The sequence below is a fragment of the Ovis canadensis genome, chromosome 14, assembly GCF_042477335.2.
Source record: "Ovis canadensis isolate MfBH-ARS-UI-01 breed Bighorn chromosome 14, ARS-UI_OviCan_v2, whole genome shotgun sequence".
Lineage (NCBI taxonomy): Eukaryota > Metazoa > Chordata > Mammalia > Artiodactyla > Bovidae > Ovis > Ovis canadensis.
The window spans coordinates 71,533,081-71,602,688 of record NC_091258.1 but is presented as its reverse complement, the minus strand read 5'-3'; the positions used below and the strand labels follow the sequence as shown (position 1 = coordinate 71,602,688).

The 69,608-nt window shown below is 49.0% G+C and overlaps 4 protein-coding genes across 11 annotated transcripts in view; 3 read left to right on the top strand and 1 right to left on the bottom strand.

Annotated features, from left to right (window-relative positions):
• Window positions 1-2,053, bottom strand: part of SPACA6 (sperm acrosome associated 6) — a 9,435-nt gene extending 7,382 nt beyond the window's left edge. The window contains exons 1-2 of the mRNA XM_069551613.1: window positions 1,758-2,053; window positions 1,454-1,531 (exon numbers count right to left, since the gene is read on the bottom strand). Of these exons, the coding sequence (XP_069407714.1) occupies window positions 1,454-1,531; window positions 1,758-1,971 (292 nt within the window). The 5' untranslated portion in view covers window positions 1,972-2,053. The remainder of the gene's footprint in view (window positions 1-1,453; window positions 1,532-1,757) is intronic.
• A 20,991-nt stretch (window positions 2,054-23,044) lies between these two features.
• LOC138419177 (sialic acid-binding Ig-like lectin 14) lies at window positions 23,045-27,587 on the top strand. Of its 3 annotated transcripts, XM_069551592.1 has the most exons (7): window positions 23,045-23,146; window positions 23,225-23,605; window positions 23,835-24,107; window positions 24,272-24,319; window positions 25,735-25,980; window positions 26,084-26,219; window positions 26,490-27,587. In XM_069551592.1, exons 1-7 carry the CDS (start codon window positions 23,110-23,112, stop codon window positions 26,503-26,505), a joined length of 1,137 nt encoding a protein of 378 aa, XP_069407693.1. In that variant the 5' UTR covers window positions 23,045-23,109; the 3' UTR covers window positions 26,506-27,587. The 3 variants fall into 3 exon arrangements, with proteins under 3 accessions (XP_069407693.1, XP_069407692.1, XP_069407694.1); XM_069551591.1 differs by having other exon boundaries at window positions 23,051-23,605; XM_069551593.1 differs by lacking the exon at window positions 26,084-26,219 and having other exon boundaries at window positions 23,051-23,605; window positions 26,490-26,614.
• A 958-nt stretch (window positions 27,588-28,545) lies between these two features.
• LOC138419176 (sialic acid-binding Ig-like lectin 14) lies at window positions 28,546-69,170 on the top strand. 6 transcript variants are annotated; one of them, XM_069551587.1, is made up of 8 exons: window positions 28,546-28,672; window positions 28,773-28,906; window positions 29,011-29,388; window positions 29,606-29,884; window positions 30,049-30,096; window positions 31,583-31,828; window positions 31,932-32,067; window positions 32,322-32,557. In XM_069551587.1, the coding sequence occupies exons 2-8, from the start codon at window positions 28,867-28,869 to the stop codon at window positions 32,335-32,337; spliced, it is 1,143 nt and encodes a 380-aa protein (XP_069407688.1). In that variant the 5' UTR covers window positions 28,546-28,672; window positions 28,773-28,866; the 3' UTR covers window positions 32,338-32,557. The 6 variants fall into 6 exon arrangements, with proteins under 6 accessions (XP_069407688.1, XP_069407687.1, XP_069407685.1 ...); XM_069551586.1 differs by having other exon boundaries at window positions 28,586-28,672; window positions 32,176-32,557; XM_069551584.1 differs by lacking the exon at window positions 28,546-28,672 and having other exon boundaries at window positions 28,675-28,906; window positions 32,176-32,557.
• On the top strand, window positions 65,040-67,684 carry LOC138419179 (sialic acid-binding Ig-like lectin 14). Its single transcript, XM_069551595.1, has 6 exons — window positions 65,040-65,174; window positions 65,273-65,659; window positions 65,872-66,141; window positions 66,372-66,419; window positions 67,187-67,441; window positions 67,545-67,684. The coding sequence occupies exons 1-6, from the start codon at window positions 65,135-65,137 to the stop codon at window positions 67,682-67,684; spliced, it is 1,140 nt and encodes a 379-aa protein (XP_069407696.1). The 5' UTR covers window positions 65,040-65,134.
• Window positions 69,171-69,608: the final 438 nt, after the last annotated feature.

The window sequence follows — 69,608 nt, the reverse complement described above, 5'->3', positions numbered from 1 at the left end:
TACACCCTGAGCTGACCCTGCCCTTCCCCTGCTCACAGCCTTGTTTCTTTGGGACAGTCTCAAATCTCCCTGACTCCCAGTTGTACCCTGGACGTCCCCCAGGCCCCTCGCAGTCACTGCAGCCTCACCCAGCTGGCCATCTACCCCTTCTCCTGCTCTTCCTCCCAGGGATGACCACTGCCCACTCAGACACGGAGCCAGACCCGGCACACAGTCCCTAACCCTCCTCTTCCCCTCTCCCTGAACAGCTCATCAGACCCAGGCCTGGTCCTCTCTTCTCCATCTTCACAGATTCCCCACCGCAGGTCTGGCCTCCTTCACCACAGCCTCCACCCCGGGCCTCCCAGCCTCCACTCCCTCCCCTGCTCCAGTTGGTCCCACACACTGCCCTCAGGGTCTTCTGCACCCAGAGCAGGACTTGTTTCTGCTCTTTTCGAAAACTTCTGATGTAGGGGAGAAGGGCATTTCCCAGAATTCTCCCCCCACCCCCACCCCCAGCTCTGAGTTCCCCAGCTCTCCCTTTGTGGGTGGGGGAATCTGCAGCTGAAGTCTTCTCCATGCTGCACCTCCCCCCTGCACTGGGAGCCCCCCGGATGGATGGGAAGCTCCTCATGTTTGGGGATCATGTTTGTCAAAAAGCTCACAGGCAAGAGTAGGAAGCAAAAGAAGTAATAGAACTGAAATGTAGAAATAAGTGCGGAGCCCCCAGACCATGGACACGGCCATGGACGCTTCCCCACCCATGGTTCCAGTCTCCAGCATGCAGGGGCAGGGGCAGGGGTTGGAGGGAGTCCTGTGTCACGTGATCACTGTGGCCTGGTGTGATCACTGTTCAACCTGCCCCTCGGCCACGAGGGTCACCCCAGCGCTGTGGTCCCTTCACACTGTCACACGCGTGTGTTGATCGTGTCTCACTCCCTCGAGGTTGTCACATGTGCCTGTCTCCCCAGTGATGCTCTCCCTCCCTGCTCCCACCTGTCTTCCGGTCCCCCTAATAGCCTCCATCCGTCAAAGATGTGGAATCACTTTGCTAACTGTAGGGAGTTTTATCCTAGAGGAAGCTCTCCTCCCTGAAGTCTGTCTCCACTGCTGGAGCCCCCTCCGTCTCACTGAGTTCCCACACCTTGCCGAAGGCAAAGTGCTTGTCCCCTTTCTCAGATGGGTAAGTTGAGGCCCGAAGTTGGGGACGGGGGCAGTGATGCATCCAGAATCTCACAGCCAGGGAGAGGGAAAGCCACAGAGGGAGGGCAGGCCCACTGGCCTCAGACTCAAGTTCCTTCTGCCCTGAACCCACCAGGCCCTGCCCGTCTCTGCTCCCTGACAAGGTCACCCAGCTCCCTTGGCATCCTACCATCAAGATCACTGTGACGTTCTGGGCTTTCTCCCCCGTGCCCTCCGCCCCACAAAGGCTCAGACATCCATATCCCAGTGCCATGGACCCTGCCCCACTCACCCTGGGCAGCGGCCATCTCCTGGAGGGAGTGGGTCATCTGGGTGAAGGCATCGTGCAGCTGGCCCCTCTCCTCGTAGTCTGGTGGTGGGAAGCAGGGGCTGGGGGGGAAACTGCTTCCCCCGGCACCATGTCCCCGAGGTGACCATCCTCTGTCTCCGAGCTCTGCTCCCCACGTCTCCATTCTCCCGCCTGTGCGTCTCGTCCCTCTCAGTCTCTCCAGGCCTCTCAGGTCCCTCCCTCCACCTACCCTCGGCCCCCCTCCCATCCCAGGAGGATGCTGGGGAGCAAGGGGCAGTCTCCTCACTGATCTCAGTGTCCAGCAGCCCCTTAAAGGCATCTGCGAAGGCCTCCTCACACTTCCCGAGGTCGGGGCTGTCCAGGCCGGCGAAGATCTGGCAAATCTGGAGACGCTCCTCGTAAGACGTGAAGCAGAGGAGACAGGCCCAGGCTGAAGCCCCAGAGACCACAAGGGCCGCCAGGGAGGGCAGGATGGCGCTCCAAGGGGCCAGCCAGGCCATGGCGGAGGGTCGCAGCCTGGGGGAAAGCTGGTGACTTTTGTGAGGTCACTGTGGTGCGGGGGAGGGGCTCAAGATGCAGGGGTCAGAGGTCAGGTCTCAGTCACCAATCCAATGTCAGGCTCCCCCTGTGGGGGTTTTCAGGGAGGAAGGGGACAGGGGTGTCGGGCCGGCAAGCCCCAGGCTGGTGGTTGGGCCGGACGCCAGGCTCCCAAGAACCTCACCTGTGACCCTGGACGTCCTCACAGGTTAAAGGGTCTCAGGGACGCAGAGGCCGGCAGTGCGCTGTGTGTGGGGGGGCCTGCCAGGCCCTGGGGTGGGGGTGGGGGTGCCAGGGAAATGAACATGGCACAGAGACACCGTAAGGGCCCGAAAGACAGGAACTAGGCCACAGGGAGACACCAGGAGGCCAGAGATCCAGAAAGCACCATAAGAGACTAATGGAGACAGTTTCAGAGGCCGCTGCACAGAGACCCAGTGGAGATGGAGAGACAGAGAAAGCCAAGCAGAGATTTCTGGATGGGAGAGAAACTCTCTGAAGGAAAGGGGAGAAAGGAAAGGGATGAGGACAGGAGGGACAGCCCCGCTTCTCTCCCAGGGTCCCTGCGGCAGCCCCCCCTCCCCAGCCTGGCCGGGTGGGGCAGGGGACCAGGGTCCAGGGGTCCCCGCCGGCCGTCCCGTGCAGGGCGCAGCCTGGGGAAAGCTAGGAGGCCGTATAGTGATCTCCTTGGGTGTCCTCCTCAACTATACAACCTCCTACCTCAGCCCGGGGGGCGCGGCAGGTGGACAGACAGACGGATGGACGGACAGACGGGGCCAGGGAGGGCGGGGAGGGCCGGGGGAGGCCCCAGCCGCGATGGTGAGCCCCCGACACGGACCCACAGACACGAGCTTGTGTGCGGCGAAGGCCCCGCAAGGTCGGTTCTACGGGTGGGTGCCAGGACCCAGGAATCCGGGCCCCCGGCCCCCTCCTCCCCAAGGAACCCAGGAGTCAGTCTCTCGGCCCCTTCCTCCCCGAAGGTCCCCGGAATCCAGGTCCCCTAGCCCCCACTGCTCCCTGAGATTCAAAAGTCCAAGTCCTCAAGCCCCTCTTCTCCCCAGGGGACCCAGGAGGCCAGGCCCCCGTCCCCTCCCTCAGTCCCGGGAATCCAGCCAGGCCTGTCTCCTTCGGAGAAGACGCAGCCCGGCTTCCCGGATCCCGGGTCCGAGGGAACTTCACCAGTTTCAGAGTTTGGACACTTGGGCCAGCTCCCTCCCTGACCCTACCTGTCAGATAATCGGAAATCCAGAAGCAGGGCGGAGGCCGCCCAGGGGCTATAAACCCGTGAAAGCCTGTCTGGGTATCTGCTCCTCTCTCACCCCTGCTTTCGGCCTCTCATCAAGTACCACACTGACATCCGCGGATGCCGCCCCAGGCCTGTGTCATCTCTCCGGCTGAGCGCGAGGTGCCATCGGCACCCCCATTTCGCAGGTGGTAAGGCTGAGCCCCAGCCAGCCGTAGGCTGGGGTGGGGAGGGTGGCGGGGGCAGGAGTGGGAGGGGCCAGGCCTTCCAGGCTAGAGGGCCCAGCACCCGCCCTCCCCAGCCCGGGGCTGAGTCTGTGCACCTGAGAACCTCCGCCTCGGTCCAGGGCTCCAGCGGTCTCGCTCCCGCCGTCTCCCGCTCCAGCTCCATCTTCCCGGTCCTCTCTCCCGGTCCGGCCTGCTCGCCCTCGGCCTCACCTGGTCCCCATCTCCTGCAGGCTCCGTGTGCTCCTCCCCGGCTCTGCGCTGCCCATCCGCGCCTCCCCCCGCGCGCGGCCGTCCCCGGCTCGCAGGGGCCTTTCTCAGGCCGTGTCTCTCCGCCCTCCCCCGCCTTGCTCTCTCTCCTCTCCTCCTTTCTGCTTCTTTCCCTTTCCCTCCGGCCTTGCCCCCTCCCCTGCTCCGCCCCCCTCCCTCGGTCTTTGTCCCTTTCCTCCCTTCTCTCCCTCGATTTCCCCGTCTCACTCTCCTCCCCACCCCCCCCTCCAACCCTCTTCCCCCTGCCTGCCTCCCTCCCTCGTCTCTCCATCTCCCGGCCTCCTTCTCCCCCTCCGTCTCCCTCCTTGCCTCTCTCTCTCTCTTTCTCCTTCTCTCCCTCCCGGGTCTCTCGCCTCCCTCCACCCCCCCTTCTCCTTCCTTCTCTCCCTCCCCCTCGCCGCAGCTCGGAGCCAGGTCTGGAGCTGGGGGTGGGGTGGGGGTGGTTCGCGCAGGGGCCCAGGGCCGGGGTAGCGACCTGCTGGGGAGGCGGGGAGGCGCGGAGGGGCGGGGGAGGCCGGGGGGAAGGGCGGAGGGGGGAGCCCAGGGACGGGTCCGCGGACCCCGCTCGCATCCCGCTTCCCTCCTTCCCGGCCTCCCCGACCCTCCGGCAGGGGCGCGAGCCGGGCCAAGGTGGGGAGGAAGGGGAAGGGAGGAGGCGGCCCCCGCCCCCCCGACCCCCCCAACCTGGCCCGGAGCCCAGGCCCGGGCTCCCAGCATGCCCCGGGGCTGCCGGGGGCCTGGGGAGGGGGTGCGAGCCGAGGGAAGCCGAGCGTCCTCAGGGTTCGCGGGGCCGCAGCATCGCCCTGCGGCTCCGGCACGTCTCTCCTAGGGAAACTGAGGCCCGCAGAGAGCGGAGGGCGGGGGGCGGGGGTCAGGACCCGATCGAGGTCACTGCACCGGGCCTCGGCGGAAACGCGGACTCCCCGGGCCCGCAGGCCCGACCCGGGGAAAGGGTTGGCGCAGGACTTCGCCCAGGTCTGGGCCCCCCTCCCCCTCCCCGCAGACCCTGGGGAGCCCCCAAGGGTCAGAGAGCAGACCCAAACAGTCTGGCACCATGGCAACCAGTGGCCCCGCCCCCTTAACCCCCAGAGGGCTGGACTCCAGCTGGGGCCAAAGAGGAGGAGGTGGGGACACCTGGGTTAGGGGGAGAAAGGGTCTGGGGGCCCGAACTCTGGGATTTCATGGAGAATCAGGGGACTGGAATGTGGACCCGCCCCCCCCCCTTCCTCCCTTCCAAGGGCTGAGGGAAGAAGAGGCTGGAGGCTCCAGGGTCCAGGGCTAAAAAATGGGGGCTGGGGTTCGGACGCTGGAATTCTGCGGGAGGGGCCGGGTCGCGGACGCCCAGGTCTGAGGGAGGAGGGGGCCGGGGACTGGAATCCCGGTCCCCGAGGGAGCCTGGACGCTGGGCCTCTCCTGCGCCAGACATCCCCTGCCCCCGCCGCTGACCCTGGCCTGTCTGGCAGCCCAGACAACCTCCCCCTCCTCGGCAGCCCCCTCCCACTGGCTCGGCTCACCCTTGACCCCTCAGAGCCCCGCAGCCCCTTCCCTGCCCCTCCCCCGCCCCTCCAGCCAGACGTTAACCCTTCCGCGGCCAGAGGCACCTCCAGAGCCAGCCTCTCCCTTGAGCTCCCCTGAGGGCGCGGGAGGGCACCCCTCCCGAGTCTCCTCCGGCTCCGAGCCTCTCTAGCTATCCCAGCCCCATCTCTCCCCTCCCAGTGGAATCTAGGAGGTGCTCCTGGCCCGCTCCTCCTCCTGAACCCCGGAATCCAGGCCCCCCAGTTCCCACCTACAAGGATTCGGGACTCTGGGTCCCCAGCCCCCGCCTCCTCCTCCAGGAACCCAGAAATCCAAGGACCCTGGAGTCCGGGCCCCGGGTCCCACGCCCCTGCCTCTCCGTAGACTCACGGCTCCACCGCTCCCGCGTCGGGGGAAGGGTCTCGGCGGGCAGCCCCCCGGGGCCGGGCCGAGCCGGGCCCCGCTGCCGCCGCCGCCACCGCCGCCAGCTCTCCATCCTCTCCCCGCCTCCGCCGCCCGACGGCCTCTCCCCTTCCTCCCGGCGTCCCAGCCATCCTCCTTCCCTCCTCCCCGACTCCCTCCGGCCTGGGCCTCCTCCCGGTTCTGCGGGCCCGGCTCCCCCGCCCGGGACCCCGGCGGACCAGCCCCCTCCCCAGGGGGGCCCCCGCCCCGGCCCCTCCCCACCGCCCGGCCCAGTCCGGCCTGGCTTCCACCACCGCCACCGCCCCCCCCCCCCCGCCCCGCCCCTGCCCCGGAGCTGGCCCCGGTCCAGGGGAAAAAATTCCATCCAGCCCCGGGGAGGAGGGAGCGGGGCGGGGGAGGGAGCGGGGCGGAGAGGCCGGGCCGGGGAGCGTGACGCAGGGAGGAGGGAAGGGACAAAAGGGGCCGGGAGGCGGTAGGGTGAGCCGGCGGCGCTCCCGCTCCTCCCTCCCTCCTCCCTCGGCCGGGGCCGGTTCTCTACTCTCTGCTTTCTTTCGTCCCCTCCACCTCTCCTCCCTTTCCTTCACTCTGCCTGCCTCCTCCTGGCCCTGTGCTCCCCCCACCCCACCCCCCGCCCCCGTGTCTCCGTCTCCGCGTCTCTCTTTCTCCTTACATCACGCCCCCCGCGCCCCTCCATCAGGGTCTTCTCCTCTCCTCGCTCTGTCTCCCCCTTTCTGCTCTCCCAGCCTCCTTCCCCTCCCTCCGCTTCGGTTTCTCCACCCACCCACCCACTGGGGGACGGAAAGGTGAATCAGATCCAGATCTGCCCTTGCAGACCGAGCTCACAAGTCTGATGGAGGAGACAGACAGACCCAGACGCAGACAGTTCCAATCCTGGGCGATCGGGGTATGACGAAGGGAGGGTCCAGCGGCTTGTGGGAGCCCCGGGGTATGGGGCAGGAATCCTTTCAGCTGGCAATAGCCGAAAGGGCCTCCAGACAAGGCGGTGGTTGTGACCTCCAAGAACTAGGAGAAGTTAGATCTGAATTGTGAGAGAGAGAGGCGTCCTTAAGGGCATTGCAGGCGGAGGGCACAGCTGAAGCAGAGGCCCAGAGGAAACCAGGGGGGCGATTCTGGGAGAAGGGCAGGCGGTCAAGTCTGATGGGAACTCAGGAGCCTGCAAGAGGAGGCTGAGGTGGTGGGCGGGGCCAGGTGCCCAGAGCTTGGCTGGCCGGGGGCGGGGAACTTTCCCATGTGGGTGTCTGGGAGCAAAGGGAGGGGCAGGGTCAGATTTGGGGTGTCAAAGTGATCCCTCTGGGGCCTGTGGGGGATGAGTTGGGGGGAAGAGACTGCTGGAGGATGGGGAGATGGTTGCCTGATCCGAGGCGGGGACCCTGGGGACCCAGAGGAGGGGGTGGGACAGAGAATGTGAGGAGGGTGATGAGGATGGAAGAGGTCAGGAAGATAAAACAACCAGGAGTGTGGCCCTGAGACTGCGGGGGCCAGGAGTTCTTCTGGATGGGGAACCAGAGGGAGAAGGGGGTGCAGAAGAGGGCAGGCACTGTGTGCCGATTGGGACCTAGTGGACATTACGGCCCAGAGGACATATTGAGGACACACTGAGGGAGTGGTGAGTGTAAGGTCCTGGGGTTCCAACAGTGAAAAATGCCGTCTCCTCCTGCCCTGTCCCTGGCCACCCACTCCTCTCTGGGGACAGCTTACCAGTTTCTTATGAATCTTTCCAGAAGAATTATATCCTTTTGTACTTGTTTATTGGGCTTCCCTTATGGCTCAGCTTAAAGAATTTGCCTGCAATGCGGGAGACCTGGGTTCGATCCCTGGGTTAAGAAGATCCCCTGGAGAAGGGAAAGGGTACCCACTCCAGTATTCTGGCCTAGAGAATTCCATGGACTGTATAGGCCATGGGGTTGCAAAGAGTCCTACAGGACTGAGCGACCTTCACTTTCACGCATGTATTATACTAACCCCCTCTTTTTTGTCCCCAGGTGGGATCATATTATTCTATGCTTTTTTTTTTTAACACTGTATCCTGTGTTATTCATCCATGTGTGTGTGTGCTAAGTCGCTTCAGTCGTGTCCAACTCTTTGTGACCCCATGGATTGTAGCCCAACAGGCTCCTCTGTCCATGGGATTCTCCAGGCAAGAATACTGGAGTGGTTGGCCATGCCCTCCTCCAGGGGATCTTCCTGACCCAGGGATCAAACCAGCGTCTCTTATGTCTCTTTCATTGGCAGGCGGGTTCTTTACCACCAGTGTCACTTGGGAAACCTTATTCATCCATTTTTGTTATCAACTAGGAGGGGTTTTTCACATAAAGAAACTAATGATTATGAATATGCAAATTACTGTTTTTTAAAAAACTATAATTTCTTCCAATGCTCTGAAGCCTCTTGACCCAGATATTTGATAAATACTTCTAGGTTCTTTAAATTTTGTCACTGATTACTAATGGTAGGAATAATAACAAATGGCAATCCTTTCTCGAATGTCTACTTAAGGACAGTTTTCTGGGCTGAGTATTTGTTATACATTATCTCAGTCAACATTTTTGGGGTTTTTTGGCCTCACCCTGCTACTTGTGGGATCTTAGTTCCCTCACCAGGGATCAAGTCAATGCCCCCTGCATGGGAAACATGGAGTCTTAACCATTGGACCACCAGGGACTTCCCAGCAGCAGTCTTATTTTTAAGAATTGTTTTATCTCCATGTAAGGATGAGAGAACTGAGATTCTGAATAGTGAGTTTCCCATGCTTACAAGTGAATGGCAGAGCCCAGGCCATTCACCCAGGCCTCTCTGGATCCATGTGCTATGCCCTTTCTTTGGAGACCGGCTGCCTCTGTGAAAATGTCCAGCTTGCCTGGGGTTGCTGTCCAGCATAGGTTAGACTTGTCATGCACACAGATTCACACTTGATAAAAGGATCTTTTGTCAGTCCCTGCACCTTGACTTGGCATCCAGAATGACTGTCAGTCTGTTCTCATCTTCAGATGCCCTGCGTTCATATCAGGACAAAAACCACACCACCATGCTGTCTTCTTGTGCTTGCCCTGATTCCCTTGTTTGGCGATTCTCGACGTCTGGGTCTGTCTCTGAGAGTTCACTGAAGGCACTTTGGAGGTCTGAGTCATCTCGATGTCCTCAGTATCACTCAGCATAGGGTGTGGCTCAGAGGAAGGGCTCAGGAAAACGTTTGCCAAATGAATGAATGGAGAGATGGATGAATAACAAGTGGTTTATGAGTTAGGCTGAGACTTGCCTAAGTTCTGGGATAAAAGAACTTAATTCCCGTTAGTTCCTGAAGCATAAGACCTCTGTTACCATTTGTTAGTGACTCATAGGAAGCACTGTTTCCATCGTTCTTTGATATACAGAGTTCATAACTCCCTTGACACCTAATACTGAAATATTGCCATTTCCACACATCTCTAAAACTCAAGATTCACTGTTCACTCCCATGAGCCCCTGAGACTCAGAACCCACCATTCGCTCCCATCAGCCCCTGAGACTCAGGGTCCACCACGGCCATCTGCCGTTGACACACAGTACCACAGTTCTTGTCAGTCCTTGATACCCAATATCCGTAATTCCTATCCCACTACAATACAAGGCGACCACCATGCCCATCAACTCCTGAGACAGAAGCTCTGCCTTTCCTATTATCCCTTTAGAACAGCATGCCAATGGAAAATAAAAACTCCCCGCCCTCCACAAGGCCATCTGCAGTTCCCTGGAACAGAAACTGTGAGCCAGGAAGACACTTCAGCCTGCCCTGAAGTAGGTCTGAATCAAGGACTCACTTATTAATGCTGTAGAAATGGGGACATGAAGGTTATGAACTTCCAAGTAACAAAGAATCCATCCATGGGAGGGATCAACCCCAGACTGGACATAATCTTATAGCGTCACCAGAGAGTGCTTTCAAACTCAAGACAGTGCCCCACAGCACCACTTAATCCCCACAGGTGTGATAATCCTCAGACGGCAGATCACCCAAAATATTAATACCAGACGATCCAAATGCAACAGGTGCTCGCATCATGCTGTTAAGTAATCCCAAATGGCAACTTACCCCAGTGGATTTAGGAACTGGGGAGGGGGCCACCTTTTCTGTGCATGTAGGCTGTTGGTGGGAAGAAGATGACAATTTTTCAATTTATTTTTTACTTTTGGCTGTACTGGGTCTTTGTTGCCGCATGAGGACCTTCTCTAGTTACGGTGTGCAAGTTTCTCATTGCGGTGGCTTCTCTTGTTGCCAAGCATGGGTGTGTAAGTTCAGCAGTTGTGGCTCGCAGGTCCAGTTGCCTCATGGCACATGCAGTCTTCCTAGACCAAGGATCACACCCATGTCTCCTGCATTGGGAGGTGGATTCTCAAACACTGGACCACCGGGGAAGCCCCAGAAGATGACAAATCTTAGTCCCACTATTAACTCTTTCCTGGGTGGAGGGTTGGTGTGGTTTTTAAGGGAGGGTTTCTCCATGGCCTGTTTCTCTCCCTTATGGCCATGCCTTCTAGTCGTCTGAATGGTGAAGGGCCTTCAACTATCCCACTCTTCATATCTCAGCAAATGGGAGAGAGGATGGTTCTGAGGTTCACGGAGAGTGGATACCGTTTTTTCAAGCTCATCAGCCACCCGCTTCTCCTTCTTCTGGTGATAGAGTCTGTCTTTCCCATGAGAAACCCATTCCAGGTGACTCTAACAAGGATGTTCTAATAAAATGCCCTTCCTCCTTCCCCCCGGACAAGTGACCCAATATGGGCCAATCAGAATGATCATTCATTCATCTGTGATCCCCTAACAGAGATGACTAGAATCTAAGATTTTTTCATCTTTTAAAATATTTGAAAAACTTTTACTGAAATGTTGATTCGCACTTTGTTAGTTTCAGGTGCAGTGCAATTCAATTATATCTTTTCCCTTATAGATTATTACAAAATATTGAATACAGTTCCCTGTGCTATGTAGTAGGTCTTTGTTATTTGTGGTTTTATACTAGTGTGTATGTGTTAATTCCAACACCCTAATTTATCCCTCCCCTTCCCCTTTGGTAATCATAAGTTTGTTTTCTGTCTGTGGGTCTATTTCTCATTTGTAAATAAGTTCATTTGTATGACTTTTTTTAGATTCCACATGTAAGCGATATCATATGATATTTGTCTTTCTCTGTCTGACTGACTTCACTTAGTATGAATCTCTAGGTCCATCCATGTTTCATCTTTTTTTTTATAATGACTGAGTAGTATTCCACTGCGCTTCCCTGGTGACTCGGTGGTAAAGAATCTGCCTGCAATGCAGGAGACCTCGGTTTGATCCCTGGCTTGGGAAGATCCCCTGGAGGAGCAAATGGCAACCCACTCCAGTATTCTTTCCTGGAGAATTCCATGGACAGACAAGCCTGGCAGGCTACAGTCCATAGAGTCGCACAGAGCCTGACATGACTGAAGCGACCAAGCAGCAGCAGCAGCAGCAGTATTCCATTGTGTATATAAACCACATCTTCTTTATCTATTTATCTGTTGATGAACACTTAGATTGTTTCCACATGTTGGTTATCTTTAATAGTGAGGCAGAGTTTCACTACTAACATGATGATAATTGCTCCTGAAGTGCCAGGAAAAGCGGCTAGACAGGAAATTGAAACAAGCAGGGTAAATGTGAGAAATGAAAAGACAAAAGTGTCATCATCAGCAGATAATAAGATCCCCTACTGAGAAAGCCCAAGAGAATTTACAGAAAAATAGAACTCATTATCAAGTTCTTTGAGTTGGCAAACTATAAGTTATACATACTAGTTAAGATCTGATGAAGAAGCAACAAGTAAAATTAGATCCCTGTCTCACGCCACACACAATCATTCCAGGTGGAACGAAAATAATTTTCCACTATTTTTTAATGGAAGAAAGTGATCGAATTTGACAAATGAGTTAATCTGCTGCTAATGGGAGTGATTTTGTTCTCCCTCCAGGGGCCACTTGGCACAGGCTGGAGACATTTTTGTTTGTCCCAGCTGAGTCAGGGAGGGGGATGCTACTGGCATCTAGTGAGTGGAGGATGGAGATGCTGCGAAATATCGTGTAGGACATCTTCCCTCTGCCCCAGAACAAGGACTGCCCAGTTCCAAATACCGATAGTGTTAAAGTGGAAAAACTGTGGTGTAACATGACACCTTAATGAGTTATTGTATTGCTTCTAATAGATTTCCAGTTACTTTTTGGATGTCCCTGGTATATAATCATACTAACTGCAGATGGTAAGGATACATCCTCCCATTATTTATTCCTCTTATTTGGTTCTTTTTAGTAATTGCATTTAGCCAGCACTCTCAGAGGAGGAAGAGATGGATAGATGGCATCACCGACTCAATGGACATAGTTTGAGTAAGCTACAGGAGTTGATGGTGGACACGGAAGCCTGGCGTGTTGCAGTCCATGGGGTTGCAAAGAGTTGGACACAACTGAGCAACTGAACTGAGCATTCTCAGAACAATGTTTCCACCAAGGAACTGAATGATACTTCTCTGTTTGGGAATTCCATCATTGCTCATTGCATAAGATTCTACTTCCTACCACCAAGGACTTAAAGGCTAGATACTTGCTTTTCCTGAAACTGAGTGACTAGTGTGTATATGTCTGCACTGAGACTCTATAAAGACCTCAGGAGGTTTCCCAAGTGGCTCAGTGGTAATGAATCCACCTGTCAATGCGGGAGACACAAGTTTAATCCCTGGGTTGGAAAGATCCCCTGGAGTAGGAAATGGCAACCCACTCCAGTATTCCTGCCTGGAAAATCCCATTGACAGAGGAACCTGGTGGGCTACAGTCCATGGGGCTGCAATAGAGTCAGACATGACTTACTGACTAAACAACAACAAAGACATCAGGAAGGGTCCTGTGTGCCCTTTGATGGCCTTGGCACTGAACCAGGCTGTCCCTTGGAAAACTTGGCTGTGATTCTCCTCCCACTGTTTCCTTGGGTTTTGACCCATTTTCTAAACTTGGAAGTTTAGCTTTCTCATCCTCTCTGTCAGCTGCCCAGTGTCCTATGAATGAACCCCCTTTCTGCTTAAGTTAACCCAAATTGGTTTCCTTCACAACCAAGAACCCCACAGTGAGAATGTTGAACAGTAATTGTGATTGCTTGCTTAGTCACTGAGTCGTGTCTGACTCTTTATGACCCCATGGACTGAACTCCGCCAGGCTCCTCTGTCCATGGGATTCTCCACACAAAAATATTGGGGCGGGGGGTTGCCATGCCCTCCTCCAGGGGATCTTCCCAACTCTGGGATCAGACCCAGGTCTCCTGCATTGCAGGCAGATTCTTTACCATCTGAGCCACCAGGGGAGCCCAAGAATACTGGAGTGGGTAACCTAACCCTTCTCCAGAGGATCTTCCTGACCCAGAAATGGAACTGGGGTTTCCTGCATTGCAGGTGGATTCTTTACCAGCTGAGCTACCAGGGAAGCCCATTACTTTTGATAGTGAGCTAATTGTCTAGTTTCTGACTTAGTTGGAAATAGTCTCTCGTCTGTACACATTCAGTAATCTATTCATAAAACACATATTGAAATTCATGAGTTCGCTCCTTTATCTCTAGTTCCAACCCAGTACCAGTTGGGTCACTCTGGTCTTCTGCCTTCCCATATGTGTGAGTCCCTTCTCTGAGAAAGGGAAGCCAGTTCTCCACTATCCATAATGTGTTTACTTATTGGATTCTTTCCTCTTTTTTTTTTTTTTTTTGCAGCCATACAATATGGCACACAGAACCTTACTCCCTGACCAGAGATTGAACCTAAGCCCCCCAGCATGGAAGCTCAGAGTTCTAACCACTGGACCACCAGTAAATTCCCTAGGTTAGTTTCTCTTGAGTGTAACTGGTTCCCTGTCTCAACCACCATTCATTCCCAGTTTGGTGGTGGACACACAGGGCCTTCACCACTGGACCACGAGGGATGTCCCCAACTTTTCATTCTTTTTTAAAATTTATTTTGAATTGGAGGATAATTGCTTTAGAATGTTCTGTTGGTTTCTGCCATACAACAACATGAATCAACCATAAGTATACGTATGTTCCCTCCCTCTTGAAGCTCCCTCCCACCCCCACTCCAACTTTTCTGATTTTATGTATTTATTTTAATTGAAGATAACTGCTTTTCAGAATTTTGTTGTTTTCTTCCAAATATCAACATGAATCAGCCATAAGTATACATATGCCCCCTCCCTCTTGAACCTCCCTCCCAACCCCACCCCAACTTGTAATTTTTATCTTTAGTTTACATTGAATCGGCATCGTCTGTTTGTGGACATTTTGAAATAATTTGACATGATTCTGTCAGCTTACTGTGTAGTTACTAATCTATTTAATCCCTGGAGAAGGAAATGGGCACCCACTCCAGTATTCTTGCCTGGATGATCCCACGGACAGAGGAGGCTGGCAGGCTATAATCCATGGCGTCGCAAAGAGTTGGACACAACTGAGTGACTGAGCACAATCTATTTAACATCTTCATCTCTTCTTGAGAATATTTTTGAAATTTACATGGCCCTAAAAGATCATCCATTTATCCCCAACTTTCTAGTTTTTGGCAATAAACTGAGCAAAGAATTCTGTGAGTAGTTAGGTTCCTCCAGAGCTATCCCCTTCTCTCTTACCACTTCCACGCTTGCTTCTTTCTTCTGCACACTGTGTGATTGTACAGACCTTGGAGTCCACGCTGCTGGTTTTCATTTTCTCTGTGCCAAGTACTGTATTTATGCTCGTAACTACATTTCATTTTTAATTGTCGTTATTTTTTTCCCTGAGCATTTCTAGTTCTGTTTTGATTTTGTTGTCTTACCATTTTGTTTTTTATTGTTGTTTAGTCACTAAGTCAGTTCCGACTCTTTGCAACCCCATGGACGGTAGCCCACCAGGCTCCTCTGTCCGTGGGATTTCCAGGCAAGAATGCCTTGCCCAGGCAAGAATGCTGGAGTGGGCTGCATCATTGCTTATATCTAAAAAGATAATTTTCTTTAATTTCCAATAAGTGCAAAGCTGCAAAAGTCTGCCACCTTTTGTTTGAGAAGGTTAATCAACTAAAATACTCTACAATTTGCTTCATGCTACATTCCTTTTGTATTTTATTATTTGTAAAATGTGGAGGGAGGGTGGGGGAGGAATGAATGGGGAGTTTGGGATTAGCAGATGCAAACTACTGTGCATATGGGATAGATAAATGACAGCCTTGACCTGTATAGCACTGGGAACTATATGCAATATCCTGTGATAAACCATAATAGAAAAGAATAGGAAACATATACATATATATATATGTATCTGAATCACTTTGCTGTACAATAGAAATTAACACAGCATTGTAAATCAACTACACTTCAATAGAATAAATTTCTATAAAATTTTATGTTTCAAAAATGTGTTGAGGGACTTCCCTGGTGGTTCAGTGGCTAAGACTCCGTGGTCCCAATGCCAGGGGCCCAGGTTCAATCCCTGGTCAGAGAACTAGATCCCACATGCACAACTAAAGATCCCAAGTGCAGCGGCTAAGACCTGGAGCAGCCAAATAAATAATTTTTTTGTTTTAAAGAATGTGTTGGAAGAAACTGGAGATCTTGGTCTCCTTGAATTTGCCAGTCGATTTGCTGAGTGCACATCGTCCAGCAGGGGGCAGTCTTGGACTTTGTCTTCGTGCCTCAGCTCGAGCAAATTCCCTCCTGAGAAAGGAAGTTAGAAAGTAAGCCGCTGGCTGGAGGGATTTTTGTTGGATGAGTCAGTGTATCTATTTTTCCAGGAGATGCAAAATTAAGTCCCCACGGTAGCAAAGCAGGTATAAAAATGACTGCAGGAGGCCTGGGGTAGGAAGAACAACAGGGCAAGTGTACTGACAAATGGTACCTGAACCTTGGCCTGAGCAGGAGAGACCTAGCGCTCGCTGGGAGAATGTGGCAGAATAAAGGCGGACAGCTCTTTGGCAGCCCAGCTGATGTCTGCCACGTGGGAATGCCAGAGAGTCAACGTTTTCAAGAGAAGTTAGCCATTCAGAGTGTTGTGAGATATGTCCAGATGTTAAACTGTGACAGATAAATTTAAAATGTTTTAAAAGCATATGTCAACCCTGAATATTCATTGGAAGGACGGATGCTGAAGCTCCAATACTTTGGCGACCTGATGCGAAGAGCTGAATCACTGGGAAAGACCCTCATGCTGAGAAAGACTGAGGGCAGGACAAGGGGGCAGCAGAGGATGAGATGGTTGGAGCCTCACTGACTCAATGAACATGAGTTTGAGCAAACTCCAGGAGATACTAGGGCACGGGAGACCCGGCTTGCTGCAGTCCATTGGGTCACTGAGTCGGACACGACTTCGTGACTGAACAACAACAAAGGGACTTCCCTGGTGGTCCAGTGGTTAAGAATCTGCCTTGCAATTCAGGGAATTCGAGTTCTATCCCTGATCGGGGAACTTCAATCCCTGGTTGAAGAGTTAAGATCCCACACACACGCTGCAGGGCAACTAAGCCTGCATGCCACAAGGAAAATTCCTGCATTACCCAAGTGTCGCAACTGATGCAGCCAAATCAATAAATAAATGTTAAGAAAATCCTGTATGTAAACTCAATACAATTTATGATCTAGATTGTGGTTTGTTTGTTTGTTTTTGTGAGTAGCCCTGGATTCACTGTACTTATGTAGCATGGGCTTTCAGTTATACTAAATAGTGAAATACTGAATACTTCCACCTGAGGTCAAGGAAAAGACAAGGATATCCTTCACAACCACTTTGATTCAACATTGTAATGAAATTACTAGAGGGTGCAGGGAAAGATGAAAAGAATAAAAGGCCTAGTGATTGGAATGGGAGAAGTAAAACCTCATTGTTTCCAATGGTGAGATAGTGTACAGAGAAAACAAAATATACAAGCAAACTATTGGGATTAGTATGTAATTTAACAGAATAGCTTATCCAAAATCAGTATACAGAAATAATTTGTATGTCCGTATTAACAATAGCAGAAAATTAAATTTAAAGTACAATGCTTAAAAAAAAAAAACCCATAAAACTCCACCGTGTTTCTAAAAGTAAAAAACTAGTAAAATAGTTTCAAGACCTCTACACTGAAAACTGGAAAATATTGCAGAGAGAAATTAAAGAAGCCCTAAAGAAGAGATATATCACACTCAGGAATTAGAATATTCGATATTTTTTAAAAGTCAATACTTCCTCAAGCCCAGGACCATAGTTGCTGAGGGCTTTTCTCTCCTGGACTCATCTCAGTGTTGAGGAGAGGAGTTAGTTCTTCATTTCTGTTACCTTGGTTTTGATTTCTAGCATTTCATTTTGATTCTGTCTTAGAGCTTCCATCTCTCTGCAACATTCCCGTCTGTTTTTGCATGTTGTCTACTTTTTCTTTTAGAACCTTTAACATAGTTGTTTAGTTGCTAAGTCGTGTCCGACTCTTTTGCGACCCCATGAATTGTAGCCCGCTGGGCTCCTCTGTCCATGGGATTTACCAGGCAAGAATACCAGAGTGTGTGGCTTTTCTTCTGTGGAGGATCTTCCATACCCAGGGATGAGTCTCTTGCATTGGCAGGCAGATTCTTTACCACTGAGCCACGAGGGATGTCCCTTAATGCAGTAATCATGGCTATTTTAAATTCCCTGTGTGATAATTCCAACATCTGGGTCATGTCAGAGTCTTGTTATGATTCTTGGTTTGTCTCCTTAGACTGTAGTAGTGGTGCTATTGTAATGCACAATTTTTCAGAGCAGTTTTAGGTTCACAGCAAAACTGAGCAGAAAGTGAGGAGAAAGATCTCAGCTTTAGCTTCCTGGATTTTCCAGTGTCTAGATTTTAGGATGATGCCTTGCTCTGTGATCTCAGTTCTCTGGTCAGTCTAAGAAAAGTAATTGATCCCCCAGTTTTTTCACACTTTTCTCATTGTAGGAATAGAAGTGACAACTTTCAAGCAATTTGAACGTTAGGACTGAAACCAAAAGTCTCTTGCTATGTTATTTGTGTGTGTGTGTGGGTGGGAATATTTTTTATTTTTGTTGGAGGCTGGACCTTGCCCATCTGCACATTGAGAACATGGTTTCCCTAAACTTTGTTGTTGTTCGGTCACCCAGTAATGTCTGACTTTTTGTAACCCCATGGACTGCATCATGGCAGGCTTCCCTGTCCCTCATCATCTCCTGGAGCTTGCTCAAATTCATGTCCATCAAGTTGGTGATGGCATCCAACCATATCGTCCTCTGTCATCCCCTTCTCCTCCTGCCCTCAATCTTTCCCAGCATCAGGGTCTTTTTCAATGTGTCGGCTCTTTGCATCAGGTGGCCAAAGTATTGGAGCTTCAGCTTCAGCATCAGTCCTTCCAATGAATATTCAGGATTGATTGCCTTTAGGATTGACTGGTTTGATCTCCTTGCAGCCCAAGGTATTCTCAAGAGTCGTCTCCAGCACCACAGTTGGAAAGCATCAATTCTTCAGTGTTCAGCCTTCTTTATGATCCAACTCTGACATCCATACATGACTGCTGCTGCTGCTGCTAAGTCGCTTCAGTCGTGTTCGACTCTGTGTGACCCCAGAGGCGGCAGGCCACCAGGCTTTGCCGTCCCCGGGATTCTCCAGGGAAGAATACTGGAGTGAGTTGCCATATCTTTCTCCTTACATGGACTACCGCCTCTTGAAAAAGGAACTAACTTTCTAAGCTTAACCTCTGAAATATGTTGAAAGTGCTAAGTTCACTGTGTCCAGCAGAAGGAGCTCTTGAGCTTCGGTTTCTTCTCCTTTCTCAAGGTGCTGAATCCAGGTGGAGAGAAACACGTCAGCTTGTTAAGATTTTTGTTGGTTGTTTCAGGGCCTCCCGGATCAACCCCCTACATGGATAAGGCAGTTATGGTAAATGAGTGAAGTAGAAATGTGTAAGAAGGACAAGTAGGTACATGTTCTGACAAATGGCACCTGGATTTGGCTTTAGTATTTATGATAATAAGGCCATTAATTTCATCGTGGAGGTTCCACCCTCATGAAGTTAAAAGATGCTTCCTCCTTAGCAGAAAAGCAATGACAAACCTAGGCATCTTATTAAAAAGCAGAAACATCACTTTGCTGACATAGGTCCTGATAGTCAAAGGTATAGTTTTTCTAGTAGTCATGTACGGATGTGAGAGTTGGACCATAAAGAAGGCTGAGCACAAAAAAAAAAAAAAAGAAGAAGAAGGCTGAGCACGGAAGAATTGATACTTTCCAATTGTGGTGCTAGAGAAGACTCTTGAGAGTCCTTTGGAGTGCAAGGAGATCAAACCAGTCAATTCTAAAGGAAATCAGCCCTGAATATTCACTGGAAAGATCGGTGCTGAAGCTAAAGCTCCAGTACTTTGGCCACCTGATATAAAAAGCCCACTCATTGGAAATGATCCTGATGCTGGGAAAGATCAAGGGCAGGAGAAGAAAGGCGCGACAGAGGATGAGATGTTTGGATGCCATCACCGACTCAATGCACGTGAGTTTGAGAAAACTGCGGGAGACAGTGAAAAACAGGGAGGCCTGATGTGCTGCAGTCCATGGGGCCGCAAAGAGTCGGACACGACTTAGTGCCTGAACAACAACAAATAATAAAAAGAAAGAGCCCTGGGCGCGTTCTCTCGATCCCCTGCGGGAAGACACAGTGAAAGGGTGGCTGTCTGCAAGCCAGGAAACGCCTCCTCACCAGGGAACTGAATCAGCCAGCCCCTTGATCTTGGACTTTTCAGCCTCCAGGACTGTGAGAAATAAATTCCTTTTGGTTTAAGCCTCCCAGATTTGGTATTTCATTATGACAGCCTGAACTGACTAAAACACTGGCCCTTATTTCTTTCTACAGCAGATTTCGGTCACTTTTACTGTATATTCATGGGCATCAGAGACAAACACGAACATATGTCAGCATGTTTCCCAGAAGTCCACGGAAAGGTTGTGAGCTGCGAAATTGAAGGCAAGTCTTGTGGGGAGGTGAGGGGCAGTTGGTACTCATAGGTATGGGTGTGCGGGCCTGGCGGTGAGGGGCAAGGTTATGTTAGGCACATGCGAGATCATTCCAGCTCTAGTTGACCTGATGGGGAAAACAAAACAAAGCAGAGTGTTGACTCATTTAACTTGCAGATCTGTGAAGTATACGGGCTTTGGACTTCCTGAGGGCTCAGCGGGTAAAGATACCACCTGCCAGGCAAGGAGACACAGAAGACTCCGGTCTGACCCCTGGGTCAGGAAGATCCTCTGGAGTAGGAAGTGGCAACTCATTGCAGTATTCTTTTTTTCCTTTTAAAACTCTATTTAAAATAAATAAAATTTCTTTATTTTTATTCAAGGATGATTGCTTTACATTATTGGTTTTATTTCTGCCATACATCAACATGAGTCAGCCATAGGTGTACCTATGTCCCCTCCCTCTTGAACCTCCCTCCTACCTCCCACCCCTCCCCACCCCTCTAGGTTGTTCCAGAGCCCCAGTGTGAGCTCCCTGAGTCATACAGCAAATTCCCATTGGCTATCTATTTTGCATATGGTTACTGCACATGCGTCCATGCTACTCTCTCCAGTTCGTCTCACCCTCTCCTTCCTCCCCTGGCCCGTGTCCGTAAATCTGTTCTCTATTTCTGCATCTCCAATGCTGCCCTGTGAATACATTCATATACCCTCCTTCTAGGTTCCATATCTATGTGTTAATATATGACATTTGTTTTCCTCTGTCTGACTTACTTCACTCTGTATAATAGGCTCTAGGTTCATCCACCTCATTAGAACTGACTCAAATGCCTTCCTTTTCATGACTGAGCAGTATTCCGTCATGTATATGTAGTCTTTTGGTTTAAAAAATCCCCTGCACAGAGAAGCCTGGTGGGCTATTGTCCAAAGGGTCGAATACGACTGAGTGACTAAATGCACACACAGAGACACAACGGCTTCAGATACTGAGGGCTTTGGAACTTGGTCAATGTCACCAAGCTCCTTAAAAAAAAAAAAAAAAAAAACACAACAGGGGGTAGGCTTCCCTGGTGGTCCGGTGGTTAAGAATTCCCCTTGCAACGCAAGGCACATGGGTTCGATCTCTGGTCTGGGAAGATTCCACACGAGGAGGAGCAACTAAGCCCATGTGCCACAACTACTGAGTCCCGACTCTCGAGCCTGTGCTGAACCACAAGAGAGAAGCCACAGCAATGAGAAGCCCACACACTGCAATGAAGAGCAGCCCCGCACTCTTCCTTCCCTAGAGATGTTGGCGACTGAGCAGCACCCTGTGGGGCCTTCCTGGGAGAGACCCTCGCCCACACCCTCTGCTCTAGCCCCTCTCTGAAGTACCCAGACAGCAGGCTCTCATCCGTGCGTGCGTGAGTGCTAAGTCACTCGGTCACGTCCAACTCATGGCGACCTGATGGACTGTAGCCCACCAGGTTCCTCTGTCCATGGGATTCTCCAGGCAATACTGGACTGGGTTGCCATTTCCCCCTCCAGGGTGTCTTCCCGGGTTCCTAAGCTTTTTCAGATGCTAAAAACTGCCACCAAAGTGAAGAAATTAACTACTTGAAGATCGGGAGCAAGTAGCCCCCAGACCTTCTGACACCTAAGTATTGATCACCATCAATCAATCAAAGAATTGTGCATGAGCTGATCACACACCCTGGGCAACCCTCCTTCACTTGGCCTTTAAAAATGCTTTGCTGAAACACTTTGTGGATTTCAGGGGTTTTTTTATCAGAAGCCACCTATCTCCTTCCATGGCCCTGCAGCAAACCTTTCTCCCTTCAAACTCTGACACTTGACTGTTCCTCAGACAGGCCAACTTGTTTTCAGTAACAAGGTTACAGGAAAATTTCCTTTTCTGTTCAAAATCATGGTCCTTCTGTCTACAGGTTGTGGCTTCTAGATGCAACTTCCTTCCGGATAAAAACGGATCTTACCTGTGTTCCCACCTCTGACAGATGAATCAGAGCGTGGGGTAAGAGAATGGCATGATCACAGGGTGTTACGGCACTGTGTCCTTGGGCTCTCTAATCAAAGGAAATGGATGAGAGGCCAGAGAAGAAATTCAGGGCAGGCTTTATTGGGACTCCGAGGAGCAGTGAGCTGGTCCCTTAAATGGGATGGGGGTGGGTGGATCAGTGGGTGGGGCCAGAGGCGTGGTTGAGGTGGTCTGCCCATGCCTCTGTGGCGCTGTGTGCAGGGATCGGGCCCAGAACCCTGTTTTTGCTCCCTACACAGCAGAAGGGGCAGTTAGGTTTTGGTCTTTTTGTATCTTATTGCTCATGATTTGCACCAACTGCAGATGCATGGAGTTATTTTTAGTCCCTTATAGCTTCTTTTAGTTTGTCACTCTGGGAGACGTTTGTCCAGGTACAAGCACTGCCATAAAGGGTCCTAGTTCCCAGTCTGTCTCAAGGGCAGGGTCTTGACCTTCCAGCCTAGCGATGCTTCTGCCCTCCCTGCTAATGACCAGGTAACCCCCGAAGGTAGGAGAGGTGGGGTGTGGGGCTGGCCCTGCTCTGCTCTCTGTCCCCCTAGACAGAGCCTGGGAGTGTGCAGAAGCTCTGTGTCCCCAGAGCCTTAGTTGACTGAACAAGTACCAGTGCCAGGTTCTGTCCTAAGCACGTGACATGCATGAACTCATTTAATCCACATTTCTGCTAGTTTCTCTGTTTTTCGGATGAGCAAACTGAGGCACAGAGAGGCGAAGTCACTCTGGAAAAGTTGAACAGCTGGCAGGTGAAGTGGCAGGTGTCTGGGTTCCCAACCGGGCACTCTATGCCCCCAGCTTCTGCATTCCAAACGCCCGGATGCTCAGGTCGGCTTTAACTGCCAACAGCAGGACCAGAATCTGAGCCTGCCTGGGACCAGGGCACTGATGGGGATAGGGACCCAACGCCAAGGGGTCAGGAGGCTCCAGGCTCACGGCGGGGACCGTATCTCAGGGGATCTAGACGCACTTGTCCGTGAGATCTCAGCGTCTCTCCTGGATCAGGGGCAGCCCTCCATCTCCTGGATGCTCAGCCTGGGCTCTCCACACCTGATCATGAATTTGCTCCTGGACGTCCCAGGGGCTCTGATTGCCGGGGAACTAGCCAGGTGACCCTCCACCGGTACCCGGGGTACCTTGGGAAAGAGCGGACAGCGATGGGGCTGTGGGAGTCTCCAGCCTCATTTTAGGCTCATAGTTTGAAGGTGCAAATGGGAGAGATGGGGAAACGAGATTTCTCAGTCAGAAAGCCCCCACCTCGGGTCCATGGTACCTAACTTCCCCTTCCATGGTTCTTAAGAGCTGTCTCTCTGTCACCCTCTGGCTTCCTGTTGGAGCTTCCTCATTCCCTCCCCATATTCGAGACGCTTCGCTCCCCAACAGAGGGATCTGAACCGCCTCTGTGCTGGCGGATGCCGACATGGTGCCCTTGCTGCTGCTGCCCCTGCTGTGGGGGGGTGAGTGGGGGGGGTGGGGGGAAGGGGACATGGCGTGGGGAGGGGCTGAAGCTGCCACTGAGCCTCTGGGTCCCCCAGGGTCCCTGCAGGAGCTTCTGGGGTTTGAGCTCCAAGTGCAGGAATCAGTGGCGGTGCAGGCGTGCATGGATGTCCGCGTGCCCTGCTCCTTCTCCTACCACTGGTATCCCTGGTATCCCTCTGTGGAACCCCTCATCTATTGGTTCCGGGAAGGGGACGGCCCACACAGTGATCCTGTGGCCACCAACGACCCAAAGAGACGAGAGAAGCCAGAGACACGGGGCCGATTCCGCCTCGTCGGGGACCCCAGCAACAATGACTGCTCCCTGAGCATCCAAGAGGCCAGGCTGAGCGACTCAGGAGTCTACTACTTGCGAGTGGAGAGAGGACGTAATGTGAAGTACAGTTACAGAGAGAAGAAGCTGAATTTGCAGGTGACAGGTGTGACAGGAGGCCCAGGAGAGGACCCTGGGGAGTGGGGACCTTCTTATTAGAATAGGAACAGGACATAGGACCACTCCCTGCCCCAGGTCTTGGGGTTTTAGGGTTCAGGAGAGACCCAGGACCGGGGGTGAGCTGTAGCCGTGAGGCACTGGTCCCTCTGAGGGTCCCTGTCTGGGTCCCCACACCCCGGGGGCCAGGCATCTCCCTCTCTTCTCCTCAACCTCAGCAGAGAAACCCAACATCCAGTTTCTGGAGCCTCTGGAGTCTGGCCACCCCACAAAGTTGACCTGCAGCCTGTTGCTAGCCTGTGATGGGCGACACCCTCTCCTGTTCTCCTGGGTGGGAGACGCCCTTCACGGGATGGACCCAGGGACCCTCCACTCCTCGGAACTCACCCTCACCCCGAGGCCCCAGGACCACGGCACCAACCTCACCTGTTGGGTGACACTCCAGGGATCGCAGGTGACCCTGGAGAGAACCATCCGGCTCAACGTCTCCTGTGAGTGTGGAGGGGTGGCAGGGTCCCTGGGGGCTGTGTTGGCAGGAGGCGGGTGGCATCCCACATCCCTTTCCAGATGAGACTGGGGGAATAAAGCTCATCCTCTCAAGTGGCTTCTGGGGTGGCGCACCAATGCCTCCCTGCCTCTCCTGTTTTCCTCTCAGATGCTCCACGGTTGGTGACCACAAGAATATCTCAGGAAAGCTTCACAGGTAGGAAGGATGGTCTCTCCTCTGGGGCTGTGATGGGAGCAGGTCTCTGCCAGCTCAGGGCTCAGAGCTTGGAGATGAGATGGTCCCTCACTCCTCAGCCCCCAGGCTCTGGACCTGTCCTCCTGTCTCCCCAATGTCTCTCATCCATGGACTATTACTTTTGCCTGCTCCCTTTCCTTTTATTCTGTTTAAATTTTTAGTTTTAGCTGCGAGAAAACACACAGAAGATCAAAGTTACCATCTTCACCACTTTTAAGGGTAGATCTCAGGAGGGTGAGATCCACTGACAGTGCTGTGCAACCCATCTGCAGAGCTCTTCCCGACTGGCAGGACTGGAACGCCAAACCCGCCAGACACAGTGTCCCCGTCCCCTCCCACCGTCACAGTGTCTGTGATTTGGACTACTCTAGCTTCTGCTTTTTTTTTTTTTTTCAAGTTTCTGTCTGTCATCAACTCCTATGACAGGAACCCTCCTTCAGCTCTGATGTCATCATCTTTCAGAGGGATTCGTATTCCCATTGCCCACAGCTCCACCCTGGACCCCATTCCAACCTCTCTTTACCTTCCTGGGTGGACTCCTCCCATCCCGAGTCTCCACTTGTTGTCATGCCCGCATCCTGACCACCCCCCCGCCAAGTCCTGTCCCTACTCTGTCCATCCAGAGATGTTCTGCAGGTTTAAACACCTCTTGCTGATGCCTGTCAACTGCACCCTGACCCCACTTAACCCGGCTGTGGTTGGATGGCCCTCTACCCATCTCCCTCTCTCACCAGCTGCACGCATGACTCAGGGACTCTGCAGAGCTTCACTGCTCAAATCACATCCCCCTTTCCATGCTCTTGGCCCCGGAGCCAGCTGCAGTCTCGTCCTGGACCCTGGGCCACTGATCAGCTTCCTCCCTCAGCCTCCCCGCCTCCTGTCTCATGCGCAGTCCAGGCCCCACTTGCCCCAGCAGGGTCCTGTGAGTGTCGGCGCCAACGCTGAAGCTTCCCCTCCTCACAGGCTCCTACTGCTTGCCCGTCACCTTGGCGCAAAGCCCAGCGCTCTCAGCCCTGCTGTCAGGGCTCCAGCACATCTGCCCCTCCCTTGTCTCTCCCACTCTTATCGTGTCTCTGTTGCTCCGGGTCCTCTCTGCCTCGATGCAGACCACGTGCCTTTCTCCCCATCTCCCGGGCTGTTTCTCTCTCTGCACATCTTCCCGTCGGCTTCCCACCCACTTCTCTCCCTTCCATCCTCAGATCAGTTCCCATTTCTTCTGGGAGCCTGAAAAGACCACCAGGACTGTTGACTCATCGGCCTCAGTGAGCTCATCCTTGGTCCTTGTCACCCTGTTGTCTTTCTGCATCCGGAAGTGGGTGGAGCGAGGGTGAGCCAGCCCTTGGCTCCACCCACTCATCTGTGCATCTCTCACCCAGACCTGAATGGCACGTCACTGCCCATCCTGGAGGGCCAGTTCCTGCGCCTGGTCTGTGTGGCCGACAGCAACCCCCCAGCCATGCTGAGCTGGCTCTGGGAGGGAAAACCCCTGAGTCCCTCCCAGCACTCAGCCCCCGGGGTCCTGGAGATACCCCGTGTCGGGGTCGGTGATGGAGGGGAAGTCACCTGCCGAGCTCAGCACCCACTGGGCTCCCAGCAAGTTTCCTTCAGCCTCTCTGTGCAGAGTGAGTTGCAGGACAGGTGCTGGGGGTGGGCAGCCTGGGCAGGTGTGTGCCTTTGGGAGGGCTGGGTCTGGGGACTGAGCTTCACCCCCTCTCCCTTCCCCAGAAGGCCCCCCTCCCTGCAGCTGTAAGACTGAGGAGCAGCAGGGCTCCTGGCCCCTGGTCCTCACCCTGATCAGAGGGGCCCTCATGGGGGCTGGCTTCCTCCTCACCTATGGCCTCACCGGGACCTACTACACCAGGTGAGCACAGGTGGCCCCCTGCGGGGAAGTCTAGGGAATGTTCTCTGGAGTTGCCTGTGGGGCTTGGCGGTCCTGTCCTGCCTGCAGCTAAACTGTGTGACTCTCCAGGGAGTTCCGTGTTGGTCCTGTAGCTAAGATTCCAGGTTTCCCCTGCAGGGGGCAGGGGTTGGATCCCGGGCTGGGGACTAAGATCCCACCTGCCTTGAGGCAGAGCCCAGAATGAATGAAATGGGTCTGCTTCTCTGACCTGAGACTGTGTTGGCTCTGCAGGTGTGGCGGCCAGTAGGGAGCTGGGCTGAGGGGTGTGGCTGAGCCTCGCTCCCTGTCATGAGGAGATTCACCTGAGGATGCAGAGCCCAGAGGACAGATGTGGGGACATCACTGGGTGCTTCTCCCTGGAAACCCTCCAGTCAAACCCTGTTATTTGCATCCATGAGCTTTTATTTGTGGTGATGATTGTGTGACAACAGGAAGAGTCAGTTCCATTGAAAGGAGACTTTCTGACTTACCTCACTTAGTATGAGATTATCCATGTTTTTATATCAATAACTCAGGGTTGGTTTTGCCATGGATTTTGTCTTGACAGTGGTATTTTATGTATGACTGTCCCTCCAGCTATGTATGAACCCTAAAGTACGATGACATTGTATTTGTTTCCATGTTTGGCTCTTTCAACATATCTTTGATATGAATGTTGTGATGAAAATAGGAAGGCTAGCAAGTTTTCCTGGTGGGTATGGAACTGCTTCGTCACAAGTTTGGCATATATTTAGTTCTAGAAGGTACCTTCAAAGGGTTCTCTTGAGTGGTCAAGTGAATTTCCATCCCCCCATCATATTTGAAGGTTCTGAGCTGTTTGTAGCCTCAGCATCACTTGTATTAGCAGTAGGTTCGGTGTTCAGTCCTGCCTTCCACTGTGGCAGTGCCTCCTTACCTTTTTATTTCCTTTATAGCAATGTGATATTGAGCTATTGGAATATCTTCTTTTGTGAAACTCCTGTTTGAGTTTTTGCCCATTTGAAAATAAAAACTGGGCAATGTTTTTCTTATTGAGTTCTTTGTTCTGGGTATGATTTTTAAAATTAAAGTATAATTGATATATAATGTTGTGTTAGTGCCACAGTATAGCAAAGTGATTCAGCTATATATGTATATTTCTCTCAGATTCACTTCCACGATAAGTTATTACAAGATACTGAGTAGAGTTCCCTGTGCTATACAGTCTGTCTTTGTTGGTTACCTAGTTTATACACAGTTGTGTGTATATGTCAATCCCAATCTCCCCATTTATCCCTCCTTCTTTTAAAAGTGTTTATTTTTTAAGAAACAAAGATGTAAACATATATCCAAATAAATATAAAGCCAATATTCGTTTGCTCTCACAACCTGTTCCTGGGAGTGTCTCAAATGTACATGTTTATTGTTATATTTAGGAAATCTTCATGAAATTTCTCCCTTAAAGAATAGTAACATTACAGGTTGTTTCCACACGTGGCTCAAGCCCTTCCTGTGGCTTTGAAAACAAGGCTGTGAAGATTGTTGTTGTTCAGTCTCTCAGTTGTGTCTGAATCTTGGTGAGACCTCATGGACTGCAGCAGGAGGGCCTCCGTGTCCTTCTCTATCTCCTGAGGCCTGCTCAAACTCACGTCCATTGAGTCAGTGATGCCATCCAACCATCTTGTCCTCTGTTGTCCCCTTCTCCTCCAGCCTTGTATCATTCCCAGCATCAAGGTCTTTTTCAGCATCTGGATCTTTTCCAATGAATTAGCTCTTCACATGAGGTGACCAAAGTATTGGAGCTTCAGCTTCAGCATCAGTCCTTCCAATGACTATTCAGGCTTGATTTCCTTTATGATTGCCTTGTTTGATCTCCTTGCAGTCCAAGGGACTCTCAACAGTCTTCTCCAATAGCACAGTTTGAAAGCATCAATTCTTCTGCACTCAGCCCTCTTAATGGTGAAGAAAGAGTGATGGGTCCTGAATTGTGTTTCAGGTAAGGTCTAGCCTAGGGTCCCCAATTATGGGGCAAGGGTCTTCCTTTACCCACTCAGTTTTTCATGGTCTTTTGCCCCAGGGCTGGTCCCACAGACCCTGAGATCCAGGAAGACCCACAGCCCCGTTTGCCATGTTATGAAAACCCTTCTGGGCAAAGGAGCTTTTCACCTTCAGCTTTCTTGCCTGGCTTCCGCCCTCCACCGCATTTGGGTCAGGAAGCTTGTTTTCTGCCCCTAGGGGAACATATTTGAGAAATTTTTTAATATCTTTTCCCGAAAGTCCAGTTTTTCTGCTGTAGGGTGGGTGGCTCCGAATGGATCCGACCTCGTTTCTCTTTTCTGGTTGCGGCGCTGCAGGCTGGGCGACCCACAGTGGACGCGAACATCATTGGGAAGGCGATCGTGTCAGAGCCCTGGGAAGCCTCTGGGACTCTGGGGGCCCCATGATCACCCCCTGCGGTATAGCGGGGATGGGGAGGCGGTGGGGGTGGCGTGACGTTGCAGCCCCCACCCCAAGCCCACAGCCTTTAGCTTCCGAGTTTCCCTTCTGTTCTGGCAGCAACTGACTTCCTGTTGGGGCTTCCTGGTTCCCACCCCGCATTCGGGGCACTACTTTCCGCGACAGAGAGACCTGGACCCCGGGGGATGCGGACATGGTGCCCCTGCTGCTTCTGCTGCCCCTGCTGGTGGGGGGTGAGCGGCTTGGGAGGAGTGGGGGCGGGGGTGGTCACCGGTGGGGGAGGGGCGGCTAAGGTGGGGAGGGGCCTGCAGCTTCAGCTCAGCCTCCGTGTCCGCAGAATCCCTGCAGGAGAAGCCAGGGTACAGGCTCCGAGTGCAGGAATCCCTGGCCGTGCAGGCGGGCCTGGGCGTCCGCGTGCCCTGCTCCTTCTCCTACCCCTGGAGCTCCTGGTATTCCTCTATGGAACCCTTCATCTATTGGTTCCGGGAAGGGGACGGCCCACACAGTGATCCTGTGGCCACCAACAACCCGAAGAGGCCAGTGAAGACGGAGACTCAGGGCCGATTCCGCCTCCTCGGGGACCCCAGCCACAAGGACTGCTCCCTGAGCATCAGCGATGCCAGGATGAGCGACACAGGAGTCTACTATTTCCGGGTGGAGAGAGACGAAGTGAAATATAGTTACCGAGATAAGAAGCTGCGTTTGCAGGTGACAGGTATGGCAGGAGCCCAGGAGAGGACCCTGGGACATGGGGACCTTCCTGTTAGAATGTGAACAGGACGTAGGACCATCCCAGGTCTTGGGATGTGCGAGTGCAGAAGAGACCCAGGACTGGGAGTGAGCTGTGGCCCTTAGCACAGGTCCCTCTGAGGGTCCTCCTCTGGGTCCCCACGTCCCCATGGGGCCCAGGCATTTCCTTCTCTCTTCCTCAGCCCCACCAGGGAAACCCTACATCCAGTTTCCGGAACCTCTGGAGGCTGGTCGCCCCACAAAGCTGACCTGCACCCTGTCACTAGCATCTGGTGGGGGACTCCCTCTCCTGTTCTCCTGGGTTGGGGAGGCAGTTGAAAGCATAGATCCAGACACCCTCCACTCCTCGGAGCTCACCCTCACCCCGAGGCCCCAGGACCACGGCACCAACCTCACCTGTTGGGTGACACTCCAAGGATCTCAGGTGACCCTGGAGACAACCGTCCAGCTCAACATCTCCTGTAAGTGTGGAGGAGCGGCGGGGTCCCTGGGGGTGGTGTTGGCAGGAGGTGGGTGGCATCCCACATCCCTTTCCAGATGAGACTGGGGGAATAAAGCTCATCCTCTCAAGTGGTTTCTGGGGTGGAGCACCAGTGCTTCCCTGCCTCTCCTGTTTTCCTCTCAGATGCTCCACGGTTGGTGACCACGAGAATATCTCAGGAAAGCTTCACAGGTAGGAAGGATGGTCTCTCCTCTGGGGCTGTGATGGGAGCAGGTCTCTGCCAGCTCAGGGGTCAGGGCTTGGAGATGAGATGGTCCCTCATTCTTCTGGACCTGTCCTCTCTCCCGAATGTCTCTCATCCATGGACTATTACTTTTGCCTGCTCCCTTTCCTTTTATTCTGTTTAAAATTTTAGTTTTAACTGTGAGAAAACACACAGAAGATCACAGTTACCGTCTTCACCACTTTTAAGGGTAGAGCCCAGCAGCAGGAAGTCCATCTAGGCAGGGTGTTGTGCAACCCATCCACACAGCCCTGTCCATTCTGCAGAATCGAAACTCGAAACCCATCAGATATAGCTTCCGCACCCCCTCCTCCTTTCAGCCCCTGGGAATCAGCATTCCACTTTCTGTGTCTATGATTTGTATTACTGTATACATTCTGCTCTTTGTAAAAAAATTTTCTGTCTGTCCTCATCTCCTATGATCTGCTCCCTTTTTAAGCTCTGATTTCACCCTCTTTGCCAGGAGCCACCCCTGTTTCCTGGGCTACCCTGGCGGCTCGGACAGTAAAAATCTACCTGAAATGCAGGAGATGCTGGAGAAATGGGTTGGAACCCTGGGTTGTGATGATCCCCTGGAGCAGGAAATGGCAACCCACTCCAGTATTCTTGCCTGGAAAATTCCATGGACAGAGGAGCCTGGCAGGTTACAGATGACAGGGTCCCAAAGAGTCGGACATGACTCTTGACTGAGCATGCACAGAACCACCTCTTGCTGATGCCTGTCAATTGCACCCTGACCCACTTAACCAGGCTGTGGTTGGATGGCCCTCTACCCATCTCCCTTTCTCACCAGCTGCACCCATGTCTCAGGGACTCTGCAGAGCTTCACTACTCAAATCACTTTCCCCCCTTCCATGCTCTTGGCCCCGGAGCCAGCTGCAGTCTCGTCCTGGACCCTGGGCCACTGATCAGCTTCCTCCCTCAGCCTCCCCGCCTCCTGTCTCATGCGCAGTCCAGGCCCCACTTGCCCCAGCAGGGTCCTGTGAGTGTCGGCGCCAACGCTGAAGCTTCCCCTCCTCACAGGCTCCTACTGCTTGCCCGTCACCTTGGCGCAAAGCCCAGCGCTCTCAGCCCTGCTGTCAGGGCTCCAGCACATCTGCCCCTCCCTTGTCTCTCCCACTCTTATCGTGTCTCTGTTGCTCCGGGTCCTCTCTGCCTCGATGCAGACCACGTGCCTTTCTCCCCATCTCCCGGGCTCTCTCTCTCGGCACATCTTCCCGTCAGCTTCCCACCCACTTCTCTCCCTTCCATCCTCAGATCAGTTCCCATTTCTTCTGGGAGCCTGAAAAGACCACCAGGACTGTTGCCTCATCGGCCTCAGTGAGCTCACCCTTGGTCCTTGTCACCCGGTTGTCTTTCTGCATCCGGAAGTGGGCGGAGCGAGGGTGAGACAGCCCTTGGCTCCACCCACTCATCTGTGCATCTCTCACCCAGATCTGAATGGCACGTCACTGCCCATCCTGGAGGGCCAGTTCCTGCGCCTGGTCTGTGTGGCTGACAGCAACCCCCCAGCCATGCTGAGCTGGCTCTGGGAGGGAAAACCCCTGAGTCCCTCCCAGCACTTAGCCCCTGGGGTCCTGGAGATACCCCGTGTCGGGGTCGGAGATGGAGGAGAAGTCACCTGCCGAGCTCAGCACCCACTGGGCTCCCAGCAAGTTTCCTTCAGCCTCTCTGTGCAGAGTGAGTTGCAGGACAGGTGCTGGGGGCGGGCAGCCTGGGCAGGTGTGTGCCTTTGGGAGGGCTGGGTCTGGGCACTGAGCTTCACCCCCTCTCCCTTCCCCAGAAGGCCCCCCTCCCTGCAGCTGTAAGACTGAGGAGCAGCAGGGCTCCTGGCCCCTGGTCCTCACCCTGATCAGGGGGGCCCTCATGGGGGCTGGCTTCCTCCTCACCTATGGCCTCACCTGGACCTACTACACCAGGTGAGCACAGGTGGCCCCCTGCGGGGAAGTCTAGGGAATGTTCTCTGGAGTTGCCTGTGGGGCTGGGCTGTCCTGTCCTGCCTGCAGCTAAACTGTGTGACTCTCCAGGGACTTCCATGTCGGTCCAGTGGTTGAGCCTGCGAGTTTCCACTGCAGGGGGCAGCAGTTCGATCGGATCCCACCTGCCTTGAGGCAGAGCCCAGAATGAATGAATGGGTCTGCTTCTCTGACCTGAGACCGTGTTGGCTCTGCAGGTGTGGCGGCCAGTAGGGAGCTGGGCTGAGGGGTGTGGCTGAGCCTCGCTCCCTGTCATGAGGAGATTCACCTGAGGATGCAGAGCCCAGAGGACAGATGTGGGGACATCACTGTCTGCTTCTCCCTGGAAAATCTTGACTCCAAATCTGTCTCATTTCCACCCAGGGGTTTTAACCTTTTAATTTGTAGAGGTGACTGTGTGATGACACAAAGAGTAAATTCCATTGAAAAGAGACTTTTATTCCTTTCATTTTCCAAGAATACATGGTCCCTCATCAGGGTAGGACCCAGGGGGAAGCACGGGGTTGTGCTCAAGGAGCAGGAGCAGGCGTGGGGAAGCCTTCCTTCTAGCTTCCAGGGGAGAGACAAGGCTTGTTGTTGTTGTTCAATTCTCAGTCGTGTTTGGCTCTTTACAGCGCAGCATGCCAGGCTTCCATGTCCTTCGTCATCTCTCAGAGCTTGCTCAAACTCTTTTTCATTGAGTTGGTGATGCCATCCAACCATGTCGTCCCCTTCTCCTTCTGCTTTCAATCTTTCCCAGCATCAGGGCCTTTTCTAATGAATTGACTCTTGGCATCAGGTGGCCAAAGTATTGGAGTTTCAGCTTCAGCATCAGTCCTTCCAATGAATATTCAGGATTGATTTCCTTTAGGAAGGACTGGTTGGATCTCCTTGCAGTCCAAGGGACTTTCAAGAATCTTCTCCAACACCACAGTTCAAAAGCATCAATTCTTTGGTGCTCAGCTTTCTTTATAGTCCAGCTTTCACATCCATACATGACTACTGAAAAAACCGTAGCTTTAACTAGATGGATCTTTATCAGCAAAATAATGTCTCTTCTTTTCAATGTGCTGTCTAGCTTTGGAAGGAAATATAGCCTTTTTCCCAAGGATCAAGCATCTTTTAGTTTCCTGGCTGCAGTCACCATCTGCAGTGATTTTGGGGTCCAAAAAAATAAAGTCTGTTACTGTTTCCATTGTTTCCCCATATATTTGCCATGAAGTGATGGGACCAGATGCCATGATCTTAGTTTTCTGAATGTTGACTTTTAAGCCAGATTTTCCACTCTCCTCCTTCACCTTCATGTAGAGGCTCTTTAGTTCCGCCTCTCTTTCTGCCATTAGGATGGTGACATCTGCATATTTGAGGTTATTGATATTTGTCCCGGCAATCTTGATTCCAGCTTGTGCTTCATCAAGCCTGCCATTTCGCATAATGTACTCTGCATATAAACTAAAAAAGCAGGGTGACAATATATAGCCTTGACATATTCCTTTCCCAATTTTATACCAGTTTGTTGTTCCATGTCTGGTTCTAACTGTTGCTTCTTGACCTGCAAACATATTTTGTAAGAGGCTGGTAAAGCGGTCTGTTATCCCTAACTCTTGAAGAATTTTCCACAGTTTGTTGTGATCCACACAGTCAAAGGCTTTAGCATAGTCAGTGAAGTAGAAGTTGATGTTCTTCTGGAAAGCCCTTGCTTTTTCTATGATCCAATTGATGTTGGCAATTTGATCTCTGGTTCTTCTGCCTTTTCCAAATCCAGATTGAACATCTGGAAGTTCTCAGTTCACATAGTGTTGAAACCTAGCTTGGAGAATTTTGAGCATTACTTTGCTAGCATGTGAAACAAGTGCAATTATGTGGTAATTTGAACATTCTTTGGCATTGCCCTTCTTTGGGATTGGAATGAAAACTGACCTTTTCCAGTCCTATGCCCACTGCTGAGTTTTCCAAACTTGCTGGCACATTGAGTTGAGCACTTTAACTGTTTTACCCACAGCCAGTCCCTCCCATCAGGAAGCTTGCACAAGTCTCTTATCCTCATCCAGCAGATCACAGACAGAATGAAAACCAGTTACAGAAAACTAACCAAACTGATCACGTGGATCACAACCTTGTCTAATTCAATGAACCCATGAGCCATGCTTTGTAGGGCCATGCAACATGGACAGGACTTGGTGGAGAGTTCTAATAAAATGTGGTCCTCTGAAGAAGGGAATGGCAAACCACTTCAGTATTCTTTCCTTGAGAACCCCATGAACAATATGCAAAGGCAAAAAGATAAGACTCTGAAAGATGAACTCCCCAGATCGGTAGGTGCCCAATATGCTGCTGGAGAAGAGGGGAGAAATAACTGCAGAAAAAATGAAGGGATGGAGCCAAAGCAAAAACTAATACCCAGTTGTGGATGTGTCTAGTGATGAAAGTAAAGTCCGATGCTGTAAAGAACGATATTGCATAGGAACATGGAATGTTAGGTCTGTGAATCAAGGTAAATTGGAAGCGGTTAGACAGGAGATGGCAAGAACGAACATCAACATTTTAGGAATCGGTGAACTGGGATGGGCAAATTTAATTCAGATGAGCATTATGTCTACTACTGTGGGCAAGAATCCCTTTGAAGATATGGAGTAGCCATTATAGTCAACAAAAGTGTCCAAAATGCAGAACTCGGGTACAATCTCAAAACTGACAGAATGATGTCGGTTTGTTTCCAAGGCAAGCCTTCCAATATCACAGTAATCCAAGTCTATGCCCCGACCAGTAATGCTGAGGAGGCTGAAATTGAATGGTTCTATGAAGACCTAAAAGACCTTCTAGAACTAACACCAAAAAAGATGTCCTTTTCATTAAAAGGGACTGGAATGCAAAAGTGCAAGTCAAGAGATACCTGGAGTAACAGGCAAGGTTGGTCTTGGAGTACAAAATGAAGCAGGGCAAAGGCTAATAGAGTTTTGCCAAGAGAACACACTGATCATAGCAAACGCCTTCTTCCAACAACACAAGAGACAACTCTACACAAGGACATCACCAGATAGTCAATACTGAAATCAGATTGATTATATTCTTTCCCTCTGAAGATGGAGAAACGCTATATAGTCAACAAAAGCAAGACTGGGAGCTGACTGTGGCTCAGATCATGAATTCCTTATTGCAAAAATCAGACTTAAATTGAAGAAAGTAAGGGAAACCACTAGACCATTAGATATGACCTAAATCAAATCCCTATGACTGATTATACAGTGGAAGTGAGAAATAGATTCAAGGGATTAGATTTGATACACAGAGAGCCTGAAGAACTATGGACGGAGGTTCATAACATTGTACAGGAGGCGGTGATCAAAACCATCCCCAAGAAAATTAAATGCAAAAAGGGAGAATGGTTGTCTGAGGAGGCCTTACAAATAGCTGAGAAAAGAAGAGAAGTGAAAGGCAAAGGAGAAAAGGAAAGATATACATCTGAATGCAGAGTTCCAAAGAATAGCAAGGAGAGATAAGAAAGCCTTCATTAGTGAAAACTGCTAAGAAACGGAGGAAAACAATAAAATGGGAAAGACTAGAGATCTCTTCAAGAAAGTTAGAGATACCAAGAGAGCATTTCATGCAAAGGTGAGCACAATAAAGGACAGAAATGGTATGGACCTAACAGAAGCAGAAGATATTAAGAGGTGGCAAGAATACACAGAAGTATACAAAAAAGATCTTCATGACCCAGATAACCACAATGGTGCAATCTATCAGCTAGAGCCAGATATCCTGGAGTGCAAGGCAAGTAGGCCCTTAGGAAGCATCACTATGAACAAAGCTAGTAAAGTTGATGGAATTCCAGCTGAGCTATTTCAAATCCTAAAAGATGATGCTGTGAAAGTGCTGCACTCAATATGCCAGCAAATTTGGAAAACTCAGCAGTGGCCTCAGGACTGGAAAAGGTCAGTTTTCATTCCAATCCCAAAGAAGGAGGCAAAGCTGGAAAGGGAGAATTCTTTAGGATCTTCTCCTGCAAATGATTCTTTTGGACTCTGGGTTGAAGAGGTGACCTTTAGTAGCTGTTGTCTGTAGTGGGTGATTTAGGGTAAGGGAAATAGTGAGTTTGGGACTGAGGGGTGGATCAAATAGGGTGATTGGGCATTATGGGGTACGGATTGGTTGGTTTTCATTTGAAGGATGAGGTCTTGTTAGAGCTCTTTTCTGTTTCTAAGAATTGGTTGACCCTTGGAGGCAGTGTCCTTTATGGACCATCATGATTTTTAAGATGTGAAATCATCATAAGGAATAGAAAATAAAATATGGTTATTGAATACACCGAGCCCCGCCCACTATTGCCTCTTGTTTCTGAAGTCCACTCACCATCTACTACCTGCTTCTGCTCTTGGTCTTGCCTGAACCCGCCCTCCCGCCCTGATCCTCTCCCTCCATGTCAAGCCCTACATGACCTTCTCCCCTCATGAACCAAAAGTGATTTTGTTAACACCTGAGTTTCCAGTCTTCAACTTCCCTATCAATGTGGAGGTCCACACAGAGTAGAATCAGTAACACAGTTTTTCTTTCTGGTGTCAAGTCACCTACTTCTTCATAACTGGTATAAATTATCACGACATTTATAATTTAAGCATTTTATTAAGCAATATACAAATATGAAAATCGATATTACCATTTGGGTTTTCCTGTGAGACTTTTTAAAGCAAAATAATATCTTAATTGCACCAATATTTTCGGTTGATCTGTTTCCATGAAGGCTTCCTGTTTCTTTTTGATGCCTACCTTAAATTGAGCAAAGTTGCAGTTCTGAAGAGCACAGTTGGATGGAGGTTTATGTATATACAGACCATGCTATACCGCAAAGTTCAGCAAGCAGATTCTTCCCATCTCCCTCTGGTGGTCAGCTCACACTGTCAGAAAGAAGGGGGCTGGGCTGAGACTGGAAGTGGGAGGAGCAGTTCTCGCAGTAAAGAGAAGGAGGTGGGCAGCTCAGATGGTGATGAGCCAAGAGGTGTGACAGCCTGTGGGGTGAGGGGAGAGGCACCTATGTCTCCAGCTTGGCAGGAAGGTCCAGGAGCAGCAGAGACACAACAGCGGTTGAGAGAAAGCAGGTCAGATGCTTTGCAACCTGGAGTGTCAGGCTCTCCGTTTTCTCTCTTGATAGATCCGTGAGCCAGACTGTGTGCTGTGTCTCAGTACTTTGTTTTTCAGGCTGTCAATGTTTTTACATGTATCAAGGATTTTTTGGTTTTGCTATAATTATTGCCTTTCAAATAATATTTTCTGTGGGACTACACCTCCAGTTATGGATCAAGTCTAAAATACTCTGACATTGCATTTGTTTCCCAATTTTGACTCTTTCAAAACCACTTTGATATGAACATTGTGATGAAAATAGGAAAGCTAGCACGTCTTTGGGGTCACACAGAGTCGGATACAACTGAAGCGACTTAGCAGCAGCAGCAGCACTGATCTGGGCTTCCCAGGTAGCTCAGTTGGTAAAGAATCTGCCTGCGATGCTGGAGACCCCGTTCAATTCCTGGGTTAGGAAGTTCCCCTGGAGAAGGGATAGACTACCCACTCCAGTGTTCTTGGACTTCCCTGGTGATTCAACTGGTAAAGAATCCTCCTGCAATGCGAGAGACTGGGGTTTGACCCCTGCATTGGGCAAATCCCTTGGAGGAGGGCATGGCAACTGACTTCCAGTATTCTTGCCTGGAGAATCCCCATGGACAGAGGAGCTTGGCGGGCTGCAGTCCCTGGGGTCACAAAGTGCCAGACATGACTGAGGGAACAAGCACATCACAGCAGCACAGCACTTCTTTCCTGGTGGGTGTGGATGTGTTTCGTCATAAGGCCGGCATTTCTTTAATTCTAGAAGGCAGCCTCAAAGAGTTCTCTTGATTAGCCAAGTGAATTTCCATCCCAGCATCGTATATGAGAGCTCTGAACTTTCTACATCCTCAGCAGCTCTCGTCTTACCTGCAGGCTCAGTTTTCAGCGCTGCACTCCATTGTGGTAGTATCTCATTGTCCTTTTCATTTATTTCCCTTCTGTGCAATGATGTGGAACCATTTGAATATTTGCTTTTGTGAAATTCCTGTTTGATTTCTTGCTCATTTAATAATAAAAATTGGGCAGTCTTTTTTGAAAAAAAAAAAAAAAGAAAGCTTGAATTCTTTATTCTGTATGTGTATTTTTAAAAATTGAAGTTAATGGATTTATAATGTTGTGTTAGTTCCACAGTGTAGCAAAGTGATTCAGTTATATATATATATATATATATATATATATTTTCTCTTCAGGTTCTGTTCCATGTATAATATATGAAACATATATATTCTTTTCAGGCTGTTTTCCATCATAGCTTACTACAAGGTGCCAAGTAATGTTTCCCGTGCTATATATTTGGTCCTTGTTGGTTATCTACTTTATATATAATAGTGTGTACATGTTAATTCCAAACCTCTAATTTGTCCCTTTACAAAATGAGTCTTTTGACTTGTGACTTTCTTTCCCCCTCTTCTCTCTCTCTTCTTTGCCGTGCAGGAGTCTAAAAATTATTTTACGAAATCTTCTCATCAGTGTTTTCATTTGTATGCAGTGTGCTGGCTGTCCAATTATGGAATCTTTGCAAATCTCAATATCTTTTTAAAATTGAAGTATAGATGATATATACATTTATGTTAGTTTCAGGTGTACAACAGAATGCTGCACCACCAAATATATTACAGAATGATCACCCTGACTGGACCTAGTTACCATCTGCCAGCATATACAACGATGACAGTGTTAATGGCTATATTCAATTGCTCTAGCTTTGTAGTAGGGTTGACATCAGAGAGTATCATGCTTCCAGCTTTGTTCTTCTTTCTCAAGATTGTTTTGACTATTCGAGGTCTTTGATGGCGTCATAAAAATTTGGGGATTATTTGTTCTGGCCCTGTTCAAAATGCCATGGGTATTCCAGATAAGGATTGAATAGAATCTGTACTGCAAGGCTCCAATGGACATTTTCCCAATATTCATTCTTCTAATCTGTGACCATGTATATCTTTCAATTTCTTTGTGTCTTCTTCAGTTTCTTTCATAAATGGCTTATGTCTCTTCTCCTTGATGAAATTTATTCCTGGGTATTTTATTCTCTTTGATGCAATTATCCATGGGAATCTTTTCTTTATTCATTTTATTTATTTTAGTTGGAGGCTAATTACTTTACAATATTGTAGTGGTTTTTGCCATACATTGATATGAATCAGCCATGGGTGTACATGTGTTCCCCATCCTGAACCCCCCTCCCACCTCCCTCCCCATCCCATCCCTCTGGGTCATCCCAGTGCACCAGCCCTGAGCACCCTGTCTCATGCATCAAACCTGGACTGGTGATCTGTTTCATAATATACATGTTTCAATGCTATTCTCTCAGATCATCCCACCCTCGCCTTCTCCCAGAGTCCAAAAGACTGTTCTATACATCTGTGTCTCTTTTGCTGTCTTGCATATGGAGTTATCATTACCATCTTGGGAATGTTTTAAAATGTTTTCTGATAGATATCTTCCTTCATTTCCCCAGCACTACATACAATTGTATTTTGTGTATGTATTGGGGATAGCAGGAAAAAATGGTCCTTGTGGACAGGAAATAGCTTCAATCAGACACTAGGTGTCATGTTGCAAAGACTCACCCTTCATTCTCACCAGAGAAGGCCTTTTCCTGGATGTCTGTCTGGGGCCCACACTGGTGGGGCCAAGAGTCATCTCCCCAGTTCCCCTCCCACTGTCCTGTGGTGTAGAACTGTCAGCGCTTCCTCTTTCCTCCACAAGAGGGAGGCTCCAGGCCCACATTACTTTATCGTCCAACGTCATTTAGTTTCCTCTATCTCATCTACTAAAAGTTTACACATCCAAAACTATCATTAGTACTTCCATGTCATGTGAATACCACCTCGATAAAATATTACTATTGATTTGTTTTTTAAAAATCTATGCATGGGACTTCCCCGGTGGTCCAGTGGTTAAGAATGCACCTGTCAATGCAGGGGATAGTGGTTTGATCCCTGGTCTGGGAAGATTCCACATGTCCTTGAGCGACCAAGTCCATGAGCCCCAACTACTGAGCCCACAGTGGCAACTATTGAAGCCTGTGGGCCTAGAGTCTGTTTTCCACAAGAGAAGCCACTGCCATGGGAACACCACAATTGGAGTGTAGACCCCTGCTCCCCGCAACTATGAGCCAGCACAGCCAAAAATCAGTATATAAATGAATAAATATTTTTAAAAGTGTGATATATACACTTTTCATTGATAGGAAGTTGTAACTCTTTTGCAATGTAAAAATGGTTGCTTCGTGTCCCCACTTCAATTGTTTGAGTTATTTTATTTTCTATTAGGATCTGCATTACCTCTTAAAGATGCATTTGGTCTTTAAATAATGATCTAGGGTCTTCAGAAAGGGTCGATAGATGGCAGCACAAGGTCTGGAGATACAGAGAAACTGGGGGATCCAAGAAAAGCATACAAATGACACATTGGACATTGGGACATTTAAACTGATTGGTCAGAAATCACACACCTCTGGCCCCAAGCAAACCAAATAAGAACAGATCAATTCTAATAAAGGTGCAAATCTGCTGTTATTCCTGTCTTTGTGGTTACTTCACACCCTCTCATTGTCTATGCTGAGAACTGTGCATCTCTATCTTTTAAAATTAGCATTGCCTGTGTGAGTGTCTTCTTGTTTGCGGAATTCATTCTTCGGCTCCAGGAATAGAACTTAGTTTTGAGTTTCAGTGGGAGATAACTAACCAATCTGATTGCATGGACCACAGCCTTGTCTAACTCAATAAAACTATGAGCCATGCCATGTAGGGCTACCCAAGATGGATGGGTCATGGTGGAGAGTTCTGACAAAACGTGGTCCACTGGAGAAGGGAATGCCAAATCACTTCAGTATGCCTTGAGAACCCCATGAACAGTGTGAAAAGGGAAAAAGATAGGACACTGAAAGACGGACTCCCCAGGTTGGCAGGTGACCAATATGTTACTGGAGATCAGTGGAGAAATAATTCCAGAAAGAATGAAGAGCTGGAGCCAAAGAAAAACACCACCCAGTTGTGGATGTGGCTGGTGATGGAAGTACAGTCCAGTGCTGTAAAGAATGATATTGCATAGGAGCCTGGATGTTAGGTCCGTGAATCAAGGCAAATTGGAAGTTGTCAACAGGAGATAGCAAGAGTGAACATCGACATTCTAGGAATCAGCAAACTAAAATGGACTGGAATGGGTGAATTTAACTCAGATGACCATTATATCTACTACTGTGGGCAAGAATCCCCTAGAAGAAATGGAGTGGCCATCATAGCCAACAAAGAGTCTGAAATGCAGCACTTGGATGCAATCTCAAAAATGACAGAATGCTCTCTGTTCGTTTCTAAGGCAAACCATTCAATATCACAATAATCCAAGTCTATGCCTCAACCAGTAATGCTGAAGAAGCTGAAGTTGAACGGTTCTATGAAGACCTACAAGACCTTCTAGAACTAACATCCGAAAAAGATGTCCTTTTCATTATAGGGGACTGGAATGCAAAAGTAGGAAGTAAAGAAATACTAGAAAAACAGGCAAATTAGTCATTGGAGTACAGAATGAAGCAGGGCAAAGGCTCATAGAGTTTTGCCAAGAGAATGCACTGATCATAGCAAACCCTTTCTTCCAACAACACAAGAGAAGACTACACATGGACATCACCAGATGCTCAATACTGAAATAGGACTGATTATATTCTTAGCAGCCAAAGATGGAGAGGCTCTATACAATCAGCAAAAACAAGACCAGGAGCTGACTGTGGCTCAGATCATGAACTCCTTATTGCCAAATTCAGACTGAAATTGAAGAAAGTAGGGAAAACCACTAGACCATTCCGGTATGACCTAAATCAAATCCCTTATGATTATACAGTGGAAGTGACAAATAGATTCATGGGATTTGATCTGATAGACAGAGTGCCTTAAGAACTATGGACTATGGAGGTTTGTGATAATTTATAGGAGGCAGTTATCAAGACAATCCCCAAGAAAAAGAAATGCAAAAAGGCAAAAATGGCTGTCTGAGGAGGCCATACAAATAGCTGAGAAAAGAAGAGAAGCAAAAGGCAAAGGAGAAAAGGAAAGATATACCTGTCTGAATGAAGAGTCCCAAACAATAGCAAGGAGAGATAAGAAAGCCTTCCTCAGTGATCAGTGCAAAGAAATAGAGGAAACCAATAGAATGGGAAAGATTAGAGATCTCTTCGAGAAAATTAGAGATACCAAGGGAACATTTCATGCAAAGATGGGCACAATAAAGGACAGAAATGGTATGGACCTAAGAGAAGCAGAAGATATTAAGAAGAGGTGGCAAGAATACACAGAAGAACGATTGAAAAAAAAGATCTTCATGACCCAGATAATCACGATGGTGTGATCACTCAGTTCAGTTCAGTTCATTTCAGTTCAGTCGCTTAGTCGTGTCCGACTCTTTGCGACCCCATGAATCGCAGCATGCCAGGCCTCCCTGTCCATCACCAACTCCTGGAGTTCACTCAGACTCACGTCCATCGAGTCAGTGATGCCATCCAGCCATCTCATCCTCGGTCGTCCCCTTCTCCTCCTGCCCCCAACCCCTCCCAGCATCAAAGTCTTTTCCAGTGAGTCAACTCTTCACATGAGGTGGCCAAAGTACTGGAGTTTCAGCTTTAGCATCATTCCTAGAGCCAGATCACTCACCTAGAGCCAGATATACTGGAATGCGAAGTCAAGTGGGCCTTACTATGAACAAAGCTAGTGGAAGTGATGGAATTTCAGTTGAGCTATTTCAGATCCTAAAAGATGATGCTGTGAAAGTGCCACACTCAATATGCCAGCAAATTTGGAAAACTCAGCAGTGGCCACAGGACTGGAAAATGTCAGATTTCATTCCAATCGCAAAGAACGGCAATGCCAAAAAATTCTCAAACTACTGCACAATTGCACTATCTCACATGCTAGTAAAGTAATGCTCAAAATTCCCCAAGCCAGGCTTCAGCAGCACTGAATCGTGAACTTCCAGATGTTCAAGCTGGATTTAGAAAAGGCAAAGGAACCAAAGATCAAATTGCCAATATCCATTGGATCATCAAAAAAGCAAGAGAGTTCCAAAAAACACATCTACTTCCGCTTTATTGACTGTGCCAAAGCCTTCGACTGTGTGGATCACAACAAACTGTGGAAAATTCTTAAAAGAGATGGGAATACCAGACCACTTGACCTGCTTCCTGAGAAATCTGCATACAGGTCAAGAATCAACAGTTAGACCTGGACATAGAACAACAGACTGGTTCCAGATTGGGAAAGGAGTGTGTCAAGGCTGTATATTGTCACCCTGCTTATTTAAATTATATGCAGAGTACATCATGAGAAATGGTGGACTGGATGAACCACAAGCTGGAATCAACATTGCCTGGACAAATATCAACAATCTCACATATGCAGATCCTTATGGCAGAAAGCAAAGAAGAACTAAAGGACGTTTTGATGAAAGTGAAAGAGGAGAGTGAAAAAGTTGGCTTAAAGCTCAACATTCAGAAAACGAAGATCATGGCATCCGGTCCCATCACTTCATGGGAAATAGATGGGGAAACAGTGACAGACTTTATTTTGGGGGGCTCCAAAATCACTGCAGATGGCGACTGCAGCCATAAAATTAAAAGATACTTGCTCCTTGGAAGAAATGCTATGACCAACCTAGACAGCATATTAAAAAGCAGAGACATTACTTTGCCAACAAAGTTTTGTCTAGTCAAAGCTATGGCTTTCCAGAAGTCATGTATGGATGTGAGAGTTGTATGGATGTGGGAGTTGGACTATAAAGATAGCTGAGTGCCGAACAACTGAAGTTTTCAACTGTGGTGTTGAAGAAGTCTCTTGAGGGTCTCTTGGACTGCAAGGAGATCCAACCAGTCCATCGTAAAGGAAATCAGTCCTAAGTATTAATTAAAAGGACTGATGTTGAAGCTGAAACTCTAATACTTTGGCCACCTGATGTAAAGAAATGACTCATTGGAAAAGCCCCTGATGCTGGGAAAGATTGAAGGTGGGAGGAGAAGGGGACGACAGAGGATGAGATGGTTGGATGGCATCGCTGACTCAATGAACATGAGTGTGAGTAAACTCCTGGAATTAGTGATGGACAGGGAGGCCTGGTGTGCTGCAGTCCATGGGGTCTCAAAGACTCAGACACGACTGAGCGACTGAACTGAACTGAACTATGTGTAACCAGCAGATCAGGTGTACATGTGACAACCTGGACGTGAAACAGGCATATGAAACTGGAGGGGCAGTCTGGAAGGACTGAAGTCTTGTAGGATGTGATGCTATTTACAGGCGGACAGTGTCAACACTGAGTTGGATTGAGTTGAACTGAATTCTGGGATGCACTCCTGGTGTCTCAGAATTGCTTGTGGCTGGTGTGGGTGAAATGACAGACATGTAGGAATTGGCCCCAGAATGCCCAAAACACCCACATTCATTTTCTTATACTAAACCTAGAAACCCAGTGTTGTTTCACCTGACAGCACTTCGTGTGGCCCCTCCCAACACCCAGCCTTATAACCGTCTTTAAACCCTTCAATTGCCACATGTGGGGACTGGGCACCATTCGTCATGGCTGCTCTAGAACATGCATCCAGGCAGGGGAAGTGTTGAGTCCTGATGTAAGCACAGGCTTGGCTTGGTGGATGAAGCTGTTTTCCTCTCAAATGTGTTGGCCAACTTACATTTCAACAACCATTGCTCCACACTTTCCCAGCAGTTGGTGTTTTGAGAGACTGTAATAGCTGGCTACTTGGAGCATGTGTAGTCATACCCTATTAGTGTCTTAACGTGCAGGTTCCTGGCTGCAGTGATGTGGGGCAGCTTTCTATTCCTTGACAGTCCCCTTATACATTGTCCTTGATGAAATTCTTGCTCATTGGGGCCCATTTCTGTATATTTCTTTGACCTTAGGCATTTTAGAAACTCATATTTTGGCTACTGTTACTTTGATGGTTATCTGTATCATCTGTATCTTATCCCACCTGATGGCTTTCAATTCCGCACTCCCAGGGGTGTCTGTTATGAAGAGTTCTTCATTTTAATCCAGCTCGAGATTTCAGCGTCTCTCTTAGAGATGGTGTTCTTCCTGTGCTGTTCGGGAATCCTGCCCCACCACAGCTCATGGGGATACCTGCCGCAGTATCTTGCAGCAGCTCTGCTGTTTGTCTCTCTAAATAGGTCTCAGCCCATCTGCACTTGATTTTGGTTCCCATATGAGCTAGGGGTGCAGTTTCACTTGACTGGCTTCAGATCCCCTGTCGCCCACAGAGTGATTGAAACGCCTATCTCTTTGTCACTTCTTTCTATCACCTTTTCTATTACACATGACGCTTCCTGTGGTTGGGGTTTATTTCTAGGTTCCCTATTCTGTTCCACTAGTCTACTGGACTATCCCTCTTTCAGTCCAAAAGTTTTGTTGTACTAAGCTGTAATATACCCTGGAGAAGAGAATGGCAACCCAATCCAGTATTCTTGCCTGGACAATCCCATGGACTGAGGAATCTTGTGGGCTACGGTCCATGGGGTGGCAAAGAGTCAGACACGACTGAGCGACTAAGCAAGCAGGCAGGCTGTAATGTATCTTCACAACTTGCAGAGCCAGGCCTCACACATTGTTCTTTTGCAAGGTACCCTTGCCATCCTTGAAATGTCTGCTTCCTTATAAATTTTACAGTGGGGTTACTGAGTTCCACAGATGTCCACTTGAGATGTGGTGACATACATTTTGATTCTGCACATTATTTTGAGTAGAATGGACATTTATACTCTGTTTTTTCAAACCCCTAATGTGGTGTATTTTTCCATTTATATATGTCTTTAATATCCTTCAAGACCAATTCATAGTTTTCTCCACTGAGGTTTTGTATATCCTTGTGTTGTATACCTTTCTAAATGTTAGATAGATTCCGGGTATATCCTAATTTTTGATGCATTTGTCAATGGTTCTCATACAGTTTTATATTACTGTGCTATGGGAATGTGATTGATTTGTTTTGACCGAGTTGCAAGGCATGTGGGAATCTTAGTTCCCTGCGAGGGGTCAAATCCCCATCTCCTGCTTTGGAAGGCGAGTCACTGGACCACAGGAAGTCTGCAATGGATTTTTAAAATTGGAATATGTCTCAAGTCATCATGCTCTCTTGTTAAACCTTCAAATGGATCTGTATAAACTTTTGGATTTTTCTACATGCACAAACTTTTATGAAGACAAACCTCTTTTCTTTTTCAATTGTTACACCTTTTACTGATATTATTGACTTGCTAGGTTGGAACCTATGCTACTCCATTAAGTATGATATTTTCTAAAGACACCCTTCATCTTTTTAGGGAATTTCTCTTTTATTTCCAATGCACTGTGAATTTTATCACAAAGGCATTTGCAATCAACCAGTGTTCATTGTTTTCATCTCTGGAGATTTAATCAGTTAATCAGGGACAGTAGCCACACTAGAAGCCACACTACATATTGTATATTTCCAAAGAGGAAATGTAATACAAGTAATTGATTATGCAGGTGTTGAAAGGCTAGTGGAGCCTGTCAACCAGGGAACACTTTCTTAGCTTTGGACCATTCTAAGCTAAGCACCCAACTTGACATTTTTCAAATCTTTTATATTTGTAGATATATATTTTCTTTGAGATATAGGTATAACATTGTGTTAGTTTCAAGTGTACAATATAATGATTTAATATATGTACATATTGAAAAATGATCACCAAATGTGCCTAATTAATATCTATAAGGCTAAGACTTTTTTCTTGTGATGAGAAATTTTAAGATCTAATTTTTTAGCAACTTTCAAATATACAGTACTGTTTTATTAATTATATTCAGTTCAGTTCAGTCTCTCAGTCGTGTCTGACTCTGTGACCCCATGAACCACAGCACGCCAGGCCTCCCTGTCCATCACCAACTCCTGAAGTTTACCCAAACTCATGTCCATTAACTCGGTGATGCCAACTAACCATCTCATCCTCTGTCGTCCTCTTCTCCTCTTGCCCTCAATCTTTCCCAGCATCAGGGTGTTTTCAAATGAGTCAGCTCTTTGAATCTGGTGGCTAAAATATTGGAGTTTCAGCTTCAACATCAGTCCTTCCAATGAACACCCATGACTGATTTCCTTTAGAATAGATTGGCTGAATCTCCTTACAGTCCAAGGGACTCTCAAGAGTCTTCTCCAACACCACAGTTCAAAAACATCAATTCTTCTGCGCTCAGCTTTCTTCACAGTCCAATTCTCACATCCATACATGACTATTGGAAAAACCATAGCCTTGACTAGATGGACGCTTGTTGACAAAGTAATGTCTCTGCTTTTTTAATATGCTGCCTAGGTTGGTCATAACTTTACTGTATTAATGTCCTTAATATTTTAAATATAGTTACCATGACGTACATTACATGTCCATGACTTATTTATTTTATTCCAGGAAATGTATACCTTCTGACCACTTTTGCCCATTTTTGCCAATGACCCCACTCTCTACCTCTGAGAACCACCAGTTATTTCTCTGTATCTATTGAAGGAAAGTTATATGGTTCAAAAGAGCCTGGAGTTAAAACTCCCCTCCAGGTCCCCCCCCCTCACCATTCTATGCAAAACAAAGACCTCTCTCACCTGAAGAAAAAAAAAAGGACATTAAGGTTGATTGCACCCAGCTCCCAGCTGGTCCAGCCTCTGGCCAATCTCCAGAATTCCTTACCCCAGCCGTTTGAGAGATAACTACTCCAAACAACTGTGGGGAAAAACAGGCCCCCTTAAGACAGTAGATTTCCACATCTATATATACTTACGCTTACCTATACGTACTTACTCTTTTCTTGGGTTAGGGCAGCAGCTCACTAATCTGACTGCTACCCCTTCTCGCCTCATTAAAGGTGATCTTTTCCTGTCAAGTGCTGATCTCTTTCTTTTTCTGAACCTCGCCTTCTCTAACTCCTTTACCCTCCATTTTTTGGTGCTGAAACCCGGGAGGTTGAGGTTCCTTCTTGTTCTCCACGGCCAGCTCTTCAGAGCGTGGAAGACTGCCAAGCTCTCTTTCCCACCTGGGCTTCCAAGACCTCCTCGAGAGGACGCCCTGTGCCTTCGTGAGCAGAACAAGTCCTGTGTGAGGGCTTTATTGGTTTCCACGTAACCCGAGGAATATTGGTCTCTCTCTCTCCCTCTCTTCCTCTTTTCTCTACACTTTCTTTTCCACGAGACCGACCAACTCCAGAGGCCTTTTGCCATTTGACCTCCCTCCACCCACCACGAATGCTCGCCTGACCCAGTAGCCCAGGAAGCTTGGATGGTACTCTAGGGTGCTATAGACTGTCGTCCCTTCTGGGTTCCTGGGGAACCCTGCCAAGAGGTCCTCTCGGGAGGTACTTGGGGGACCCCCCTCTCTCCTTCAGAGTCTCTCTCTCTTTGCCCCATCAAAAGATTAGGTGACGACCTTTTCTCTCGACCGGACAGTCGCTAGCCATGGGGTCAAGCCAGTCCATCCCACGGGACTCTCCCTTGGCCTGCATAAAACGAAACCTCAAACATCTACTCTTGACCGATCTCAAGGTTCATTAACTCGAGTCACTTTACACTCAAATTTGGCCTCAATACAAACTGGATAACCAAAACTGCTGACCTGAGTTCGGGACTTTCGATTTCAGTATTTTATCAGATCTCACTAACTTCCTCAAACGGAATGGCAAATGGTCGGAGGTCCCCTATATTCAAGCCTTCTGGGACCTTACGAGCCGTCCTTCTCTCTGCAAGGACTATTCTACCTATCAAATCCTCCTCCGCTCCCTCTCCCCCTGCATTGCAAAAGAATCCAAATCTAAAGCCCCTAAAAGGCCTCCTAAATCCTCAGCCCCCAATTTTGACCAGGCAGATGAGCCTCCTCCCTACCGCCCCGGAAAAAAAAGCTTCCGGAGAGGAGACCCCATCCTTTAGCCCTTCCTCCTCCAAACAGGAAGTGATGACTCGGAAACCCCAAAAGAGATTTCCACCCGCCCTCCATCGGCCAGGACCCGAAACAAACACGTGTTTCCTCTCAGAGAGGCAGCAGGACCGGAGGGCACCACAGGGGTTCATGTGCCTTTCTCAGTTTCTGATATGAGCCAAATTGAAGGAGAATTGGGATTATTTTCTGAAAATCCTACCAGATACAGGAAAGAATTCCTGAGACTCTCCCAGGCCTATAACCTCACATGGAGTGACATATACTATATCCTAAATGCCACTCTCACCCCAGGTGAAAAAGACCGTATCTGGCAAGGGGCAAATCCCACGCTGATCGCTTACATAACCAAGAGTGGGATAGCCCGGCTGCTGATGAGGCGGTGCCTCAGTTAGAGCCCCACTGGATGTCCCAGCCTGGTGACCCAAGTATCAGGAGACTCAATCATATGATTACCTGCCTTCTAGAAGGAAGGCAAAAAAAAAAAAACCCATTCATATCCGTGGGGAAAGTCCATGGATTATGACAAAGTCAGGAAAATCACCCAAGGGGCAGACGAAAATCCAGCCTTATTCTTGGCAGGCCTCACAGAGGCAGTCCAGAAGTATACCAACCTAGATATCACCACCCCTGCTGGGTTACTCTGCCTTCATGTTCAGTTCATCAGCCAGTCCGCCCCTGACGTTAGACGCAAGCTTCAACAACTAGAGAAGGGCCCTGAGACCCCCCCCAAAGAGACCTTCTAGAAGTAGCCTTCAAGGTGTTCAATAATATAGAGGAGGAGGCTATGAGAGAAAAAGACCATGAGAGCAAAGCTAAATATGCCCTTCTGGCGGCAGCAATTAAGAGAAGAGATCAGTCCAGCCCAAGTCATCCCAGATGGGACTTAAGACCCACCCCTTGGACCCTGCTTCCAATGCAACCAGACAGGACACTGGGCAAAGACATGCCTGAACCTGTGGCCCCCCACAAAAACATGACCAACCTGTGGTCAGTGGGGACACTGAAAGATGGACTGTCCCCAGGGACACCCTGACACCCCTGGGGAGGTCCCCACCTCCAAGACATGGAGAGTGGAATGCCTACAGGGATGCCCTGGCACCCCTGGGGATATCCCCACTTCTCCCCAGAACCCCAACCCAACCCTACAAGAGTTGTTCCAATGACAGGGCCTGAGTTCCAACCCCCTGACCCATGTCCTGGACACAAGCTTGGAACTTAGGGTAGATGGGGTAGTGGCCAGAAAAAAGACCTCCTTTATAGTAGACACTGGAGCTACTTTCTCTCTCTTAACTTCCTACTCTGGCCCAACTCTAGACTCAGAACTCACAATCAAGGGGGTCTCTGGAGTCCCCTTAAGGCCAAAAGTCAGCCCCTCATTACTGTCAATTTGAAAAATCAACCCTCATAAACTCATTTCCTCATAATGCCTAAGTGCCCAATGGCACTCCTAGAGAGAGATCTGTTATCCAAATAGAGGGTCTTTATTACCATACCACCCCCCTTGATATAGTCTCTGTATTCTGTGTGCAGATGGCACCTGGACTGTCCCTACACCTCACCCCGACCTTCCCTTGGATCTACCCACCTTAGACCCCCATGTCTGGGACACTGATCACCCATCCATAGCCAAACATCATCCCCCAGCCCACATTACCCTAAAAGACCCCTTGACTATAATTACCCAACAACAGTACTCTCTCACCCCAGAAGCCACAAGGAATTAAGCCTATCATAGGCCATCTCCTTCAAGCCTCTATCTTAATTCCTACCCATTCATCACACAACACCCCTATTCTGACAGTAAGGAAGGGGCCAAACTCTTGGAGACTGGTCCAGGATGTGTGAAAAATCAATGAGGCTATCACACCGACTTTCCCAGTAGTCCCTGACCCTTACACCCTTCTGTCTGCCATATCCCCGACTGCAACCCACTTCACAGAATTAGATCTCAAAGATGCCTTTTTCACCATCCCCCTCCACCCCCTCTCCCAACCCCTTTTCTCCTTCACCTGGCAAGGCCGCGAGACTCATGTTTCCCAATAACTAACATGGACAGTTCTCCCCAAGGGGTTCAGAGACAGCCCCCACTTTTTTGGACAGGCTTTACAAAAGGACCTACAGGCACTCGACCTAGCCCCGAGTCATCTCCTCCAATACGTAGATGACCTCCTCCTTTGTAGCCCAACCTGAAAAATCTGCCTCCAACATACTGCCAAACTCCACGGGGCCCTGTGATCCTGGGGTTATTGGGTGTCCCAGTCCAAGGCCCAAATAACCCAGACAAACGTCACCTACCTGGGGCTCTCCATATCCCACCAACAAAGAACTATTTCCCCAGATAGAATCAAGGCCCTAATTAACTGTCCGCTTCCAAAAACGAAAAGGGAGCTTCTGTCTATCCTTGGCCTCCTAAACTTTTTCCGTATCTGGATTCCTAACCTCCCTCCTTGCAAAGCCGCTCTGTGAGACAACTAAAGGATGTCTGGATGAGCCCCTCTTTAAGCCCTCCTCACTAGCCAGTCCCATTCACCAGCTCACCCAGAGCCTCCTCCGAGTGCCAGCTCTCCACCTGCCAGATCACACCAGACCATTCTTTCTCTTTGCCCATTCCAACCAAGGACAGGCCCTGGGACTTCTGTGTCAGCGGGCTGGAGACACCTGGGCTCCCATAGTGTATCTGTCAAAACAGCTTGACATGGTGACCAAGGGTGGCCTCCCTACATACAGGCCATGGCTGCTATCTCAGCCCTCGTAGCCGAAGCAAATAAACTCTCTAGACATGCCCCTTTAACAGTCTGTTCTCCACACACCTTCCGAGACTTACTATCACATCGGGCTTTCCTCTCCCTTCCTCCTAGGGTACAGGTCCTACATGCCTTTCCCCTTGACCCTCTGCTCTCATTCTCCCCCTGCTCCCCCCTTAACCCTGCCAGCTTATTACCCACGTCCTCTACAACAGACCCCCTCCTACATAGCTGCAGCCTAACAGTAGATCTTACCCAAAACCTCTTTCAACATTTAACAGATCAGCCCATCCTAGACCCAGACTTGTTCATTGATGGCAGCTCTCAAAAATCTCCACCCTTCGCGGCAGGATATGCCATCATCCAGGGGTATCTTTGTCACAATCACGAAACCCAGACAATTGAAGCTTCACCTCTGCCACCTCACACCACCTCCCAACAGGCAGAACTGATAGCTCTCACCAGAGCTTTGACTCTGGCTAAAAATCTAAGGGTTAACATCCACACAGACTCCAAATTTGCCTATAACATACTTCATTCGAACATCCTAATATGGAGAAAAAGAGGTTTTCTGACCCAAAAGGGATCCCCCATTATTAATTCAGACCTGATCCACAAAATTCTAGAGGCAGCACTCTTACCAAACAAAGCCGCATCCTCCACTGTAGGGGACATCAAAAGGGAATGCCACAGACCAGAAGGCAAAGGAGACAGCCCTGTCCCATCCCTCCCTCCAGTCCCCTGTCATCTTAGCCCTGACTCCATCCGACCCCCCCACCACCAGAAAAATCCTCTCTTATCTACACTCACTCTTTCATCCCTCATCCCAGACAATCCAACAGTTCCTCCGTAACCACTTCCCCATATCCACTGCTGACCAACAATATTTAGATAACCTTACCTGCTCCTGTCAAACTTGTCAATGTACTAATCCCAATTCCAACCTTAAACCTACCTCCTTTCCAACTCATCAAATGCGAGGCAGCCTCCCAGCACAGGACTGGCAGATAGACTTTACTCATATGCCCCTGGTTCAGAGAGTCTCATACCTCCCAGTCCTTGTGGACACCTTTTCGGGATGGCTAGAAGCATTTCCCACTACAAACAAAAAAGCCCACAGCGTGGCCCAAATCCTCCTCACAGAAATTATCCCCAGGTTTGGCCTGCCTTCATCCCTACAGTCTGATAATGGCCTGGAATTTACGTCCAAGATCACCCAACAACTTGTCCAATTCTTACAGATACCCTGGAAATTTCACGTTCCATATCCTCTCCAGTCCTCAGGAAAGGTAGAAAGGATAAACAGAATAATCAAAGATTCTTACCAAACTAACCCTCGAGGTACATTTGGATTGGACTAAACTTCTGCCAGTTGTTCTCCTCAAAGTGCGGGCTTTGCCCAGAAAGCCCCCGAGGCTGAGCCCTCTGAGGTGATATATGGAAGGCCCTTGCTTCCTCCTGGACTCCTCCCGAACCTCCTCCCATACCAAGCTTCCTACACTCCCTCTGCTGGCCGAACTCAGCAATGCCCTCTGGAAATAAATCAACCGCAACTTGCCTGCCCCCGACCTCCAAGCTCCCTTGCCCCCTTTACAAATTGGGGACATAGTCTACCTGTCTGATAATCCCCGGGGTGACCTAACCCCAAAATGGCAGGGACCATTCAAAAGTAATAGTCATTCAGTGGTCAAAAATTAAATGGTCATTCAACTCGGACTATTCAGAAGCGCAGTGGCTGCAATAGAAGGCGCAGAAGCCCAGCCGAGAGGAATTATCTCACATCCAAGGTCAGGGGTGGCGGCTGAGAGGAGCTACCCCAGGTCCAAGGTAAGGAGCAGCTGTGAAGAGATACCCCACGTCCAGGGTAAGAGAAACCCAAGTAAGACGGTAGGCACTGAGAGAGGGCACAAGAGGGCAGACAGACTGAAACCACAGTCACACAACTATCCATCCTGATCACACGGACGACAGCTTGTCTAACTCAATGAAACTAAGCCATGCCCTGTGGGGCCACCCAAGATGGACGGGTCATGGTAGAGAGGTCTGATAGAATGTGGTCCACTGGAAAAGGGAATGGCAAGCCACTTCAGTGTTCTTGCCTTGAGAACCCCATGAACAGCATGAAAAAGCAAAAACATAGGACACTGAAAGATGAACTCCCCAGGTCAGTAGGTGCCCAGTATGCTACTGGTGATCAGTGGAGAAATAACTCCAGAAAGAATGAAGGGACAGAGCCAAAGCAAAAACAACACCCAGTTGTGGATGGGACTGGTGATCGATGCAAGGTTCGATGCTGTAACAGCAATATTGCACAGGAACCGGAAATGTTAGGTCCATGAATCAAGGCAAATTGGAAGTGGTCAAAGAGGAGATGGCAAGAGTGAACATCAACATTCTAGGAATCAGTGCACTAAATGGACTGGAATGGGTGAATTTAACTCGGATGACCATCATATCGACTACTGTGGGCTGGAATCCCTTAGAAGAAATGGAGTAGCCATCGTGGTCAACAAAAGAGTCCGAAATGCAGCATTTGGATGCAATCTCAAAAATGACAGAATGATCACTGTTCGTTTCCAAGGCGAACAATTCAATATCATGGTAATCCAAGTCTATGCCCAACCAGTAACGCTGAAGAAGCTGAAGTTGAACAGTTCTGTGAACACCTACAAAACCTTCTAGAACTAACATCCAAAAAAGATGTCCTTTTCATTATAGGGGACTGGAATGCAAAAGTAGAAAGTCAAGAAACACCTGGAGTAACAGGCAAATTTGGCCTTGGAGTACAGAATGAAGCAGGGCAAAGGCTAACAGAGTTCTGCCAAGACAATGCACTGGTCACAGCAAACACCCTCTTCCAACAACACAAGAGGAGACTCTACACACAGACATCACCAGATGGTCAACACCGAAATCCGATTGATTATATTCTTTGCAGCCAAAGATGGGGAAGCTCTATACAGTCAGCAAAAACAAGACCAGGAGCTGACTGTGGCTCAGATCATGAACTCCTTATTGCCAAATTCAGACTGAAATTGAAAAGGAGAGGAAAACCACTAGACCATTCAGCTATGACCTAAATCAAATCCCTTATGGCTATACAGTGGAAGTGAGAAATAGATTTAAGGGACTAGATCTGATAGACAGAGTGCCTGATGAACTATGGATGGAGGTTCATGACATTGTACAGGAGACAGGAATCAAGACCATCCCCAAGAAAAAGAAATGCAAAAAAGCAAAATGGCTATCTGAGGAGGCCTTACAAATAGCTGTGAAAAGAAGGGAAGCGAAAAGCAAAGGAGAAAAGGAAAGATATACCTATTTGAATGAAGAGTTCCAAAGAATAGCAAGAAGAGATAAGAAAGCCTTTCTTAGTGATCAATGCAAAGAAATAGAGGAAAACAGTAGAATGGGAAAGACTAGACATCTCTTCAAGAAAATTAGAGGCACCAAGGGAACATTTCATGCAAAGATGGGCTCAATAAAGGACAGAAATGGTATGGACCTAAGCAAGAATATACAGAAGAACTGTACAAAAAAGATCTTCACGACCCAGATAATCATGATGGTGTGATCACTCACCTAGAGCCAGACATCGTGGAATGTGAAGTCAAGTGGGACTTAGGAAGCATCACTATGAACAAACCTAATGAGGTGATGGAATTCCAGTTGAGCTATTTCAAATCCTGAAAGATGATGCTGTGAAAGTGCTGCACTCAATATGCCAGCAAATCTGGAAAACTCAGCAGTGGCCACAGGACTGGAAAAGATCAGTTTTCATTCTAATTCCAAAGAAAGGCAATGCCAAAGAATGCTCAAACTACCACACAGTTGCACTCATCTCACACGCTAGTAAAGTAATGCTCAAAATTCTCCAAGCCAGGCTTCAGCAATATGTGAACTATGAACTTCCAGATGTTCAAGGTGGATTTAGAAAAGGCAGAGGAACCAGAGATCAAATTGCCAACATCTGCTGGATCATGGAAAAAGCAAGAGAGTTCCAGAAAAACATCTATTTCTCCTTTATTGACTATGCCAAAGCCTTTGACTGTGTGGATCACAATAAACTGTGGAAAATTCTGAAAGAGATGGGAATACCAGACCACCTGATCTGCCTCTTGAGAAACCTGTATGCAGGTCAGGTAGCAACAGTTAGAACTGGACATGGAACAGCAGACTGGTTCCAAATAGGAAAAGGAGTACATCAAGGCTGTATATTGTTATCTTGCTTGTTTAACTTATATGCAGAGTACATCATGAGAAACACCGAGCTGGATGAAGCACAAGCTGGAATCAAGATTGCCGGGAGAAATATCAATAACCTCAGATATGCAGATGACACTACTCTTATGGCAGAAAGTGAAGAAGAACTAAAGAGCCTCTTGATGAAAGTGAAAGAGGAGAGTGAAAAAGTTGGCTTAAAGCTCAATGTTCAGAAAACGAAGATCATGGCATCTGATCCCATCACTTCATGGGAAATAGATGGGGAAACAGTGGCTGACTTTATTTTCTGGGCTCCAAAATCACTGTAGATGGTGACTGCAGCCATGAAATTAAAAGATGCTTACTCCTTGGAAGAAAAGTTATGACCAACCTAGACAACATATTAAAAAGCAGAGACATTACTTTGCCAACAAAGGTCCATCTAGTCAAGGCTATGGTTTTTCCAGTAGTCATGTATGGAGGTGAGAGTTTGACTATAAATAAAGCTGAGTTCAGAAGAATTGATGCTTTTGAACTGTGGTGTTGGAGAAGACTCTTGAGAGTCCCTTGGACTGCAAGGAGATCCAACCAGTCCATCGTAAAGGAGATCAGTCCTGGTTGTTCATTGGAAGGACTGATGAAGCTGAAACTCCAATACTTTGGCCACCTGATGCGAAGAGCTGACTCATTTGAAAAGACCCTGATGCTGGAAAAGACTGAGGGCAGGAGGAGAAGTGGATGACAGAGGATGAGATGGCTGGATGGCATCACCGACTCGATGGACATGGTTTTGGGTGGACTCCAGGAGTTGGTGATGGACAGGGAGGCCTGGCATGCTGTGGTTCATGGGGTCGCAAAGAGTCAGACACGACTGAGCAACTGAACTGAGCTGATTCAAAATTATCCTCCTTACCCCAACTACAGCTAAAGTCGAGAAGGTCACCTCCTGGGTACACCTCTCTCTCCTAAAATGGGTCACCTCCGATCCTACGCTGTCCTCCTTAACTGACCCCTATCAGGTCTCCTTCACAGGGCCCACCTCCTTAAAAATCACCCAGCGACAACCTCTGTTGACCATCGAAGAAGACACTGAATGACCTGGACACTCTTCAACCTACAACTGTTCCTGACCCAACTACTACAAGACCTCTGGACCAGCGCCCCGAGAGGAACTTCCTTCGAAAACCTGACCACGCTGGTATCTCAACTGTGCCTTCAGGGAAGCTTCTACAACCTGACTCCAGATGAAACTGATTTCTTTACTTTCATTCTCTACATCATTCTTCATCCTAATGAACACTGTTCCTCCTCAGATTCAAGCAACCACCAACCTGGGCCCTTCTGCCCCTCGTCCTGACTGGCCTCTCCCTGTCTCTCTAACCATAAGTGCACTCTTAATGCTAGTCCTTGCTATAGGCCTAGTGACTGTCTCCCCTCTTCATCTTTCTGTCGGTATCGCCTGCATTGTTAGCTGTGTTCTACTCCTAGGGCACTACTTCCTCTGCACTGCTGAACTAACAGACCCATGACACCCCTGTTCCTTATCCTTGCTGCACTCCCCAGCCTCTGGCTAGCCCCTGCCCCTGCTCAGTTATTCCTATGTTCTTTCCTCATGTTATAATTCGGCTTCAAGACCTGCACCACGAACCTTGAGGGCGGGAAGTCCAGACCCCTACCCACTGTTAAAGTACAGAAGAGACGGAGTTTCATGAGCACCTGCTGTAAGCCAAATGGAAGAAACACATGTTTCTATCCCATTACCCACTGGGGGTACTCAGATGGTACTAGATCAGTATCAGGAAAAGAAACAAGAACAAGTTATCAAGAACTTATTTTCCCAGTTACAGGAGACCCCTGAGCCTTATAAATGCCTAGACCTCCTTTCCCAATTATGGCCTCTCCTAAAACCTCCCTCTGGCAACCAACGCCTTACCCGCCTTCTCGACTCTCCCTTCCAACTCTTCCAGTACACACAACACACATCCCAGTGCTGGACATGCGTGTCACTGTCTCCCTCGCCACACATAGCAATTCCTTTACCCTCAACCTGGCTGTCACAGGGCAACTATACCTCTCCTTCCCAACAAAAAACTACACAACGCATTGGGCCAGTCTGTGACAATGTCCTGCTCTCAGCCTCTTCAAACCTAACCTGGATCAACTAGTCTAGTCCCAACTACACTGGTCTTACAAACTCCACTCCCTCCTTCTGTTCCACTTGGGTTCTCTGGAACAGCACAAATAATTGCACCAACCCGGGAATCTTCATTCTCTGCAGGACCTATGCATATTCATGTCTCCCTCTGGAGCCCCTGACCTTGCATCTTGGTCTTCCTGACCCCGGGTCTAACATTCCTCAAAGAAGAAGGGGTAGAACCAATAGTCTACCCGCAAGGGGAACTTTCCCACAGGAAAAGACGAGCTGTCATAGCCCCCTTCCTGATTGGGACTGGCATAGCAGCAGCCCTAGACACGGGGGTTGGGGGCATCTTGACCTTGGCCCATTTTTACCACAAGCTCTCCCAAGAACTTAATGCGGATATGGAGCAGGTAGTGGAGTCCTCCAAAGACAAATTAACGCATTAGCTTCTGTGGCCCTACAAAATAGGCAAGCCCTGGACCTTCTCACCTCAGAAAAGGGAGAGACCTGCTTTTTCCTAGGAGAGAGCTGCAGCTATTTTGTTAATGAAACGGGCATAGTCCAGGGCAGAGTCAAACAACTTAGAGACAAAATTAAACGCCGCAGGAAAGAATTACAAAACTGTTACTCTCCCCAAAACCTGTTCCAACAGGCCCTCCCTTGGTTGTTCCCTGTCTTGGACCATTGGTACTTGTCATTTTATTCTTCTTATTTGGACCTTGTCTCTTCAATCTCTTTCAAAGGCTTCTCCAAGAACGGATTCGGGCCATCTCTCGAGACCAAGTCAAGACTTCTTTTGCTTGAGACCCTGATGGCTAGAATAAAAAGTCAACACTACGAGCCTTAGATTTCCTTCCTCCCAGTCCACAAACCCCTGACTCATTTATCAGCATGAAGAAGCCCTGAACATTAACGGTGCCCACCTCTCTTTCTGCTTTTGTATATATCGCTTAGGGTCTAAAATGAAGGAAAGTTATAAGGCTCAAAATAGCCTGGAGTTAAAACTCCCCTCCAGGTCCTCCCCAACATTCTATGCAAAACAGAGAACTCTCTCACCCGAAGAAAAAGAATGGACATTAAGGTTGATTACGCTCAGCTCCCAGAGGGTCCAGCCTCTGGCCGATCTCCAGAATTCCCTACCAGAGCTGTTTGAGAGATAACTACTCTGAGCAACCTTGGAGAAGAACAGGCCCTGTTATGACAGTAGATTTGCACATCTATGCCTATATATATACGTACTGTTTTCTTGGGTTAGTGCAGTAGCTCACTAATCTAACTGCTGCCCCTTCTCACCTCATTAAAGGTGATCTGTTCTTGTAAAGCGCTTGTCTCATTCTTTTTCTGAACCTTGCCTTCTCTAACTCCCTTACCCTACATCTATGACTTTTTTTTTCTTTTTCAGTTCCACTTATCTGTGAGATCATACAGTATTTTCCTTCCTCTGTCTAACGTATTTCATTACCCTAATGCCCTCGCATACCATCCATGTACTGTAAGGCAGGATTTCCTTCTCTTTTATAGCTGAAGAATGATCACGAGTAGGCACACACCGCAGTTTCTTTATTGATTCTCTCATCATTGGATATGGACATTGTTTCCATGTCTTTGATACTGTACATAACGCTTCCAACAACATGGGGTGCATCAGTTCAGTTCAGTTCAGTCGCTCAGTCATGTCTGACTCTTTGCGACCCCATGAATCGCAGCACACCAGGCCTCCCTGTCCATCACCAACTCCTGGAGTTCACTCAGACTCACGTCCAGTGATGCCATCCAGCCATCCCATCCTCTGTCGTCCCCTTCTCCTCCTGCCCCCTGCAGGGGTCCAGCCCTGGTGGATCCAGGCTAATTCGAAGTGGGGATGGCGTGGGTGAGGAAAAATTTATTTAATTAGAAATATAAAGAGAAACTAGGAAGAAATAGTATAGTAGGAAAATTAGTAGAGAAAAGAGGCTGAATAACTTGGTTTACGGGGAAAGCCAATAAAATCTCAGGACAAGAGATTTGCACCATCTACGTTGGGCCACCGGCGCCTGTTTGAATATCGGACAGTGCCCTGCCTTGGGCTCTCTCTCTCACGGAACTTAGAGGCCAGGGCAAGTAAATAGATGTGATGAGCCTCCTCGCTCCAGATGGAAATTCAGCCAGAAATTAGAGTAAAGAGGAGACATGGGGGAAACCAGTCCAATGACTGGCCCATCCTCTATTGTCCAGAAAGGCCTTTTATACCTTTTTTTTCACATAGAGATCAATGGATAATATATAAAATTATGCAGCGTCAGCAGCCCTGACTCTTATCCAGACCAGGCTTTCTCTCTGCATACCTAGTTGTATACATAAGTCTTGGGTGATTTACATCATCTTATGGCCAGAGGGCCAATTAACATTTTACGGCCTTTTTTCTGATAAGGGTTTGTCAACCAGAAGACTTATTTATGTTGTTCTTCCCAAAGTCTGGTGCCACTCTCAGAAAGCACTAAATGAAGTTACATTCTTACATAGCAAAGATACAACAATTTATAACAAGTAAAAGGAGTACAGTGATTTATAACAAAAAAAAGTAATTAACTCAAAAGTCTAGTGTTGCTAACATCAAAACTACTGTATTCCTATTTTTGCATCCTGATTACATTGATTAATATCCCTCAGGTGCCTAAAAGATAAAGAATATGGAGGCCTGGCAGCAATCATTGAGTCAACAGTGGAAACCTATCACCAATATAATTTTTACCTCTTTAGAAAAGACTCTGTATCTTTAAGATGCTTTAAGCTTTGTGCCTCTTGCGGTTGGGGGGCTGTAAACAATTCACAAGTTGTAAAAAGTCCGGGGCAACCTGTTAGACAAGTTAGAGAGCCATCAAAGGGGGTTTGAGCTGAAACATTCCTTTCAAATGCAGAAGACTGAAGCCCTAAGTTAACTTTTCCAGAGAGTGTCAGAAGAGTGGAAAACCACAGTACAAGAAGATCAGGCTGACTCTGGTTTTGGGGGGTAGATGTTCAGGAAAACTCAGGGGGAACCCCTGAAGCCAGATCACGCCTTTGCATTTTGTTGGGCTTCCTTCCTCATGACCTTTGCCATGGGCGGGATTCCTCACACTGGCTCCCGGCAGCCCCCAATCCCTCCCAGCATCAGAGTCTTTTCCAATGGGTCAACTCTTCGCATGAGGTGGCCAAAGTACTGGAGTTTCAGCTTTAGCATCATTCCTTCCAAAGAAATCCCAGGGCTGATCTCCTTCAGAATGGACTGGTTGGATCCCTGTGCAGTCCAAGGGACGCTCAAGAGTCTTCTCCAACACCACAGTTCAAAAGCATCAATTCTTCAGCACTCAGCTTTCTTCACAGTCCAACTCTCACATCCATACATGACCACTGGAAAAACCATAGCCTTGACTAGACAGACCTTTGTTGGCAAAGTAATGTCTCTGCTTTTCAATATGCTATCTAGGTTGGTCATAACTTTTCTTCCAAGGAGTAGGCGTCTTTTAATTTCATGGCTGCAGTTACCATCTGCAGTGATTTTGGAGCCCCAAAAACCAAAGTCTGACACTGTTTCCACTGTTTCCCCATCTATTTCCCATGAAGTGATGGAACCAGATGCCATGATCTTCGTTGTCTGAACGTTGAGCTTTAAGCCAACTTTTTCACTCTCCACTTTCACTTTCATCAAGAGGCTTTTTAGTTCCTCTTCACTTTCTGCCATAATGGTGGTGTCATCCACATATCTGAGGTTATTGATATTTCTCCCGGCAATCTTGATTCCAGCTTGTGCTTCCTCCAGCCCAGCATTTCTCATGATGTACTCTGCATACAAGTTAAATAAACAGAATGACAATATACAGCCTTGATGTACTCCTTTTCCTATTTGGAACCAGTCTGTCGTTCCATGTCCAGTTCTAACTGTTGCTTCCTGACCTGCATATAGGTTTCTCAAGAGGCAGGTCAGGTGGTCTGGTATTCCCATCTCTTTCAGAATTTTCCAGAGTTTGCTGTGATCCACACAGTCAAAGGCTTTGGCATAGTCAATAAAGCAGAAATAGATGTTTTTCTGGAATTCTCTTCCTTTTTCGTTGATCCAACAAATGTTGGCAATTTGATCTCTGGTTCCTTTGCCTTTTCTAAATCCAGCTTGAACATTTGGAAGTTCACGGTTCACATATTGCTGAAGCCTGGCTTGGAGAATTTTGAGCATTACTTTACTAGCGTGTGAGATGAGTGCAATTGTGCGGTAGTTTGAGCATTCTTTGGCATTGCCTTTCTTTGGAACTGGAATGAAAACTGATCTTTTCCAGTCCTGTGGCCACTGCTGAGTTTTCCAGATTTGCTGGCATATTGAGTGCAGCACTTTCACAGCATCATCTTTCAGGATTTGAAACAGCTCAGCTGGAATTCCATCACCTCCACTAGCTTTGTTCGTAGTGATGCTTTCTAAGGCCCAGTTGACTTCACATTTCAGGATGTCTGGCACTAGGTGAGTGATCACACTATCGTGATTATCTTGGTCATGAAGATCTTTTTTATATAGTTCTTCTGTGTATTCTTGCCACCTCTTCTTAATATCTTCTGCTTCTGTTAGGTCCATACCATTTCTGTCCTTTATCAAGCCCATCTTTGCATGAAGAGACACCAAGGGAACATGGGGTGCATATATCTTCTCAAATTGCCATTTGCATTTTCTTTAAAGGCCCAAAGGTAAACGTGCTTGATGGCTCTATTTTTAGTTTAGAGGAACCTGCAGAGTGTTCCCCACACTGGCCGGAATAATTCACACTCCCGCCAGCAGGGCCCAGGGCTTCCCTTTCCCCCACGTGCTCACCAACACTGCTTGTTTCTTGCCCTTTGACCGTCCCAGCTTGACATTTGCTGGACACCAGCTGCTGTGAAGGTGTGCTGCACAGCCCTGTGGCTCCTGGCCTTCTCCAGTGCCTGCTTGTCCAGCAGTGCTCCTGCAACAGGTGTGGAGTGAAGGCGAGAGCTCGTTTCCTTTTGTTCACCTGGACCCTGGGCAGGGCCAGTCCAGGGTTCTGCGGAGCCTGACATTGATTCAAGCGTTCGGATCCCTCCTTAGGCAAAAAAAAAAAAGGGTGTCACTGAATACAATACAGACATGGCCCCCAAATACAAAATGTGACCCCCAGGTCTCTGCTGCGGCCCTGAAGTGTTTTCAGGGACTGAGAACAGAGAGCAAATGTTTGAACAAAGAAGCTGCCATATCTCTTATCAATCAGAAAATTTGAAAAATTCATGAATCTATTAGCCAGGAACTGTGGATGAAGGCCAAATATATATTTCCTAAAAGTCGCAATATCACAGGCACATCACATCTGAGTTTCTTTTGAAATGAGAAATCTACGTAATCAATCACAAAACATAAAATGCTGAAACCACAAGATAAGACATTTATTGAAGACTATTTTTTCTTTCTTCCTTCCTTTTTTTTTTTTTTTCTTTTTCACTGTGACCTAGGGCTTGTGGGGTCTTAGTTCCCAGTCCAGGGATTGAACCTGAGCCAGGGACAGTGAGAGTGCAGAGTCCTAAGCACTGGGCCACCATACCATTTTTCTCAGAAGTCAGGCATGCCTATCACAACCTGTATGATACCTGTTTCCTATACTTGTGGTCTGATCCTCTTTGGTTGCCTCTTTTTAGGGGAATAGTCATGTATATTAATTAGTATGAATATTCTACTAATAAAGTGTTAGCCATTTCTGACTCTTTGCGATCCCATGGACTGTAGCCTGTAAGAGCCCTCTGTCCATGGAATTCTCTCAGCAAGGATACTGGAGTGGGTTGCCATTCCCTTCTCCAGGGGATCTTCCTGACCCAAGGATCAAACCCTGGACTCCTACACTGAGGGCAGATTCTTTACCATCTGAGGTAGAAGAGAAGACCATTATACGAAGAAATAAAATTAATTATATCTAAAATAGAATAGAAAGAAGATACAGTATTTCCACTGGCACCATTGATTGATGGACGTCTTTTTTCCTGTAGTTTAAGAAAGTAAAAAATATATTAATATTTCTATCTAACTATAAAAGAAACTTTCTATCACTCCCATAGCTTCTTCCTGAAAGTGTCTAAGACGTTTATGATCATAGTTAAACTTGTGAACATTAAAGAATTTTTTCCAGCAAGTTCACAGGTTTTTTTCCACACATGACTTAAGCCTTCCTGTGGCTTTGAAAAGAAGGCCATCCAGAGTGAGGGGTCGTGAACTGTGTTTCTGTGTGAGGTCTGGACTTTTGGGGTCTCAGCTGAATGGGGCAAAGTTCTTCCTTTATCACCCCACTTTGCGTGGGCCTGTGTCCCCATCAGCAGTTCCCACAGACCCTCAGATCCATGAAGATGCACAGCCCGTGTGTCCTGTTCTGGAAACCCTTCTGGGCAAAGGAGCTTTTCATGCTCAGCTTTTCTTCCTGGGTTCCACCCTCCACAGTGTGTGACTCTTCCTGCCCAAGTCTGAATGGTTTTGAGAAATCTTTCAGTGTTCTTTTCCGGAAAGTCCAGTGTTTCTGTGTTGCAGGGTTGGTCCCACCCGATGACCAGGGCTGGAGCCCGTTTCTCTTTTCTGGTTGTGCCGGCTGCTGGGGGATCCCACCGTGGACCTGAGCATCACTGGACGGGTGGTCATGTCAGAGCCACATGCGGTGAAGCCTCTCGGCCTCTGGGGGCCTCAGGATCTCCCGCTGCAGTGTGGGGTGTGGGGTGGAGGGGTGGGACGTTCTGCCTTCTCAGGGCCGCCCCTCCTCCATGGCCTGGGGCGTCCAAGTTCCCCTTCTGTGCTTGGCCAAGGCTCTGTCTCCGTCACCCTCTGGCTTCCTGTTGGGGCTTCCTCGTTCCCTCCCCACATTTGGGGCGCTTCCCTCCCCCGCAGAGGGACCTGAACTGGCTCTGTGCTGGCGGATGCCGACATGGTGCCCTTGCTGCTGCTGCTGCCCCTGCTGTGGGGGGGTGAGTGGGGGAGGGGTGGGGAACAGGGCTCACGGCTGGAGGAAGGGGTCAAGTGTGGGGAGGGGCTGGAGCTCCCGCTGAGCCTCTGTGTCCCCCAGGGTCCCTGCAGGAGCTTCCAGGGTTCGAGCTCCGAGTGCAGGAATCAGTGGCGGTGCAGGCGTGCATGGACGTCCACGTGCCCTGCTCCTTCTCCTATCCCTGGCCTCCGAGATATCCATCGTATTCCTCTGCCGAACTCTTCATCTACTGGTTCCGGGAAAGAGACCGCCAATCCGATGATGCTGTGGCCACAAACGACCGAAAGAAACGAGTGAAGTCAGAGACTCAGGGCCGATTCCACCTCGTCGGGGACCCCAGGGACAACGACTGCTCCCTGAGCATCCAAGGGGCCAGGTTGAGCGACTCCGGAGTCTACTACTTGCGAGTGGAGAGAGGATCTGTGAGATACAGTTACAGAGAGAAGAAGCTGAACTTGCAGGTGACAGGTGTGACAGGGGGCCAGGAGAGGACCCTGGCCCAGGGAGACTCCTCTGTTAGAATGGGAGGAGGGTATAGGAGCCCTCCCTGCTCCAGGTCTTGGGGTTTGAGGGTTCAGGAGAAACCCAGAACTGGGAATGAGTTGTGACCCTCACACTCTGCGTCCCCACTCCCCTGCGTCCAAGCATCTCCGTCTGTCTCCTCATCTCCTTTTCTCCAGAGAAACCCAACATCCAGTTCCTGGAGCCACTGGAGTCCGGCCGCCGCACACCTCTGACCTGCAGCCTGTCGCTAGCCTGTGATGGGCCACACCCTCTCCTGTTCTCCTGGGCGGGAGATGCCCTTGATGCCATGAACCCAGACACCCTCCACTCCTCGGAGCTCACCCTCACCCCGAGGTCCCAGGACCACGGCACCAACCTCACCTGTCGGGTGACACTCCATGGAACGCAGGTGACCCTGGAGAGAACCGTCCAGCTCAACGTCTCCTGTGAGCTTGGAGGGGTGGCGGGGTCCCTGAGGGTGGTGGGGTGTGTGTGTGGGTGTCTGCGGTGTGTAGAGAGAAGGCTAGCCCATTCTTCTATGGGTCTGCGCCCTGGGAGCTGAGGTGGGGAGTGGCCGTGAAGGACAGCCCCCCAGTTGCTTGTTTCCCTCCTGGGGTGCTGGTCAGTTTCCATCCCACTCCTCCCTCTGCAGCAACCCCATGTCTTTCTGCCCCAGATGCCCCGAGGAACCTCCGCATCAGCCTCTCCTTCAGAAACAGCACAGGTAGGACAGGACCTCTCCTCTCCAGGGCTGGGTCCTGCTCCTGGGACCACCACCAAGGAGTGGGGGGATGGGCTTGAGGGTGATCAGATATGGGAAGAGTAAGGAGACAATCCCCACCCCGCCCCACCTCCCATGCACTAGACCACACACACATGCAGTACACACAGAGACTCACACACACAGGCACACACACAGAATACATACACATGAACATTCACTGAGACACGCACAGAAAGGCCCATACACACAGGCACACACACATCACACATGTACACATATACACAGAGTTATACCCACAGCACAGGCACCCACCATGCACACATACACTCATGGACACATACACGTGCACTCATGCACACATACACACAGGCACACACACATACACCCCACACATTTACACACTCACTCACCCTGTTCAAAGCCCATTTCCTTCACCATGGGTCTATTATGTGGCTTTCTTCCACAAAAGCCTCCTGAGTCCCATCTCCTGCTTCCTTCAGTGAATCAACTTCTCAAGCCTTGAGTCTCTGGGTTTTCTTTCCACCAAACAGCCCAGGCCTGTCCCGTTGAGACACCAAGCCTCCCCTGAAGATTCGAGGCCCAGACACATTGGCTCAGCCTGCTTAGGGTGGAAAGGTCCAGCCCTGGGACCACAGGGAACCCACCTGGCTGGCTGGGGGAGGAGAGAGTGACGCCAGGAGATCCTGGAAAGAGGGAGGAAGAGACCTCAGCCTCCCCCAGCTCTCCTGCTGCACTTTTCCCCAAAGCCCTCAAGATTCTGCAGAACGCCTCATCTGTTCTCATCTCAGAGGGCCAGGCACTGCAGCTGCTGTGTGTTGCTGACAGCAACCCCCCTGCACAGCTGAGCTGGTTCTGGGGATCCCCAGCCCTGGAGTCTACCCCCATCTCCAGCACCGGGGTCTTGGAAATACCACAAGCAGCGGCTGGAGATGGAGAAGTCACCTGCCAAGCGCAGAACCCTCTGGGCTCCCAGCAAGTTTCCTTCAGCCTCTCTGTGCAGAGTGAGTTGCAGGACAGGTGCTGGGGGTGGGCAGCCTGGGCAGGTGTGTGCCTTTGGGAGGGCTGGGTCTGGGGACTGAGCTTCACCCCCTCTCCCTTCCCCAGAAGGCCCCCCTCCCTGCAGCTCTGAGACTGAGGAGCAGCAGGGCTCCTGGCCTCTGGTCCTCACCCTGATCAGAGGGGCCCTCATGGGGGCTAGCTTCCTCCTCACCTATGGGCTCACCTGGACCTACTACACCAGGTGAGCACAGCTGTCTCCCTGCGGGGAAGTCCAGAGAATGGCTCTGGAGTTGCCTGTGGGGCTTGGCGGTCCTGTCCTGCCTGCAGCTAAACTGTGTGACTCTCCAGGGACTTCCATGTCGGTCCAGTGGTTGAGCCTGCGAGTTTCCACTGCAAGGGGCAGGGGTTCGATCCCGGGTTGGGGAACTAAGTTCACACATGCCTTGAGGCAGAGCCCAGAATGAATGAAATGGGTCTGCCTCTCTGACCTGAGACCGTGTGGGCTCTGCAGGTGTGGCGGCCACTAGGGAGCTGGGCTGAGGGGTGTGGCCGAGCCTGCTCTCTGTCATGAGGAGATTCATCTGAGGAGGCAGAGCCCAGAGGAGAGATGTGGGGACATCACTGGGAGGTTCTCCCTGGAAACTCTCGCCTCCAACCCTGTGTCGTTTGCATCCACGAGCCTTCATTTGTAGAGAAGACTGCGAGACAGTAGGAAGAGTCACTCCCACTGAAAGGAGACTTTCTGACTTAACTCGCTTAGTATGAGATTACTCATGTTTTCACATGTATCAATAACTCATTGTTGGTTCTGCTTGGTTTTTGTCTTGAAAATAGTGTTTTACATATGACTATTCCTCCAGTTATGTATGGACTCTAAAATACGATGACATTGCCTTTGTTTGCAAATTTTGGCTCATTCAAAGTAACGTTGATGTGAATGGCGTGATGAATTAGGAGGCCTAGCACTTTTCTCCTGGTCGGTGTGGAACTGCTTCATCATACATTTGGCATATATTTAGTTCGAGAAGGTAGCCTCAGAGAGTTCTTCTGAGTAGTTAGATGAGTTTATATCCCATGGTCATATATGAGGGTTCTGAGCTTTCTACACCCTCAGCAGCGCTTGTACTACCTACATGGTCCGTTTTCAGCACTGCGCTCCACTGTGGCAGTATCTCCTTACCTTTTTAGTTTATTTCCCTCACGTGCAATGATGTTGAGCCATCTGAATATCTTCTTTAGGGAAATTCCTGTTTGGATCTTTGCCCATTTAAAAATAAAAATTGGGCAGTCTTTTTCTTGTTAATTGAGTTCTTTAGTCTGGATGTGACTTTTTAAAAATCAAAATATAACTGATTTATAATGCTGTATTTGTTTCACAGTACAGCAAGGTGATTCAGTTATATACGTCTATTCTCCTCAGATTCTTTCCCGTTATACTTTTTTACAAGATTGTTAGTATACTTCCCTGGGCTAGACAGCTGGTCCTTGTTGGTTATCTATTTTAGATACAGCAGGGGAGCCTGGTGGGCTGCCATCCATGGGGTCACACAGAGTCAGACACGACTGAAGTGACTGAGCAGCAGCAGCAGCCGTGTGTATTTGTCAATCCCAACCTCCCAATTTACCATTCCTCCCTCTGAAAAAATTTTAGGATTTTTACCCTTTAAGAAACTAAGAAATGTAAACAGAGTATTTCTAAATAAATATTAAATAAAGTTTTTTTGTTTTTTTTTTGGTTTCCAGAACTGGTTAATGGGAGGTTGTAAAATGTTTAGAGGCCCTGTCAAATTTGGGAAACCTTATGAAACACCAATTCTAAAGAGCATCAAGGTCACAGGTTATTTCCACACATGGCTTGAGCTTTCATGTGGCTTTGAAAACAAGGTCATGCAGTGTGAGGGGTCCTGAATGCCCTTCTCGTGAAGTCCAGGCTTCCGGGGTGCACTGAGTGGGGCAAGGCTCTCCCTTCAGCCACCCCGTTTTACATGGGCCTGTGCCCTGGGGGTTGGTCCTACAGACCCTCAGGTCCACGAAGACCCATAGGCCTGTGCCATGTTTGGAAAACCCTTCTGGGCAAAGGAGCTTTAATGCTCAAGTTTTCCTTCCTGGGCTCCATTCTCCACTGTTTTGGGGTCTGGAAACTTTTTCCTGCCTGAATTGGAGTGGTTT

Coding starts and splice junctions, on each gene's coding strand:
- LOC138419177 (XM_069551591.1), top strand. CDS start 23,110: ATGGTGCCCTTGCTGCTGCTGCCCCTGCTGTGGGGGGGTGAGTGGGGG. Junction 23,606..23,834: donor GCTGAATTTGCAGGTGACAG/GTGTGACAGGAG, acceptor CCTCAACCTCAG/CAGAGAAACCCAACATCCAG. Junction 25,981..26,083: donor CTTCAGCCTCTCTGTGCAGA/GTGAGTTGCAGG, acceptor TCCCTTCCCCAG/AAGGCCCCCCTCCCTGCAGC.
- LOC138419176 (XM_069551586.1), top strand. CDS start 28,867: ATGGTGCCCCTGCTGCTTCTGCTGCCCCTGCTGGTGGGGG. Junction 29,389..29,605: donor GCTGCGTTTGCAGGTGACAG/GTATGGCAGGAG, acceptor TCTCTTCCTCAG/CCCCACCAGGGAAACCCTAC. Junction 32,068..32,175: donor ACCTGGACCTACTACACCAG/GTGAGCACAGGT, acceptor GTGACTCTCCAG/GGACTTCCATGTCGGTCCAG.
- LOC138419179 (XM_069551595.1), top strand. CDS start 65,135: ATGGTGCCCTTGCTGCTGCTGCTGCCCCTGCTGTGGGGGG. Junction 65,660..65,871: donor GCTGAACTTGCAGGTGACAG/GTGTGACAGGGG, acceptor CCTTTTCTCCAG/AGAAACCCAACATCCAGTTC. Junction 67,442..67,544: donor CTTCAGCCTCTCTGTGCAGA/GTGAGTTGCAGG, acceptor TCCCTTCCCCAG/AAGGCCCCCCTCCCTGCAGC.